The sequence below is a fragment of the Spermophilus citellus genome, assembly GCF_964194105.1.
Source record: "Spermophilus citellus genome assembly, chromosome: 5".
NCBI classification, from domain to species: Eukaryota; Metazoa; Chordata; class Mammalia; order Rodentia; family Sciuridae; genus Spermophilus; species Spermophilus citellus.
Window position 1 is genome coordinate 1,362,297 of NC_138186.1, and position 71,493 is coordinate 1,433,789.

Genomic DNA, 71,493 nt, shown 5'->3' on the forward strand with positions numbered 1-71,493 from the left:
ATTAAGTGTGGAGACTCCTTATTGGTTGACTGCTGTATCTAGTTTATGTTAATTAGGATAAGCTGTGAGGAATGTATATATACTCCTCCTGTCCTGCAATAAACGGCTCCCACTCCTGCTGTATCAATGTACACAAGTTGCTCCTCACCCCCGGGTTATTTTGCTGCAGCCAGACTCGGGCAGCAAGCCACAGTAAACACAGTGCAAAGAAGTACCAAGATTTTCTCACCAACAAAACCACACCTTTTTGTATTCCAAAACGATTGTTACCAACAGTTAACAGTCATGACGGGTCAGCGCTTGATACTTAACGCATCAATGAAGACGCACACATGTTACTAGATCACGAGTTATTTTAATTGATAACTTGCAGTATACTAGATTTTCTTTGTAATCCTAGGTATTTTTTTAGATACTGTTAAAAATATGATTTCTAAAAGGACTCCATGGGTTTCCTTCTGCAGTCGGAGGGCTCCAGCCCTTGAAACTTAAGATGCCGAACAAGCCATCAGGCCTCCGCTCGGGAGATGCCACGTGCAGCCCAGCGGGCTCTGGACCCCCAGAACCAGCCTGCCCTGCGGAGGCGATTCCCGCGACCCGCGAGCTGACACCGAGAGCGCCGACCTCCGCGCATCCTAGAGCGGCCGGAAGTCCGGGCGGGCGTGCGCTGGGCTGCTCTGGCTGCACGCTCGGGCAGCGAGAAGGCTTTGGAAGATCGCGGCGCGATCCGAGGGGATGCGGAGGGTGATTAGAGGCGTGAGGGCCTCCGCGGGTCGCTCGCCCCGGGGGAGGAATGGAGGCCATGGGACCAGGGCGGACACAGGACAATGCGTACCCCCACTCTTTTCAGCACCCCCAGGGCTGGGGCTCAGGTTGAAGGGTCGGAAACGTCATGACGTCATCACTCCCTTGGCCCACGTCAGTGCCCCGGATTTCCGGGTAGCCGTGATCCAGTATTGTGATAAAGTCCAGTGGACCTTAGGGAGAGCAAGGAGGTTTGAAGGCCGACCTATGATTTGCTCTTCGCTGTTTCAGGAATATGTGTCTTTTACAGTGTTTGCAATTTTTAACTGACACGTAGTAGGCGTGCAGGTATGGTACGGTGTGGCATTTCAGTCCGTGTCAACATGCATGCCTGGTGATCAGCTGGGGTAGCTGATGGCTGATTTCAGATGTTTGTCCTTTCTTGGTGTTGGGTACATTCAAAGTTCTCTCTACTGGCTATTTGAAAGTTTCTACTAATTGTCAACTATAGTGTCTGCGCTATAGAATATTGGAAACCATTCCTGCAGTCCAACTTCTCCAGGAATATTTCTGTCTAAAAAATCCTATTAACTTCCTTGTCCAGAAACATCTCTTCAAGATTTGCATTGCCAAAGATAAGCTAAGATCCTAAATCCCCTGGGATGTAGTGTCATTTTGTCATTACCTGTCTTACTTGGAAAGCACAACTCTTTAGCTTGTAGAAGGCTGCGGATACTTACATTAGATGATTTCCTAATGGCATCTTGGACATTCCTTCATTTACTCAGAAACACCCCATTATTGTTTTGGATGGGACACAGTTGAACTTAAACCACTAGTCCTTAAACTTTTCAACATGAGGAGACTTGTAGGTCCTGATATTACAGATCTGGGACTTATTCTGGACTTTACTAATTTATTTTGACCTCAAAGCAAGTTACTTAATTTCTGTTTGCCTCTTTTTCACTAAAGATCAAGTTAAACGGGGAGGATAATATTCTACAACATTGGGTTGTGGGATTAATATTATGCATGAAAACACTGGACACAAAAGTTATTTGGTAAACAATAGGCACTTTTAAGATTATTAAAGTAAAAAAAACTAACATACTCCTTTGTGTATGCGTTTTAATTATTTTCTGATTCACAACTCATTCATTAAACATCGACCACATTGCAAATGCCCTTACTCTTACCATCAGACTTCTCCCTACTTCTTGCCTGACCAGCTCCTGTTTTCCGCTTGCTGTTCGGGTGTCAACAGGCTCCAGGAAGCCCATCCCTTCATGTGTGGCATCAGTGTTGATGGTGCGCAGCTGGGGCTTCCAAGAAACTGAGGGAATGTAACGGCCTTAGTTTATTAGAAGGAATAAGAAAGGGGAGAGGGAATACCTATCAAAGGAGAGAGGGGGTCCTTTCAGAAGGGACAGGGACTGCTGTCCCCTCCTGTCCTCAAGTTTTATTAGGAGTACCTCCCATACCCCCCACCACCCTTTCCAGTGTCTTCAAGGACATTGAGACAGTTTTGCCTCTACTTCCTGACTTCTTAATCAGTGGTTACCCTTTGAACAGCCCTCACCTGGTTCTGTGAGGGTCTTGATGTTGGCCTATCACAGTGATTGGGGTGGTGACACAGGGAGAGTCTTGGAGACTTGATTGCAAGACAATCGGAGGAGACCTGGTCAGGAAGGGGTATGTTTTCTTAAGTCGGAGGCAGGTTTTAACATACAAAGCCCCACCTTCCAGGTGCTTATTTGTCAGCTAGAGCTCCCAGCACCTTTGGGAGGCCCTCTACCATCTTCCCGCTCTCTCCCTCCTGGCTGCGGAGCCAAGTTAACCTTTGGGCTCTGCAGTCCAACATAGGACGCGAATGTTGTCCCACTCTGAGCTTCCCGAGCACAGCCTCTTAGGTCCTGACCTGTGTGGCAGAGAAGGCAGGGTCAGTGTGGTTTGCTAAATAAAATGGATCAAGAATAGTTAATAGAGGAAAGTGACAACATAAAATGACAAACTAACATCTTTATCAATTCACAATTAGAAAGGAAAATATAGTTAGTAGTCTTGTAACTCCAGTTTTGAGACATCTGCTACTGGGCTTTAATAAAAGCCTCATATGAAGTAACCCGGCCCTCCATTTTTCAGGTGCATTATTTTTTTCCCCAGTTCAGGTGCACGTGCACTCTCCCCCCACCTTCAGGTAAACGTGTATTCCCCCCCAGTTCAGGTACACTCGCACATCCCTCCAAGTTCAGGTAAACTTGCACTCTCCTCCCCCCTCCCCAGTTCAGGTACACACGCACTCCCCCCAGTTCTGGTACCTGTGCACTGGCCCCCCAGCTCGGGCACACATGCACTCCCCCCCCCCCAGTTCGGGTACACATGCACTCCCCCCCCCAGTTCGGGTACACTTGCACTGCCCTCCCCATTTCGGGAACAGGTGCATTGCCCCCCCCAAGTTCGGGTACACATGCACTGCCCCCCCAGTTCGGGTACACATGCACTCCCCCCCCCAGTTCGGGTACACTTGCACTGCCCTCCCCATTTCGGGAACAGGTGCATTGCCCCTCCCTCAAGTTCGGGTACACATGCACTGCCCCCCCCAGTTCGGGTACACATGCACTTCTCCCCTAGCTCGGGTACACATGCACTCCCCTCCCCCAGTTCCGGTACACGCGCACTCTCCCCAGGTTCACGTAAATGTGAACCTTTTCCCCCCTCAAACGTCAAGTGGCGCTGGAGGCATCACTACGCGGGGTGGGAGCTGCGGGACCGCCAGGCGCCCACCTGCGGCCACTCCGGCTCGCCCGTGCGCTCCCGCCCCGGGCCAGCCGAGCGTGGGGCGAGAGGCACACGTTAAAAGAATGCGCCAAAAGGCGAGTAATTGTTTCCGCCCGGTTTCGAACCGGGGACCTTTCGCGTGTGAGGCGAACGTGATAACCACTACACTACGGAAACGCGCTGTCAGGCTTGCCTCCGCGCCCATGTTCTGCCGTGCTCCGGTCACTGACGGAGCCACCGGGCGACCCGCGTCGGGGAGTAGGGCAGGATGGCCATGGAAGCAGAAGCAGCCCAGTTCTTCTCTCGTTCCACAAAAAGACCCCAACGCCAGCGAGTAGGGCGTAGTCTGGATCCCAGTCTCTCTCCCTCCCTCTCGGTCATATAAATAAAACATTTTTTAAGGATGGGGATGTGGCCTCATATTTTAGCGACTCGTCTTGGACGCTCGCCCCCCCGCTACGTAGGCCAGGTCAGGTTCCTACCAGCGAGGGGGCCACGAACTGGCCGCGCGTCCCTGCGAAGCGCGGCCCGGGGGCTGCTGGGACGTTCGGGCGGAGTAGACCCGGCGTTGGTCTTTTGCTCCTCGGCGCCCCCTGCGGGTGCGGAGAAGGAAGGAGCAAAAGGAACTCGTACACCCCGAGCCAGCCAGGAGTCGAACCTGGAATCTTCTGATCCGTAGTCAGACGCGTTATCCATTGCGCCACTGGCCCGCACGTGCTGGTTCCCTCGGCCGCGCCCCTTCCTAAAAGCAAGGCCGCGGTCTGGCTGCTGCCGAGGGCTGCGCCCGCCAACGGTCCGGGCTCGCAGCGCTGGGTCGCTGGCCCCTCTTACCGCCACCCCAGAGGGGCCGCGAGACCCAAGCCGCGTCCACTCTGCCCACCGTCCTTCCACCCGTGCATTCCATTCAACCGACGCGGCGGCTCCGGGCCTCAGGTGGAGCCTAGAGGAAAACCTGCCACCTGCGCCCTGGGGAGACGGTACGGTGGGGACAGCACAGCGCCAGGCGGGAAGGGAGCGCGGAGCCTGGGGAGACCCGGGAACACGACGGGGCCGGGAAACCGGAGTCCGCGTCAGCGACCTGATTCGACCTTTTTTTTTTTTTAATCTCTTTATAGGTCTTTAAAGTTTTCTTTTTTAAAGTTCCCTAAGCAGAACTGAGCTGCGCCCTCTCCCTGCGTAGTGCTCGGGGCCGTCACCTTCAAGGAACGTCGCCGCCACCTCTGCCCGCGCGGAGGCCTTCAGCGGACAGCGCCTCCGGTGCAGGGTCCAGTCCTCCCGTGGGTGGGTCTGAGAAGGGATCCATCCCCGGCCCAGAGAGCGCCGTAGGGGAGCGGAGGCCACCAAGCAGGACAGGCTCTGCCTCCAGTCCCCGCGTGTCAGCCACCCCGAGGAAACGCCTTGGGCGCCCTTTCCGCATCAGCTCGGGGTGGACCTGCTCTTGGACCCGCCGCTCGGCAGGTTCTGTTCGCAGACCCCGGGGCAGTTCGGTGACGTGGGACTGCAGCTTGGAATAATACCTTTAAAACATAAAGGAAAAAAGGGTACACATACACCATTTCAGGAGGAACCACCCATGTTGAAATGTCATCAACATGTTTTAGGTTACTCCATGTTGCTGTGCTCCTTTATTGAGGTACTAGATGAAAATATCTAGCCCAAGTGCAGGAGGTCTGATAAATACTTAATTTAAAAGCAGTGTTGACTATAAGTGATATTTTAAGAAGCTTGCAACAACTGTATTTTGATGTGAAAATGCTTCTGTTTTCCATGAAGGCTGAAACACCACTATGGTTTGTTTTCTACATCCGTAATGGAAGAAAACATGCAATTTCAGTAACGAGTTGTTCAAAATAAACATTTATTTTCTTATCCACTTTCACAGTGGTCTCCCCTTTAAAATCAAGAGATTTTTATGCTGAAGAGGGACTTGGGAACATGGAGAACAGTGCTCCAAACACAGCTAACTGGTTGCCCAGGGTCCTCTTTTACCTCCTCAGGGACCTAACATGGGGAGGCAGGGTCCAGGACATCTCTGAAAATCAGAGGTCCCATCCTGTATCTCCAAAATGGCCTTACTCCAGCTGGCTGGAGGTTCTGTCCACACTTTTCTCAGTGTTTGTCCATGGAAACCTCCTTTTGTTTTGCAGATTTTGAGGGTCTTTCTCAAATTTCCCAGCCAGATCCACAGCAAGGTATGGTTTCACCTTGTTCTTCTCCTGCGTATGCTTTTTTGACAGTTCCAACTCCAAATTTCAGACTTTCAGTCTTTTCTTTAGTGATTGTGTAAGTCAAAAAAACAATCCGGAAGAAAACAGAACCAGTAGGAGATTAAATCCACGAACACAATATACTGTATTAAGTACATACATGCGCAGGGTAGGAATTGGCTTACATGCTCGGCCAGTCTGACACACAGAAGGTCAACAGGCTGGAAACACCCAGACAGAAGCTGATGCTGTAGCCTTGAAACAGAATTTCTTTTTCCTCAGAAAAGCCTACTTTGTTCTTAAAATCTTTCAACTAAATAGATGAGGCCTACCTACATTACTGAGAATAATCCCCTTTATTTAAGGTACTTGATTGTAATTGTTAACCACATTCACAAAACACCTTCAGAGAAACATCTGGATCAGTGTTTATGGCCTAATCAAGTTGACACATAAACTAGCACAGTGGTGGACTCTCCTCTATGCTCCGTGTCCTGTTATTTCTGATTTGCTTCCAAGTGGTCAGCAGGCAGCACTGTCTGCCCCTGCTGTTTCTGGACCTCACTGTGGGCAACCTGTGACACAGGGCCTGCATCTATCCAGTGTCATGTGTGGAGCAGAGCCTATGTGTGGTTTTCATGGTCCTTCCTGGTCAGTGGAACCTGAATGGAAGGTCGGGCTCACACCCAGATTTTTGTAAAAGGATCACTGGGACTCAGTTTTCTTCCAAGACTTAGCTCTGGAGTTTAAACAACTTAATTTGGCTCCTTGAAGTCTTCAGCTCTCGGTCAGAGGAAAACCCAAACCACATTCTATTTGCCGGTGTTGTCTGGTGGCCTGCCACGGCTGGTCAAAGGTGTGGCTGTGCTGTCATCGCCCTGTTCCTGATCGCATAGAATGCAAGCCCCCTAATGTCCGATGGTCATCATAGACTGCTAAACACCTAGGTGCGCCTCTCTTTACCATGCTGTTAGTGGACCCTCAGCCTTCCAAGGTGTCTGTGGACCCTCAGTCCTACGATGAAGTCGGTGGACCCTCAGACCTTCCATGCTGTCGGAGGACCCTCAGCCCTTCCGTGAAGTCGGTGGACCCTCAGCCCTTCCGTGAAGTCGGTGGACCCTCAGCCCTTCCGTGAAGTTGGTGGACCCTAATCCTTCCGTGAAGTCAGTGGACCTTCAGTCCTTCAATGAAGACAAGGAATCGGGAAGGGCCGGGAGCCTCGGGCGTGGACGCCGCGCCCAGCGTCCGCTCCCACTCACCGCCGGCCGAGCGCGGCCTCCCCTCGGGAAGCCACCCCGGGGCCGCGGCGAGGGCCGAGCTGTGGGCGCCTCGCGGAGCGGCCCGAGCTGGACGCCCGGGAGGCCTTCCGTGGACGCAGAGCCGGGAGGACGCGGGCGGGCAGCAGCGCTCAGCGCCCACGGCCGTGGCCACGCGGAGTCGTCGCGGGTCCTCAGCTCCCGCCGGGTCGGGTCAGTTGTCGGCTCGGCGCTGGGTGAGTGGACCTGGCCGGCTCCTGACCTCGCAGATGGCGCGAGGGGAGGCAGAGTCTTCAGCCCAGGGACGAAGGCCGCGCCCCGGTGCGGCGGAGGCCAGGTCCACGCGGGGTCCGGCGGGTCTGGGCGGCTCCGGGACCCAGGAAGCGGGAAACGCTGCAGGAGCGAGAGCCTCCCTTTTCCCTCCCAATCTGGAGCGCGGAGGGCGTGCTGGCTCCGTGGCTTAGCTGGTTAAAGCGCCTGTCTAGTAAACAGGAGATCCTGGGTTCGAATCCCAGCGGGGCCTCTCCTTTTGCGCCTTCAGAAACCAGGGCGATGGACTGCTGTAAGTTCCTGCACCTCGTTTCCCACCCACCCAAGTGTTTTGTGTGGATCTGGGGATGGTCTCTCGTTTTCACCAAAAGAAAAGAGGCAAAGTGAATTTGTTGTTGTTGTTGTTTTAGAACCATTTTCTGCGTTTCTGGCTTTACGACATATGATTTCTATTTAGCAAATACAAAAGGAAGCAGGGAAAGCAGAAAGGAAAGTCACCAAATTCCATCTACGAGCGACATGGTAACCTCTGATTATTCTAGTTGCATTCCTGGGGAATTCCCAGACGGTTATTTAGAAAAGTCAACCTTTGCAATGACCGGTATGTCTACTGCTGAGGTCGCTGCAGCCGTGACAACCCAGAGCAGCCCTAAACACGCTGAGAGTACCCATTTTGGAAGGTTGTACTGTGTCCTGAATTTCCTGAATAGGAAAAATCAAAGCGAAAACGAGTACTTGTCACTGTGACTTTAGAAAACGTGTCCAAGAAGCATCCACTTGATTGTCTATCACAGAGCCACGCACACACACCAGAAGGGGCAGATATGAAGGAGGCCTAGTACGGAGAGAGAGAAAGGTTGAGAGGAAAAGAAGTCGGTTTGACTCTTAACAGAGACTCTTCACAAGAAGCACACCACAGAAATGGAATTGCACTGAGAAAGTGGGCAGCCCTCTGCTCCTCTGCCAAGGGCTAGCCCCCAACACCTGGCAAAGGAAGTTGCACTACCCTGGCTTTTGCCTTCAGAGCTCTTTTTTTATGTGGATTATCAAGGATTGAGGTATAATTGCCTGTCCAATCTGTGGAAACAAAGTGTCTCTATCCTTTAGGAATGATTCAGGAAGAAACTTTACTTTTGGGGGAGAATTTCTGCTCCCACCCTGCAGCTTAATTTCCACTTTTCCTTGTTAGCATCAGGCCACAGTGGAAAGGCAGACTCTCTTTTTTTTTAATGGAAAGCATGTTTATTTTTATGTGGTGCTAAGGGATCAAACTCAGTGCCTGGCGAGCACTCTACCACTGAGATACAGCCCCAGAATCTCTTTTTCACTAAGTCTTTCTTCTGCTTATGAAATCCTTTATTCCAGACTCAGGCCTCAGACCTCCCTCAAGTAAGAACACAGGTCACTGATGCAGATATCAAACTACACCATGGCTTTGCCTTGTTACCAAGCCCGCCTTTGTTCCACCCCCTGATACTTTGGGCTTATGGAAATCAATTTCTTGTCATACCCATCAAAAATAGAGCTCAGAAACCATTGGAAAAACTATCAGGTAGTAAAAGATTGTTCAGGAACTGCTCTGCTGGGCCAATATAGCCAAACAGCTTGCCTTATCCTTAACACTATATTCTTCTTCTTAGCAACTGTCAAGAAAACTACCTACTATGACTTTAAGATTGACTTCACTTAGTAGCTGCTGCTACATGCCAATCAGAGTTCATTGGCTCCCTCAGGCACCCAAAATGCCAATGAACTTTCTTTTGTAAACATCTGTATAGATTTCTCTGTTCGAATAAAATCTCCGACCTTTCCCTTGTTCTCCATGCATACCAGAGGCCATGCTGGTCTGTGATTATGTGTCCTGGATGCATCTTATTCTTTGTTCCCAAACAAATTCTTTGTTCCTTTATTGGAAGTCCTCATTATTCTTGTTTATCTCTGACAGGCTCTAGGCTCCAGGGTCTGTATAGGGATGCTTCCAGACAAGTTTCTCTCAACACATTGCATGGTCTCTGCCATTGAGGTAGTGGTACTGGCTACAGAAGTTACAGAATATTCCAGTTGAGGTGTCTCACTCTCTTTCCCAAAAGCCCATAAGTCTTCCTGACTCTTCAAATATTGATAAACCATGAAATCGATTCGTGTGCAGAAGTGTCAAGGGTTTGCAATCAGATGTCTGCTTATCCACTCAGCTGCTACTTGTTGAGGGCCTGTTATGTGACGGGCACCTTGTTCCTCACACATGGGTTATGAGTTCTGTCCTAAAAAGGCTGGTGTGGGGATCAGAGAACTCCAATGTTGATTGTAGGAGAGTGGGATGTGATGCCACTCAGAGTACAGGGACTTTCCAAATGCATAAACTGCATTTGGACACTTAATACAAACTGGATAGAGGTGGAAGGAGGTGGAGAAGACTTCATGGAAGAAATTACAACCAAACTGAGCCATGAGAGAGATGCAGAACTTAGCAGAGCAAGAAAGTAGGCTGTGGAGGGGTGGAATAGATGCTGTGGCAAGAAGCCACGGAGTACAGCTAAGTGGATGCCCAGTTCAGGTGAGTGGAGGCCATTAGGAAGGGATGTGCTCAAGTCTCCCAACTTTTCATTGTCTGGAGATGACCACAGGCTCTTGGGCATCCTCACCTGCAGTCAGATAGATCTGACAGTTGGTAAGTGCCAAGTGTTTCATGCTTTGCTTTAAAAAGACCATGCATTACCAGAGCACTGCAGATGGCATCTGAATTTACAACTTGTGGTCGACAGGGCCTTGAGCTGGGCTGCTAAGGTTCTGCTACGGCAGATGGAGCTAGAAGGGACCCCGAGCCCTATCCTGTCCCCGGCAGCAACTTTCATCTCTTTGCTCTGCATCTGCCACTGTACCAGCTGGTCTCCTCCTGGGGGCTGTTCCTGTGCTGTGTACAGGCCTGGCCAACAGCAGTGTGATGTTTAATTTCACGCCAGGTTGAAGGGTACCAGGGTCCCCAGATTAAATATCGTTTCAGGGTTTATCTGTGAGGGTTTTCCAGATGGGATTAGCATTTGAATCAGTGGCCTCAGTAAACTAGATTGCCCTCCCCCAACCCCCGCTGTTCCGGGCTTCATCCAATCTCTGAGGAGTCTGAATAGAATAAAACCCCTCTCCATGCCCTCACCCACCTCGGCTCCATCCCTTCCTGCCTCTCTTCCCCGGTTCTCAGGCCTTCCTACAAGAACTCAGCTACACCACCTGCCTTCTTAGTCCCAGCTTGCAGAGGACACATCTTGGACCTTCTCACTCCCCCATACCCGTGTGAGCCAGTTCTTTATAGGACATCTCTCCGCATCTCCGTCTCTCAACAGATGATAGATATTGGTTCTGTTTCTTTGGCAGGTTCTAATATAAAAGAGTACTTCATTTATGACAAAATAAAATTACCGTTTCTCAGGCATTTATATTTGGCTGGCATTTGTACAAGCACTTTATATGTACTAAGTCAGGCAATCCTCACAGCACATTTATGAGGCAAGGTTCAATTATATTCTCCATGAAAAGAGGAGGGCACCTAACACAAGGGTGAAGAGTCACTTGCCTGGGAGACTGTGAAGTGGCACAGCCTCTGGCTGAGCCCAGCAGCCTGAATTGGATTGGACCCAGGGTCTGCCCTCATCCGGTATCACCCTGAGGGTTCATTTCCTCCTTTCTCTTATGCTGACGAGGCCAAAGTGGAGACTCAGAATCCCATTCGTTCAACCAGAATGTTGATGTGGGCAGAAATGGAGTGACTGGTGTCCAGTCCGGTGACAAGGGGAAATCTCCATTCCTTTGTTCTTTTCCTGTCTGGTTGATGACAATCTAAAACATACCAATTCACTTTTCTTTCAGTGTATGGATCTGAATTTTGAGGAATTCCAGAAAAAAATAAAGGAGAGGACAGGCCAATTTTGAATATTAATGATCATAAAATAGATTCGCTGTATATTTTGCCTATGAAACCTGGTAGTAGATTAAATTTTCTTTTCTTTTTTTTTTTTTTTTTTTTTTTGGTGTTGAGGATTGAACCCAGGGGTGCTCTACCATCCTACATCCTACATCCACAGCCCTTTTTATTTTTAGATAGGGTCTCACTAACTTGCTTAGGACCTACTAGGATGCTGAGGCTGGTCTCAAATTTGCAATCCTCCTGCTTTGGCCTCCTGGTTAAATTTCCTTTGGAAAAGGGAAGAGTGAAGAGAATTCCAGTCCCTTGAGGTTTTTGATTAATTGGGGCTTTGCAATAAGTTCAAAATAGGAACAATGAATATGCATGTTTGTAATTGTAGCTATTAATGTTCAAGATGAGCAAGTTGGATGTCAGAAATTTGAATTTGGGGGATATTTCTGGAGACTTCACTAAATATGAGCTGCATATTTAAAACATGCTCCTTGGGTCCTGTTCCTGATAGCTATCAGAAAAGGCACATACTTCCAGGGGCAGGATCCTATATACTTATTTGTGAAAAGCTGCTATCCCTTTAATAGACTGTTAGAAAACCTGCTACAAAGTTGTTTTTCTTTTTGTTTCAGATAAGGCTCCTTGGAGAAACTCATGAGGACTAGACTCTATGCTCAGGAATGTTCCCCCTCCCCTTCTTTCATTTGGGCTTATGATCTTAAACTGAGTTTGCCAACCTTTTTGTGAGGCAAACCTCTATATGAGATGACGAATCTTACCTATATGAATATCTAGAGGTTTCCCCAATGAAAGTCCCTCACTTTCTTTGTTCGGAGAAAGCACTACTTTTCAAATTATCTCGAACCCTCTACCTACTTGCTGCAAATAATACGCCAGTCTCCACGCTTTTATCTCCTTTTTGGCTTATGGGCTTTTCACTCATGGCTCTCGGCCATATTCTGAAATTGGTGTAAAATTAGTGGATTGTCAAACTCTTTTGACCTGCAATTTGTTGCTGCACATCTGGGTAATGGAATACTTAGGAAGATGTGCTTTATAGTGGCTACTCGTGAGACCCAACCTGTGAGCCATGGGGGGGGGGGGGCAGGCCAACTCACAGCTGACCTCTATGCAGCAATTAAAAGCACTTGGTCTGGACTTGGGCTAGATGTGCACAGGACATGGTTCAAAATCACAGTGCCAAAGGAATGAAGTAAAATAGAATGACATCTATAATACATTGTGAATTATGAAGATTAAAAATGCATGTATCCTCTAATCTGGCTCTCCGATTGCAGAAGTTTGGTCATTGCTAAACTTTTTGTTGCCAGATGTATTTGATGGCTTGACAAGCTTTGAGTCTTCGTTTGACATCACTAATCTTTCTGAAACCGCTGAAGACATTACAGCCAAAGAAAGAGAACAGAATGTATTGCATATGCTGCACCAGATTCTCACCCCTTTCTTAATGAGAAGACTAAAATCTGATGTTGCTCTTGAAGTTCCTCTTAAATGAGAAGTAATTGTTTATGCACCACTTTTGAAGAAATAAGAAGTCTTTTACGCAGCAATGGTGAATCGCACAATTGCAAATATGTTGGAGTCAGCCATATCTGACTGAATATCCTATAGACCCTGTTACACAAGAGTTTAAGATTGATGAAGAATTAGTAACAAATTCTGGGAAATTCTTAATGTTGAATAGAATGTGCCAGAACTAAAAAAAAAAAAAAAAAAAAAAAGTCACAAGGTGCTGCTTTTTTCACAAATGACAAGAATGTTGGACATTTGGATGGATTACTGCCAACTTAGAAATTTCAACTTTAGCAGGTTGATGGGTCCATGTCTTATTCTGAAAGAGGGGAAAATTTGCACAATTTCAACACAAGTCCAGATGTGGTTAGCTTCTTAGTGAGTACACCAGCTGGTAGCCTGGGCATTAATTTGACTGCAGCAGGTACAGTTATCATTTATGATAGTGATTGGAAACCCCAGTCTGATATTCAGGCCCAGGATCAATGTCATAGAATTGGTTAGACAAAGCCAGTTGTTGTATATCGATTTTTACAGCAAACACTATTGATCAGAAAATTGTGGAAAGAGCAGCTGCTAAAAGAAAACTGGAAAAGTTGATCATTCACAAAAATCATTTCAAAGGTAGTCAATCTGAATTAAATCAATTGAAGAATTTCTTAGATCCCAAGGAATTAAAGAAGTTATTAAAAGTTAGAGATTATGAAAGGGAAGTCAAAGGATCAAGAGAAAAGATCATTAGTGATAAAGATCTTGAGTTGTTGTTAGATCCAAGTGTCATTAATCAAATGAAGGCCTCAGGACCCATTAAAGAGAAGACAGGGATGTTCAAGATACTAGAAAATTCTGAAGATTCCAGTCCTAAATGTAAATGAAAGCTAAAGAATGACTTTTAAAAGTTCTTGTTTACAAAAAACTAAAATAAATAAAAAATAAAAGTTCTTGTTTACAGCTAATAATTTACTTATTGGTTAGGAAATTCAAATTGTCTACTATTTTTTCTTCATTATATCATTTTACATAATGTAACTAGCATCATTGCATAGTTAATAGATCATAATTTTCTGAGCCTTTCTAAGAGGGAAATGCATATTAAGTTTAAAATTCTCAGTTAAAATTTGAGACTGGTTAGTACTCTTGAGTGTGGTCTGATGTGTACTCAACCATTGCCAGATTTATAGAGTCTTCCTGTGAAGTTTAGTAAACTTCTCTTTCCCCCCTTTCTTTTAGCAACACGGTTCATAGGTTTAGGGTACTTCCGTTACGGAGTAGGCTTTGATGTGGGGGTGGGGGGATTATTCTTTCTGTTCTTTAAGTAACAAATTGTTTGATTTTAGAGTCTATAAATAGTTGGTCAAATAAATGTTCATTGTAAGAAAAAAAAAGTGCTCGTATCCAAACCAATTAATACATTTTCTGCAAAAGCTTTGGAAAGAAAGCGATGGCTTTTCCAGTGATCACTCATCGGCCTGGGGAAGTGGGGGGGGGGGGGGGGGAGACCCAGAGAGGATGCTGTAAATAAAGCAAAAGGGCCCCAGGACCGCAGTGATGGTAATAGGCCTGGAACTGAAGAGGAGAGACTAAGGGGAACAAAGATGAGATTTAAACTAGTTGTCGAGCTCTCTTCCAAGCTCAGGGTACTTTAATTCCAGAGCTTGAATAGTTAAAAACAAAGAAACAAACGGGAAAAAAGATTGTAATTCTTTTTTAAGTAGAGCAAGGAGGAAAAGACTAATGTCAGGAGTGGGATTCGAACCCACGCCTCCAGGGGAGACTGCGACCTGAACGCAGCGCCTTAGACCGCTCGGCCATCCTGACGTTGTAAAGCGGCTCCTCGCGACTTACTTCTGTCTCTGCCGAAACGAACTCATTCCTAAAACTCATTTTTCCTCCTTTTCTTAAAACTCTGTAATGCTTCCATTAAAAGCAAAACCGCCACTTCCCAGACCAACCTGAACCGGGCCGGCGGTGCCGAATGGCCCCGGTGCCGCCCCGCGTCGCCGCAGGTGGAAGCGCTGCTCGCCGCCCCCGCGGTGCCCGCCGGGCGAGGGTCACGGGACGAGGCTGCTTCTCCGGCTGGGAGCGGGGCCGCGGATCCCGCGCTTCCCGGTGTGGACGTTTAAAAGTTTAAAATGCAAACACGACGCCGCAGAAACGGCGAGCAGTTCTGTGCGTCCTGAGCCGGGGCAGGGGCGCCCGCCACCAGCCTCCACCGACGCAGGCTCCTGAACACCGTGGGGTCGGCGGCGACCTGCTTCCAGCGCAGTCCGCGGCGGCGGTCAGGGCGGCGAGGGTGGAAGGTCGCTGACCGCTGGCCCGGGAACTGCGCTCCAGCTTCAGACAGCATGAGATCCACTCACCCGGGGCCGCAGGGGCTTAGGCCACCTTCCAGAGTCACCGCGAGTCCCGACGACGGAGCGCCACGCTCAGTCCCTTAAATCACGCTCGAGTTTCTCGGGGGCTGCTTAGATGCCAATCCTCAGGCCACCCCGCTACCCAACTGGCCTTTTGCCCTCTGCGTGGCCCTGAGGCTTGCTGACATGAAAACCAGTGACTTACAGCACAGCGCTAATCGGAGATGTGACCCTGTCACTGACCAACCGGACGTGAGAGGCCAGCTGCTCCCGGGTCGGGCGTCCTGTGACCCTCTAGGACGGCGGCTTTCCCCTGAAGAGGTTTGAAACACCCACCTTCCCCACCCTAGATCCATCAAATCGAATATCCGGGGCGCACACCTGGCAACTGCATTTCCTAGGGCCCCACACTCCCCCCAGGTGACTGGGATCCAGGTTAGAGGTCATTGCTTTAGGGGCTAGCTTTAAGGGAAAGTCTGACCATTTCTCTTGAGAATGGAGGTGAATTCACATTGAAAATAGTATCCAAGCCTACAGTGATGCGGGGCTCCAGTCCGAAATATGTGTAAGACAGGGAGCAGAGCAGTCAAAACAGTTTACAATGGACGTGCAAAACGAGGGTGTGCAGGCACCTACCCGAGGCGTCAGACTGTGAAACCTGAAGATGATCAGAGATGACCACAGCCAAAGGAAGGTCTTCCCTGGAGCCTGAAGAGGCAGAGAGAGGATGGCAACAGTCCCCAGAGAGTGTTCAAACCTGATCATTAGAGTGACCATATGGGAAGAGCTTGTGAGCACTTTGTGAAAATAAACCCTCATCTCAAGGATGTAGTAACCTTTCTGGGTTCCAGGCATCCAGCAACACTTAATGTCATCATGGGGTAAAGAATGAGCCGAGGTAATTTTAAGAGTTAAAAAAAAAAAAAAAAGTGAAATCCCCAGAAGAGGAAGAAATGGCAGCGTAATGGTTAATTTGAATTGTCAACTCGATTGGATTAAGAGATGCTGAGGATTAAGAGGTTTTTGGCCTGTCTATGAGGGTGTGTCTAGGGATGATTGGCATGTGCGATAGCCAACTGAAATGGAGACCCCCCCTAAGTGTGGGCAGCACTGTGCAATAGGATGAAGGCTTGAACGGAATAAAGTTGTAGGAACAAGGAAGCAGCAGCAGACACAAGCTCCATTATTGAACAGGTTCTTGATTGCTGCTGCCATGGTCAGAGGATATCGGGCTCTCGATTCTTTCACTCTCCAAGGCAGATTCTCCAGAAGCCTTTGATCTTGAACTAGGGTAGCACCATGTGTTTCTCTTGTTCTGGGGCTTCAGCCTCTTGGACGGCACAGCTACAGGTTCTTCCTGCTCTCCAGCCTGCAGAAGGCCATTGTGGACTATCCAGCTTCTGGCTGCATAAACCAACCTAATAAGTCCCCCTTTCATAATTACATTTCCTGTTGATTCTGTCCTCTAGAGAACCCTAATACAGGCAGCTTCATGGAAAGATTCACTGACCTGGAGGTACTCTGCCTTTCCCCTTTGTATTCACGAAGTTGTTTTGCATGAATGGACCCACCACATGGTAATGAGAGAGAAAGAATGGGAATTTGAGATACATGAGAATGAATATATATTTATTCGCACATATATTTACATACACATATGTATATATACAGTTTTTTAATGAAGAAGCATTATGGCTAAAATATGGAGGGATTTGACTTCAGAAAGATCCATGTGTAAACCTCTGCCAATTACTGTGTGACATTGACCAAGTTAATTTCTTTGAACTCCAGGTGCTGCATTTGTAAAAATGTAGGCTATTTTTTAGGTATATGGGATAGTATATGCCAAGTCCTTAATCCTATGCTTGAAAACCCTAATGATAGTTACTATTTTCGCTGAGATCTTCTACCCCAAGTAAATGCTAAACATTTTGAAGCACACTTCTCTATCCTCAAACTTCAAAATGCCCATGAATCACCTGGGGATGTAGTTTAAATAGGGTTTCTGACTCAGGAGACCTGGGGTGGGGCTCAAGAGTCTAGCAGGCAGGCCCAGAGCCAACATGAATAGCAATACCCTAAAGTGCTGTCTGCGTCAGCCAGTCGGACTTCTGGGACAGATTATTGTTGCTCAGTTCCCACATCTGACTCCCTCAGAGGCTTTTGGGACAAGATCAGTTACTCTCATGAAGCAGGAAAACTTGGAAAAGGGTCATAAGCATTCCAGTCAATAAGAAACACTGTTTTAAACAGATGCATCCAAACGGACCAGTCGGGCCATTTTCCATCTCTCACCTGGGCACCGAATCACTGGGGATGCACTAGTTAGAATATGGCTCCAGATACATTTAAGAAAGTTTCAAAATAACTGTGGCTAGAGTGAGGCAAAAAGAAACATATTTCTCTTATGGAAATACCAAGAAGACTCTGCTGATGAAACTGTCAGGGGCCATCTCAGTGTTGGCCAGTTGCTCACATGGCCATATCTAAGATGAGTCCACAGGACAAGCCCAGAATGCACAGAAGGGAGCCCAGGTGTCTGCCTTTGAAGGCATGACCCTGAGGCAGCCTGGCTCTCTTGCCTTTCACATTCCACTCACCAGCCCACAGTCTGTGGACATACCTATATGCTAGGGTCGTGGGGACATGTTGGCTATATTCCCAATGACCATGCTTCCATCCAAAATCTGGGAGACCTCGCCATAGGGGAGAAGGCAAGAACAGACTTGAGTGACATCTACCTCTTTGTCACATGGCATAAAAATAAGGACCCTCAATCTTAAAAGGAGGCATCAAACTGGGCCAGTCTGTCTTTCAGTTTCTGAGTGCATGTCACCTTCCACCAATTCACATGGCCTTCTCCTGTGATGACCAAAAAATCCTTATTTTCATTGCTAACTATAAAAATAAAAATGTATACTCAAGGATCTTATTTCAGTTACATCAAGTGACGTCACATAAAAGAGTGCACTCCTAATTAAAAAATAAATTAAAATGGATCCAAATATTTTAAGACCACGTGGTTACATAAAGTTAATACAATTATAAGTTAAGTTCTTATTCTTAATATATATTTTTTAGATATTTAAATAACCTATATTTGTTAATCCATAAATTAATTAACACATGCCTAATTGATTAGTTAATATATATTTGCCTAATTGTTTTCCTCCAACAGGAAACCCATAATTTATGTTTTATATTTACATTTATCAAGATACTCTGCCTTTTCAGTTACAGATATTTGAGATAAGTGTGTTTACTATAAATTTACTTTTAAGTGAAAATACAATCAAGTAGTTTCTAATTCTCAAGGTTACTGTTTAAACTTATAAGATGATAAATTATTATAATTATTTCTACAAAATATCTAAGGGTTTTAACTATACTTTCATTGATATTTCTTATCAAAGTATAATAATTTGTTTATAGATTCTAAGGTTTTCAGAAATTGTTCCAAAGTATATTTTTTTTTAAGAAAAAGGTGCTTCAACAAAGAAAAAGCACACATGGATCCTAATAAGAAGAAAGAAATCATCTTTGGGTAAAACAAGGTCTTTATATTCATTTTCCTAAAAAAAAAAAAAAAAAAAAAAAAAAAAAAAAGGAGAGAGAGATTTTTATATTGGTATCTAAACAGATGATGTAAAAAGTTAGAACAATTAAAAAAGAGATTTATATATACTAAACTGACTATAATTAATTTAAGGGTATTTCAGGTTATTTTCCTAATTTAACTATACTAATGTGAGCAAAAATTTTGTCCATATTTTGATATGATAAACACCTATTAAAATGTAAGTTTATTTCTTTAAAGAAAGATCCTTATTGCCTAATAATTTTTACTGTTTAAGATAAAGATTAATTTTGGTAAATAAATTCACATTGTTGATTAAATATTAAGTATATTGAACTACTAACTTAAACCCCTGTATGACCTTTTGAGAGGAGACCCCTCACCCACCTCCCTGTGAAAACCTACTCCAAAAGCCTTGAAGGCCCTCAGGTTAATAGAGAAGGCTCTGCAAGACATGCAGGTTACCCAGATAGATTATTCTATACCCCTATCATTTATAATCCTGCCATCAAAATTAACTCCTACTGGAGTGTTTTGGCAAACAGGTCCCATCTATTGGGTCCATCTACCCGCTTCTAACTCTCGGGTGATAACTCCCTTTTATGAACTAGTGATAAATCTGATCTGGAAAGCCAAATATTTGGGTGATGCACTGTTTGGAAAAACTTTTGACATTCTCATTCAACCTTATACCCAGGATATGATTTTAAAATTACAACAAGAACATGATCTTTGGTGTCTCTTCCTTTGTAATTTCAAAGATCAAATTGATAATCACTCTCCCCGACATAAACTTCTAGTAGACCTTAAAAAATGTCCTATTATTTTTCCTAAAATTATTAAAGGGGAACCTATCCCGGGAGCTCAGACTGTTTATACAGACGGAGCAAAAGGGGGGTTTGCTGTTGTTTTTGATGGATCTCAAGTAATTCGACACCCTGTTCCTAAACTGTCTGCCCAAAGATCAGAAGTTGAGGCTCTAATTATAGCCCTTAAACTATACAATTCCATCCCATTTAATGTGTATACTGATAGTCTCTATGTTGCTAATTTAGCCTCAGTTATTGAAACAGCCCCTTATATTGGCAGGCAATCTACTATCATGGAACAATTACAAACGGTTCAGCTCCTTGTTTGGGCTAGACGAGATCCTTTATTCATTGGACATATCCGAGGACACTCAGAGCTCCCTGGGCCTCTGGCGGAGGGTAATGCTAAAGCAGATGCCGCCACTCATAATATGGGCCTAGTATACACCATAACCAAGTATGATGAGGCCTCACAACTCCATGCTAAATTCCATCTAAATGCACAATCTTTACGCTTCCGCACAGGATGCTCGCGTGATCAAGCTTTACAAATTGTTTCCCTATGCCCAGTATGTGCTCCATTTCTTCATTTTCCCAGTTTGGGTGTTAACCCTAGAGGCTTACACCCCAATGATATCTGACAAACTGATGTTACCCACTTCCCTAGTTTTGGTAAGCTGTCTTTTGTACATGTTTCTATTGATACATACTTTGGCTATATCTTTGTTACATTACACACTGGGGAAAAGGCCAAAGATGTTATTGGACATCTCTTAAAAGCTTTCTCTTGCATGGGCAGTCCACGTTGTCTCAAAACAGACAATGGACCCGCATATATAAGCCAAACAGTTCAACGGTTCTGCACCCAATGGGAGATTGAACACAAAACAGGTATTCCTTATAACCCCCAGGGACAAGCAATTGTGGAACGAGCTCATCAACATTTAAAAATTTATCTACAAAAAATAAAGGAGGGGGAAATATATAGATGCTGCCAGGGACCTAAGGCCTATTATTGTGCCTCGTGGGGATGTGAAACCTTTAGTAATGGGTATTGTCTTAAGAATTCACCCAGGAATGACTATGCCCACTTCTGGCAAACAATAGAGGGAGAATCAAATATTACTATTCAGTTTACTTCCAATGGAAAACAACAACCAGATTGGACTCAAGGATATCTCTGGGGGCTGCGTATTTACACCCCCGGACAGTACAATCCTGGCCTGCTTTTTTGGCTCAAATTGACCATAGAACAGCCTACTGGAAGTCTAATAGGACCTAATCAGGTGCTCGGAGACCAAAAGGCCCCATCTGGACCCAAGCAGCCCACAGCCCCAACAGTAAAACCTTCCCCCAGCGGTCAAACAATAACTATGGGCTATCAAACCTTTGATTATACCCCTGAGCCCATACACCCTGGAACTGGAGATCGTCTTCTTAATTTGGTCCGAGGAGCCCTTTTCGCTCTCAATGCCACTAATCCTAACAGGACCCAAGATTGCTGGCTATGCTTGACCTCCAGGCCGCCCTATTATGAAGGGGTAGCAATACTGTCTAAATTATCCTCTAATACCACTGCAGATCCCAAATGTTATTCTCTGCCCAGCTATAAGTTAACTATCACGGAGGTCATGGGACAAGAGGTTTGCTTGGGAAAGGTGCCATCTCTGCAACATCACCCGACTAATAAATCAATCCCAATCTGATTATTTGTGGGGTCCCAAAGGGTCCTAATTTGCTTGCATTACTGGGTTAACTCCCTGTGTTTCCATGGCAGTCCTAAATACAACTACTGATTTCTGTGTGCTGATACAATTATGGCCGAGGATATCTTATCATGGATCAGACTATGTCCTGGGACACCTTGAGGGACATACTCGGCTCCCCAGAGAACCAATAACTATGACTATTGCCCTCCTATTGGGCATAGGCGGAATAGCAACTGGAATAGGAACCGGGACAGCCGCCTGTGTCCAGGGAGGTCAATTACTAAATTTACAAATGGCTATGAATGAGGATTTAACAGCCATGGCCAAGTCAATTACCGCCTTGGAAAAGTCCCTCACCTCCCTCTCAGAAGTTGTGTTACAAAATAGGAGGGGACTAGATTTATTGTTCCTAAGGGAAGGAGGACTATGTGTAGCTTTAAAGGAACAGTGTTGCCTTTATTTAGATCATACCGGGGTAGTCCGTGAAACTATGGAAAAGGTCAAGGAAAGATTGGCTAAAAGACAAAAAGAGTTTGAAGCACAACAAGGATGGTTTGAACAATGGTTTAAAAATACCCCATGGTTAACTCCTTTGATATCCACTGTAATGGGACCGCTTTTCGGTCTCCTCCTTATAGTTGCTGTAGGCCCCTGCCTAGTTAAGAGAGTGACACAATTTATTAAAGATAAAATTAACATTCTGACTTCTAAGCCAATACAGGTCCATTATCAATGCCTACAAACCAAGGATGATTTTGCTGAAGTTTGTCTCCGACCGATTCGAAGATGATTTTTCTACAATGATCCCTGCTTCATGCCTTCCTCCTTTTGCCCCCTTCTTTTTCTTCTTTATTCCTCTCCTCTGACTCTATGCCTTGTCGAACCAGAACCAATTAAAAACCCAATTATGACTGGCTGAATAGATACCACTGAACGCCTTGACTACAACAAGCTGATCTTGTAGTACCCAGAGACGGGCAACTTTCACGCTTGCACTGCAACCTAAGACAGGGGAATGGGGCCTCCCCAAAGACGGGTAAGCACTGTAAGGGCAGTGAACGACCTAAGACAGGGGCTACTTGATTCCCTTTGGCGTGCAACAAACAAAGGAGGGGGAACTGCTGGCTCGGATTCCCCCTGGCCCCCGGGGCTTGGTACCGGCCCTGGTTTCTTGTGTGCACGCCAAAGAGGCCAGCTCCCAAGGCCTTGAAAGATTTGTGGTGTCTGTTTCCATATTATTCAGCCTATAATGGTCATGTGGGAACGTCCTGACCTGCTTGGGTCTGATAAGGTTCCTGGTTGAAGGCTTAGTATGAGTCGACAAGGACCACCTGCCCCCCTCCGTCCTTGCTTCCGCCTACCAGTAACTTTCCATTCTGTCTGAAAGAAATATATAAGTATGAGCTGAGATAATAAAGAGAGAGACTCTCCCTGGATGAAGAACCTTGGTGTCCTGTGAATTTGTTAACCCTGACGTCTCCCGCCGACTCGGTCCATTTTCCGGACGCGGCAGCCTTCTTAAATCTCCTTCTGTGTCAGAGACAGGGTCTCTAAATTGCTTAGGGCCTTGCTAAGTTTTGGAGGCTGGCCTCAAACCTGCTATCCTCCTGCTTTAGTCTTCGGAATCCCTGGCATTACAGGCATGCACCACTGTGCCTGGCTTAGATTTTTTTTTTTTTTTAAAAAGGAGGATAAATCCAAATCTTGGCAATGTTCATATTCATGTGATGAGATTTGGGGATATTTTTAATTTTAAGATAAATTTTCATGTGTTTTCAGGAAAACACATTATTTACATTGCTAGATGATAAAACGAGGGGAGAAGTGAATGAAGCTGGAGGTGGGTTGGCAACTGTGCTCTCACGAGGGCCATTGGAGGAGGCCAATGTGCTGCATGGGAACAGAAGAGACTGAGCTGAGCTGTGCGCGGAGCCAGGAGGAACGGCTGTTGGCCCGGGAGAGGGAGGTCCTAAGTCCTCTTCTCCTTTGAACTGAAGTCTGGGCTCAGTTCACTCACAGAGACTGTTACACGGAGGCAGACACCTGCCCCAACACGTCGTCAGAGCTGGCACCTGGTCGTGTGAAATGAAGTCAGTTATCATTTTAGTGTATTTCACCCTTAGCCTGATCTTTAGTGGTGCGATGGAACAACTGTTTCTGTTTTAAAAGGAAAATCAAATCTTGTCATCCTTTGGTCAGTAACCTGTGGAGGTGGAAGAGGGCTCCGGGGTACTGCTGAATCCTAGGATCACTGACAGCCTCATGAGACTAAGGCCCACACTGGTGAGGACAATTCCCCGCTTCAGAAGGGTCACAGCTGTGAGACTGGTCATCTTCCTGTTCCTGTCCAGAGCAGCATTTCTGACAGATGTGCCCCTGAAGAGGAAAGACTGGCAGGTCTCAGATTATCACATAAGTTCTTCCTGAGGGGGAGGCACACAGAGAGGATGGGAGTGCATCACGGGGACCAAGGACATGGTGTCCCCTAAGAATCCACCACCAGCTCAGTCCTGGGCCCTGGGGACATTTTCCTTGAACATCTGGGGGAAAGGGAAGGAAAAGGAGCCAGAGATTGATTAAAATCCAAGATCCTTTTCTTTTTTATCTCAGAGGGGGGTTCCTGTGGCAGCCTGGTCTATTCTGGGTAAGATATAAACATATATATATATATTTAGTATAGTATATATATTTAGTATAATATATATAGTATAGTATATATATATATATAATATATATTTACAGAATATATATTATATATAGTATATGTAGTATATATATATATATATATATATATATATATATATATATATATACACAAATATAGTGTGTGTGTGTATATGTATATATTTGGTTGGACCTTTATTTTACGTGGTGCTGAGGATCAAACCCAGGGCCTCACACATGCTAGGCAAGTTCCCTACCGCTGAGCCACAACCTGAGCTCCTACTCTGGGTAAGTTTTACAGATACATTTTAGGATGTTCATTACTTATTAAACCAGCAGTGCAATTGCTTGAGTTTCCTAAATGTTTAAAAGACATTTGGACTATGTTTTTCTCTGAATTTAAAAGTTCAAGTTCAACATGAATGAATGCTTTTAAAACAGAGATGAATGTTCTCCTGGCTGAAGTAGTGTTTGAGTATGGGACCAACAAAGGAGAACTCTGGGTGCTCCAGGGCTGGGATCGATGGAGGGAGGAGCCTGCCATGGTTTGAACTTGACCCTTAGTGACCCTTAAGGTCCACAAAGCTGTATTTCCGGGAGGCCGTGCTGAGGATGGAGCCCAGGGCCTCATACATGCTAGACAAGCACTCTGCCTCTAAGCCGCTTTCCCTAGTCCCAAAGTCATGTGTTAATGGAATTTGAGAGGCGATCAGGACATAAGTAGTCTGCCCTTATGAGTGGATTAATGCATTCAGGGATTAATGGATTGATTGGGCCTCATGGGGAGTGATTTTGCTAAAAAATCAAGCGCTCTGCCTCACCCTCATTTAATACAGCATGTCGCCCTCACCAGATACTGGAGCCATCTCTGGGACTTCCCAGGCTCCAGAACCAACAGCCAGGTAAACTGCTATTCTTTATAAGTTGCTTGGTCTCAGGTATTTATTATAGTAGCAGAAAATGGACTCCAGCAGCTTGGCAAGAGGATTGAGAGTTCAAAGCCAGCCTCAGCAACAGCAAAGTGTTAGGCAACTTGGGGAGACCCTGTCTCTAAATTTTAAAAATACAAAAAAAAAAAAAAAAAAAGGCTGGGGATGTGGCTCGGTGATTGTGTGCCCCAGAGTTCAATTCCTAACTCCCAGTCCCAAAAAGAAAATGGACTCAAGCAGAGCCCATTTTTTTCTGGTTCCCCAGGTGCAGACACTGGTGTAGGTCAAAGGAAGCATGGGTTCCTCTGCTTCTCAGGTCCCTCGCTGGGCCTAACAGTCACCTGAGCCAATGTGTACTGCCTTGGCTGTGTGTCCAAGGAGGTTCCTGGAGCCCCAGAGCCTGCATTAACTTAATCTGTCCTCTGTGCCCTGCAGGACCCTCAGTGCAGTTTGTCTTGCACAGCGATAGCAAGGACACCTGCCTTTGGATGCTGGCCTGGCTGGCACATACTGTGTCATTTAACCAAATCACTTCATTCCTTCTGTCTTAGTGTCCTCACCTCTTCAAAGGAGGGATTGGAGTAAACATCGACAGTCTCTTCCAATCCTAAACTTCGATTGTATTTTCCTCTTGAACAATTCCCAGAGCAAAACTTCTGTGGTCTCCAGGTTTATAAGCCCATGTAGATTCTTTTAAAAATAATCTAGTCGTGCATGCGTGGAAATGTGATTATGTATATATTGTTCCTCGGGTGTTTACTCCCAAATCAGCAGGAGAATGTTAAAGCCAGGACGAAAACAAATGGAGTGGGGCTGGGAAAGTGACAAGGTGGGTAAAGGGGTAGACCAGATTGCATTTAGCTTGAAGTTCAGTGAGTGTGGTGAAATTCTGTCTGGTTTTCAGAATTTCTGCCTGCGTGACAATGACTGGTTCTTGGGCACCATCCTCGTTGAGGTTCACAGGTATTGAAAATTTAGAAAAGCTGGGTTTTAGATGAACCATGAGACATGGAATGTGAAAAAAAAAAAAAAAGAAATGGAATGTGGTGCAAATGGAATGAGATGATTTCCCACATTTGGTGGACCTTCAGTGTTTCACATCTGCCCCTTTGGGCAGCAGGCTGGGTGAGTGACATTCAGATCAGAGCCTCTGTTCCTGTCCTCCCTGGGGCAGGGAAGAAGGCGATCACCTCCTGGAACCACCAGGGCTTCACACGTGGGAGCCTCCCTGGGGCAACAGTTTCCACAGATCATCATGCTTTAAAAAAAAAATAATAATAATAACAAGGCACAAGCCATAAAAATTTCCCAAGCATTCTTCCTCTCTGGAAAATGCTGATTTACTTGGAGAGGTGGCTTCCCTCCCCAGCATCAGGGCCGTTACTCTTATGGTAGTAGAAGTGGAGCCACCACCCGAACAGGAACCAGAGGAGGAAGCACTGGGCACTGTGGCTTTTGTAGGCAGTTGGACCCTCGGGGAGCAGCCCCCGCCCCCTGCTGTCCTGGGATCACATACAATGGCTCTGCTCTGGCCAGCTGCATCCCCACCCAGGTTTCTTTCCTGTTTGGTTTCACTCTCAGTAATTGTGATAAAGAAAGGTAAGAGGCTGCCTTCAGCAATTACACAGACTTCTTTATTAGGCAAGGACCCTGGGCAAGGCTCACGCTGGGAGCTAGAGACACAGTGGAAATGGAAGTTGGCACCTGGACACAATTGCAGGTCTTTGGCAAGACAAGCCACTTGCAGGAGCCTGCTCAGGGGACCAGGGGACCAGGAGCAGGCATGGTTATCCCAGCTGCACCGAGCACCACGGTGCAGCCTTCGGGGCACCCCCAGGACAGGCAGCCTGTGGGAACTGGCTCGGCTGGAAATGGGTGGTGACTGGCGCTGACCAAAGGCGTGTGTGGAGCTTGGACACAGGTGAGGACTGAGGGGGCACGAGGCTGAAAAGTGTCTATGATGTGGCGATGTCACAGAAGAAGGGTCTACATCAAAAAGAAGAGCACGGGAAACGTGTGCAGTCAACAAGGTGAGTCAGGTCTGACCCCAGGCAAGGGCCAGTCAGGAGGATGCCCAGAGAGGAGCAGGGCCAGAGGCTATGCACAGGCCTGAGTTTGGTCCAACCGTTCTCTCCTGTCACACCTTCTGTCCAACCCCTCACCCCTGCTCCTCTAAGCTCCTCCCCTTCCTCCTTTCCCACAGCTCCATCCCCATAAAAGTAGGTCCTCTATCCTGTAGGGCGGAGCTTGAAAGGTGAGATACAGACCTGCAAATCCAGGGGCCTCATTTCCTTCCACCATCATGTCCCCTCCAGCCTTCTTTATGGATGTTAGCCTAAGAGCTTTCTTTCCCGAACCCCCTGAGCTTTCTGCTTGCTTCAAACCCGTGTTTCTGCCACACCCCCGTGTGGACCTGTCCCTCCCTGAGCTGTCCTCCCCACAGGTTCCGGTCTCCCGCGATAGGAGAGCACCAGAGCGCGCAGGAGTCAGCTCTTCACCCCCCAGTACTGGTGCCCACACAGACTGGGAAGGCCCTGCTCCCTGCTCCCACCAAAGGGCTGCCAGGTGGGGGAGGGGCTCAGGAAGGTGGCTGAGCCGGTCATTTCTTAAGGTGCCCCTCGGCTGGGCTGGGAAGAGATGAGTTTAGAACGGAGACTGTCTGTGTCCCCAGAGGTAGAGTCCCGCCCCACACGGGACAGCGGGATGTCCTTGGAAAGGTTCTGGGCTTCAGGGATGACTGTAACCCCCTCAGGCCCTTCAGACACTGGGCAGATGGTCAGGGGCTTTTTCCCGCAGGACCACAGGCAAAAGAAGGGCCTGAGGGGGCCAGAGAAGGAGATGCCAGGGAAGGCGTAGATCTGCGACCCGTCAGTCATGTTGTAGAAGGAGATGTCTCCCGATTCGTAGTCCAGGAAAATCCCAACCCGGCGAGGGGGGCCTGCTAACGGGAGAGGGGTCCGAAGAGGGGTGAGGGCCCAGTATCCATTCCCATAGAGCTCCACAGCCCAGAACCCGTTGTCAGGGGTCATGGGGTCGAACCCCTTCTTCATCACATTCTCCCTGCACACGCCGATGGCCCAGTCGGTCCTGTCCCCCACCTCCACCTCCCAGTAATGCCGCCCCTCCGTGAAGGCCTCTCGGCCCAGCACACACGGCCACGAGTCAAATCTCTCTGGATTCTCAGGCAGCTTCTGGCGTGAATCCTCCAGTCGAACAGATTTTGCGTCTTCGTAAAGAAAAAGGTGAGGGTGGGCTGTGTCTGGATCCAGAGTCACATCAACTAGAGACAGAGAGTGTGACCGTCAGTGGCAGTCAGTCACAGGACCTGTCCTCCCTTCTCGGAAGAAACAGCAGTGGGCTAACTTGGTGGTCTCCTATGCAGGTCTGGAGACCTGTCTGGCCTCCCAGGTGTCTGCTCCCTCTGATCAGCAGCCACAGTATGGTTAAGAGCTGACTGTCCCCAAGGAGACACTGTAGGAAGGGACTGGCATCCTAGCCATCTTCCAGGGTTCTGCTAGGGGCTCAAGGAGAGTGTCACGGCCATGTGCCATCGAGGTCCCCTTCCTAGCCTCCTCACTAAGTGAATGTTAATGTTAATGTGAATGTTCTCAGATCCACATCTCACAGGACACTGACTTCCTGGAGTGGGACCTGGAGAAGTCCTGAGTCACTGACCTGCATGCAATGCCGCCTTTTTCCAATCTGCAAAGAAAGAGAGACTATCAGCAACTGGTTTTGAACAAGAGTGAAAAAACTGGATGAAATAACAAGAGGCAGAACTTACTGAGCTCTTCCAGGAGTTTCTCTGGAAAACAAACAAAATCACCTCAGTGGCTTTTTATAATGGACTTGAGGGAGGGGATGGGACTGGCACAGGGGACCCATAAAGAAGGAACTGTTTAACTTACAACTGACTACCTGACTACTGAAATACCACCAGCCACCTACAACAGGGCTTTGTTCTGTCTTGTTTTCTGAGAAGTAATCAGGAAGTTCCTACCGGATTGAGATCAGATCTTCCATGATAAGATCCTTACTGGGAAATTGAGTTAGAGGTGGGGTTGGGCTGAGAAAGGGTGGTAAGTAAATTCAGGTCTCAAATGCCAGTTGGAACGGTTTGACTCTGCCTGTGGCCCAAACTTCTCTTCATTGTAGGTATCTATGATTTCAGAAGCCTTCACATTTCTTCTGACTTTGGGAATTCTAGAATCGAGGGTCTTCCTGTTGGAAGTCGTCCTAATGGGTGGGCATGCACCCAACCTTCCTCTGAAGCACCCCTGGTGAGCAGCCCATTTAGGATCTAGGACTTGCCTGTAGAGCTGAATTTGCTCCTCCTCTCTCTGGATCTCTCCTTGTACAGTCTCCAGATGAAAAACATGGATCCAATGGTGAGCAGCCCTAAGACCACAAGGATGGCCGCCACAGACACCATCCAGGGAGTCAGCCTGGGGGAGACGGGAGCTGAAACAAAGTCCCCAGAGGAACATTGGCTGAAAGCAGAGCAGGTCCCACTCGTCTCCTGATGCCAGATGGAGGCGGAAGAGGAGACAGAGTGGGTCCCTTCTATCCCTGCCATGGCACAAACAATCCCTCCAATGCCTCTCTAAGCTTTTCAGGAAGTTTTGATCTTGGGCAAGAAAGAGCAGAGAAGGAGAAGAAGAACCGAGTCATTTGGGGTCAGGACATGTGGACTAAAGGATTGTATGGACCAAGTTGTGTTATTACAGAATTCCTACTTCACTGTCAATGCAGAGGGGGAGTCAGGGGGATGTGGGAGGTAAATAAGGAAGGAGAAGGGTCACTTCTGTGTGTGACAGAGTGAGACTCATTGGCTGAAAAGTAAGAAAGCGTTCCTGCCTGAGGCAGAGCTGGCGTCCAGGGACTAGTGAGAGGATGTGCTTCTGGGGCCCCTGGAAGCCTTGAGGAGCCCTGGATGGGAGGGCAAGGGTGGAAAGGGTAAGACCAGAAAAGTAGTCTCCTTATTTACCCAAGGCGAGAAGGACCTAGGTCAGGAAGGCCACAGGCCCAGAGCTTCTCCATCTCAAGTGGATCTCCTAAAATGGAAAGCCTGAGACTACATGAAAGACAGGTACAATTTGTGACTTCTGAGTTTTTATCCTTCTGAAGAGGCTGGTGGGGCTCCTTCGAGTCAATGGACAAACACTCAGATGGGAAAGAGGGCAGCTCCACCAGGAAGTCACATCGGGGCAGGTGCCAGATCAGGGAGCCCTGAGGCTGTGTCCACACAGGAGTCAACACTGGTTCTACTCACCTGGAATGGAAATCCCTACTTCCTTCTCCTGGCCAAGAAGGAGGTTCCGGATGCAGCAGGACACACTGTCCATGGAGCTGTCCCTGACGGTCACTGAGGCGGCCACAGTGAACAGGCCTTCCTCGTCAGGACTCCTGGACTCTGACGTGGCCAGGAACTCCTCTCCCTTGGCAGATCTCCACTGCACCTGGGGCTCTGGGTACCACCCCACGGAGGTGCACTCCAGCCGGACCTCGCCACTCTCCTGAACTTCCATGGTGATGTGAGGCTCGGAGCCCAGAGCTGAGGAGGGAGAAGCTGGCTTAATCTCTCAGTGGTGCCTTCTGCAGACTCACAATCCCAGTTTGAGAAAGAGAGAGAGGCAAAGTGGATTGGGAGTTCCTCTCCACATTTCACTACACCAGGAGACTGAGGTGTCAGTGAAAGGAATTTCATTCACCTTATCAGAGGAGGGTATCTTATTAGCACCTAGTTTTTGAAGTGTGAGCAGGAAGGAGCTCAGTGGGCAGACCTGGGGGAGCTTTTCAGCCAGCAGGAACTGCCTCACAGTTGGCCTGGACTGGGAGCTCCAGGTCTGCAAAAGAGCTCCTTGGTTAGCAGTATTACAAGAAGGGTCTGAGAAGGAGGAGAACTAGCACTGGAATATTTAAAGATGGATGGAAGTGGTGTTCTGCAGGAGAAAGGAGGCTCGCAGTTGACTGTGGATCAAAGCTTAAGCTTCTTTACCCATGATGCTGATTCAGGAATTTTCTTAAATTGCTCCAACCTCACCTTTCCCCACACAATTATGCTTAACAAAAACCAATATAAAGTTGTTTTTCCTACCTATCTAGCCTAATTCTTAAAAAAAAAAAAAAATTCCACAGGGTACAGAAAAAAACAGAGCTCCAAAGAAGTAACCTGAAATACATGTCCATGATTGTCTATATTCTGAATTTGTGTGTTTAGTAAGAATGTGTATTTTTGTCTTGAAAGGGACTACCACTAGCATCAGATTCTCACAGATATCTGACCCTCATAAAAGATAATAACAATTTTATGGCATCAAATGTGTAGGCTTTTATCACCATCCTTAAACTTTAAGATAGTCTTCCCTAAAAATGAAATGATAGCTGGGTGTGGTGGCTGGAGCCTGTAATCCCATGGACTGGGGAGCCTGAGGCAGGAGGATTGCAAGTTCAAGGCCAGTCTCAACAAATAAAAACTTGAAAAGGGCTGGGGATGTGTTTAAGTGGCTTAGTGTCCCAGGTTCAATCCCTAGTACAAAAAAAAAAATAAATAAATAAATAAAAAAGAGTTATACATGTTACATATGAGAATATATTTGTGTATTACTCATTTAGATTAGTTCAAGACATGGTCATAATATCTTACGAGGATATCCTAATTTTGCCTTATAATTGACAAAGCAGTTTTTCATGTGTTGTCTAATTTTATGTCATTCTTGCAAAATCATGTGGAATAAATGCTTCCTGGGTTTTACAGTAGATCAGGAAGATTTCCTTGATGCAATCACCACTGGTGAGTGGAAAGTCAGACCTCAGTGCTTACTGTCCTCCAGAAAGCTAACCACTCTCCTTGGTATTTCACCCAGAATTTAGGCTTGAAGAAAAAAAAAAAGAAACTTCTGCAGGTATGTGAAAAGTGTTAGCAAAAGGCCATGCTGGAGGATCTTAGGAAACCAGTCCTTGGAGACTAATCCACAAAGGAGCCTCTAGTATATGGGATGCTCACTGCAGCCTTAGATAATGATGAAAAATAGACACATCTTCAAAATCTGATTCTGGGAGCTGGTCGAGTAATGACGATGGCCTCATAAGACAGAATGCTACGGCCATTACATCCTAGGTGCTTATCCTGTCGCTGAGGGAGGGGGCAGCAGGCGGCTGAATACAGGGGAGGGCATTCCGCTTGCTGTCCCCTACAGCTCACGCCCAGCCCCCCAGGCCCGCTGACCCTGCACCTGGAAGGAACCGCGTGGTTCCCGAAGTAACCCGCTCACCACGGGGGTCCCGGGCCGTCACCCCGCTGCCTCTCACCTGCCACTTGGAGGTGCACTATGGCCTCGTCGTAGCTGGCGTTGTCCCTGAAAAAGCAGCGGTACTCGCCCTCGTCCGAGGCGCGGACGCCGCAGATCCGCAGGGCCGCGCGCCCCGCGGCGATGTCGTCGCGCCGCAGCGCCACCCGGCCGCGGTACTCTGGCAGCAGCTCCTGCTCGCGCTCCTGCTCCTGCTCCTGCGGCGCCTGGTACGGGAACACGGCGGGCGACGGCGTCCGTCGGAACCACCGCAGCTCCATGTGCTCGGCGCTCACGTTTGGGGAGAGGTGACAGGGCAGCTCGGCGTCTGCTCCCACCATGGCCAGGATGGGCTCCGGGGGCCCCATCACATCAAAGTGAGCTGTCAAAGTGAGCGGAGTCAGAGCGATGAGACTGGGGCGACGCAGCCCAGGATTACAGGCCCCTGCAGGGCCTCCATGCCCTCGACAAGCTGAGCAGGTCCATCCAGCCCGCTGGACATGGCTTGGGGGAACCAAATGGTGTCTTTTACAGGTACTGGGAAGTTTCAATCCTGCAGGACACAGAGCGAGGAGCAGGGAGACCTACCTGAATCCAGCTTGGGCAGCTGCAGGAGCATGAGGGTGAGCAGACACCTGGGGAGGCAGGATTTCCGGACCACTGCCATCGCTGACCTTTCCGCCGCTGCAGGGTGCTGATGCACTCATCCAGGAGCTTCGGCCTGGAGAAGAATGTTCAGGAAAAAACTATGGGTGGGCAGACCCTGTGCTTCACAGCCCCCCCCCCCCCCAAACCAAGGCTGGAGTGGTCGCAGCTGAAGCCTGCTGTGCCCCCTCTCGCCATCGGCACCTGCCTGCACACCTCCCTAAGCTTGGTCAAGCACTGCAGGGACAACAATCTGGGTCCTGTGGTCCCCAAACTCACCTAGTATTAAGAAGGGACTTGTGATTCATAGAGCCCTTCAATAAGTTGATTATAAAGGAACAAATCTTGGAACCACTGCATTAAGAAGGAAGAGTCTTCTTCACAATACAACAATTTGCTATTTGCTTTTAGAAATGATGACACAGATAAAGCCATGGAGACAAAGGAAATGGAATGGAGAACAGAGAAAAAGATGGGAGGAGATGGAGCAAGAAAGGGGTGATTCTTGAAGTTCGGAAGGCCTACTGCCAGGGACAGAGGAAGGAGCAGGAGGGAGAGAACTGTGCCCTCCGGGGCTCACACCAGGGGACACCTACCAACCCGATGATCCTGGAGGACAAGGCACAGGGAGCCACTGCTGCCAACTGAAGAAGCTGGTCATGGCCCCAGGTGCAAAAGTTAAAAGCCCTCAGCAGAAGGAAGGGGGCGGGGCCCTCAGGAAGCCAGCTGCCAGCTGGCCTGCTGAATTTGCTTTGGAAAAAAAGGGTTTCCAGAGAGAGGGGAGCCATGGATCTGCCACCCTTCCCTTAGAGAGCGGGATAGACATGTTGAGTTGGACTCAATAAAGCGGGTGGAAGAAAAAGGAAGAGGGCCAAGGAAACATGAAAAGAGACATGAAACCTTCTCCAGCTAATCCTCCTCCTATGCCTAGTGGATTGCGTCCCCTGACTGCTGGAGGCCTTCAGAGCACCTGAGATTAAGCAGGCCAAGGGCTTAGCACACTATCCCAGCTCAGCACAAGGTAAACTGCTACCCTATTATTATTCTGTGAGTTGATAAGTGAAGGGCAGAAGCCAAAGTGCTTGGCAGCCCTCTCCTTCCTGGGTACCCACTGAACCCACTGGGCTGGTGGCACAATCCTGGGAGCCAACCTTGACGGAAGGCAGAAAGGTGCCAGCTGGAGAGGGGTCACTCAGTCCCCAGCTCAAAGTCGCCTCCTGCCAGCAAGCCCTTATTTTGGGCTAAACCTGTTAATGTTATGGAAACATTGAAAAATATAGAAAAAATGTTTTTATAAAGTGAAAATCACCCCTAATCCACAAACTAAAGATAGCTTTATGTTGGTGTATTTCCTTCCAGTATTTATTGTGTCCTTATAGAGATGGTAAAAATAATCAAAAAGGTTTTCTGCACAATTTGAAACATCATTAATAGTTGCATGATTGTCAAGATTGTTCTTTTTCTCCCATTAAAATACTTTATACATAAGGCTTTGCTCACAATGTTGTTAACTTCCTGATAAACCACCTGGTAAATTTCCAGAAATAGAGCCACTGGGTCACACAGTGTGGGTCTGTGGCCGAAACCCTTCTAAAATGTGGAGCCATCATATCACACGTCAACAGAGTGTCCTCTCCTGATCCCTGCCAGCGTCAAGGGCAGCTATCCCAGAGCCCCAACATGGGGACGGGCAATTTCATCAGGTCATTTCTTTATTATGCTATGCCTTCATATGGTAGTGAGGCTGGTCATTTTTCATGTGTTAACTTACCATTAAATATTTCCCAGAAATGAGCTTTTCAGGCCAGTTGCCCACGATTTAAAGACTGGTCTTGGTGCTGTTTCTTACCAATCTGTGTCATCTGTTTAGAAATTAAAGATTACAACACTGTATTTTGTTTATGATAGAAGTCCTTCCCAGTTTCATTGTTTGCCTTTTATTGGGTTATGATTCAGACAAAAGGTGATTTCTTCAGTTTACCCACCACACTTCTAGGAGAATGAGGGTCCCAAACACAAATCTGTGTCACTTTTTGCTTGAAAATCCGGCACATATGGATGTCAATCAGAAAGGAAGGGCTCTTCTTATTCACACTTAGGGGAAATGGATATCATCATAAAATATTTGGGGTCTTTAAATCTGAATTCATGCATGTATTATCAATTTTGGTCAATTTATGTTTAAGAATAATTTGTATGCTGGGTGTGGTGGTGCACACCTGTAATCCTAGACATTTGGAGGGATTATAGTCAGGAGGCTGAGGCAGGAGGATCACAAGTTTGATGCCAATCTCAGCAATTTAGCAAGGGCGTAAGCAACTTAGGAAGACCCTGTCTCAAAATAAAAATAAAAAGGTCTGGAGATGTGACTCAGTGGTTAAGTATACCTGGGTTCAATTCTGGTACCCCCCCCAAAAAAAAGACCAAATCCAAAACAAAACAATAAAACTCTGTTTCCCCTGACCAGCAGAATCACAGTCGCTTGGGGGGCTCAGGATATAGCTCGTTGTAGAGTGCTTGCCTTATGCACAAGGCCCCAGTCCCCAGCACCACAGCTGCCACTGCATTTCCTTGGCATGTCTGTCGTTGTTTGGCTTCCCCTAAAAGTAGACCCTGAGACAAAGATTCGGGTGCAATTAATTTTGTTGGGGGGTGGTGATCACCCAGAACACTGTGAGGAACTGAAGAAACAGGTTGAGAAACTGTTGTGACTCCATTTTTGAGAAATCAGCCTCTACCTCAGAGCAAAGCCTGTCCAAGGAAGGGCTTGGAAAAACCCACCGAGCACTCCTAGGCACATACCCACCTGCTGAGTTGTTTATCTACAAATAACAGGAGAGGTCTGCCGCACCAGGTGTCCCTGACTCAGGCTAGGTGAGGACCCATAACAACCCCCTAGTAACCTCCAATCAGCATGAGACAGGGAAATATCTGGGATGCCAGATGACCCCCCAGTAGTAGTTTATGGTGTTGATAACATGTTGGGAAACCATGTAGTTCAGCACGTACTCTTCTCATGGCCTAAACCAATCAGTTCAAAGGAACCCCTTCTTGTACTAACCAATCACCCCTACCCAACTTGTTCCCGCCAGTGAATGTGCTAATCAATGTTAAGAGTTGTTGTTTGACTTTCCCACGGAGTGGAATGATTTGCTGTGTGATGTTGTGACACAGAGTATCCCCCCCAAAACTTATAAAATCTCACTGGACAAATGACTGGGGACTCACTCCCTGGGACTACTGCATTGGGAACGGTTGTGAGTCCAGGCTCCAGCTTGCGATAGACTCTTTTGTGATTGCATCGGATTCGGCTCCTGGAGGTCTATTGGGGTCCCACGAATCTGGCATCACAGGGTCAGGGAAGAGCCAGTAAAGGGCGTGGGCACACTTGGGCTAGTATCATGGGCTCCGTTTTGCTGGAGATCCTAAGTGACTGGGTAGGGCTAGTCAACCCCCAAGTCAGAATTGTCATAGAGGGGGAAGAGAACTGAAATCTCGCCACTCACTGGGGACATTCTAGAGGTGCAGGGAGCCATCAGTGTGCATGGGAATGGCCTGCAGGGAAGGAGAGAGAGGAGACAGAGAGAGAGGAGGCTGAGGAATGTGAGAGAGTGAGAAGACACCTCTCTCGACAGAAATGGGACACAAAGCTGGAAACTGTAAAGTGTCTCAGAAGGACTCTCACTGGTCTCAAATACCAGCTCCAGGCCTGTTCCCTTGCTGTCCACCCAAACACATTCCCTCCCTCCAAATTATCAGCCACAATATGCCCTCAGGCCACTTGGGGAAACAGAAATGTCTCTTCCAAGAGAACTGCTGGTTCCCAGGAAGAGGTTGAAACAATTAGCCTGGTCCCTTTTCTTTGGGTGCTCTTCAAGGTTGGAAAAGCTATCAAAGGCTTCTCACTTTCACGTGTCCTGGGGCTCAGAACCCTTGGGAGTGTGAAGAAGAGGTAGCCTTCACACAACTGCAGAGGCTTCCTAAAATGCTTATTGTTTATGATAATTGGGAGAAAAGCTCCAACTTCCAATGAATGAAACTGAACTAATAATGGTTTGTGTTACGATGTGGGAAGGAAGATGGCTGTGTTCATAAAACATACAATGAAGCAATTGTTCCCTTCTGTGAATAGCTGATTGTCAAAAAATGATCAAAAAATCATGAACATGCTTTTTGTTTCAGTTTTTTTTTCTTCTTTTTCTTAGAACGCTGCAGGAAGTTCCTTTTGGCTTCAGAAATGGAAGCCCTGGGAAATGGAAGTCCAGGGCCAACTTTGGGGCGGGTAGCGTGAGTGCCCGCAGGCTGGCAGTGGGGTTCTGACTGCTGCCCCATCAGGTGGGCTCCTGGGAGTCCTGGGAGCTGCTTGAATCCCACACCCTGTGGAGGGGTCCTCAGAACTGGAAGCAAGAGTCTGACTCTGAGAGAACAGAGAAGAATTTCTTATAAGAGGAAGGCTTGTAGCCAGTGATTTAGGGGATAGTTAAGGAAGCAAGGGCTTTGCTCTGCATGAATGCTGTCAAGAACTAGGGGGAAATTCTAGGACTCGGTGTTCCAGTGCTTTTTATTAGGAAGCAGGAGGAGCAGCTGGGCACAGCGTTGCCCTTTGTAATCCAGCTACTCAGGAGGTGGAGGCAGGAGGATCCTGTGTTCAAGGTCAGCCTGGGCAACAGGTTTTTATTTGAGCCTTTCTCAAAAAGTGTGTGTGGATGTAGCTCAGTGATAGAGCACCCAGGGTTCAACCCATAGTACAAGAAAAGAAAAAAAAAAAAAAACCAAGCAAGAAATCCCCATAACAGAAAGATGTGGCGGGGGGGGGGGGGTAGGGGGGAAGGAGAAGGGAGGGGAGGGGGAAAAACAGGAGGAAGCCAGAGGAACAGCAGAGAAGGCGTAGCTGGAGGGGCCGAAGCTGGCTGAGGGTCCAGGTGGTCACTGCAGGGGTTACAGGTGGTCTGTCACCTTTGTCACTCACAGAGCAGTCTTTGTGCTTGGTGGTGTGTGAAGCCATGTAGGTGGAAAGTGGGGAACCCCAGTTCCACTGAGTGACTGGCCAGGGCTGCCTTCCCTTCTCCAGCAGAGCCTGAGCTGCCCTTCAGACCCACAGGCGTGTGCGTGTGCGTGTGTGTGCATGCGTGTGCGTGTGGTGCTGGGGACTGGCCCGGGGCCTCACATGTGATCCACCACCAGCTCCTATTCATCCCCTTCGTTGTCCCTTTCAATTCTGAAAGAGCTGAGATTACATTTCTAGACTACAGGTTTTTAGATTTAGATGATTTTTTTATTGGAAGCCAGCATGAAGGGATTATAAAATCATTATAATCCAAGCACCTGCTGTAACAGTGTTCCTTTGATACTTTGACTATATCCCTTGCGGCTTTGAATCTTACATGTTTTGTTTTCTTTTTCCCAACCTTCTTCTCCCTGATCTTCTCCTTCCTGATCTCTCCTCCCTAATTTGATTTTCTCTGAATCATCTCTATAAAAGCCCCCTATTCCTGCTGATGGGCAGAATCATAGCCTTGGGGGCAAAGCAATAAATAGTCTTATTCCTTTTTTCTCCAAACTGTGTCCTTACTATTTGAATGGTTTTGGGGACAAGGACTGAGCTTTTGGTGACACTGCCTTAAGTTTAAATGTCCATGAGGTCAGCTTAACAGGAGTTGACCAGCCCCTGCAGTTGAAGAGCTCCGTGGACAAGGGATTCCCTTAAGACTCTGGGTTTCAGGTAGGCGGGTGCTAGGAGCCACAAGCATATATACGATGTATGGCACCTTTGGTTGTAAAGTGACGCCAGCTAGCCACTGAGATGATTATGTTAAAATTTACATTCATATGCAAACTGGACTCCCGCTGTTCACCTTGGCCTGCTACCGGACTCAAGTTACGGGACTTTACGGGACTGCTGGAGAGTTCCCATTGGTTGGGGAAGGATAGTAGGAGGGAATTCCGGAGGAGGTGGGAGGAGACGGGGGGTTCCGGTCGGCGCGCGGTTCCGGTCGGACACCCTCGTGGGAGGACCGGTTTTTGACTTGCTGGCGCTGAGAGTGTTAGCGGCTTTTTCAAAATAAAGTTTTGTTCCTGCTTGATTGGCTCGTGATTCTGTGCCCAGCCAAGACTGCGGCAGGCGGGGACACAGGAGATGGCCCTTCCTTGCATGTTCTGTCCCCCAGGCGCTGTTGGTTTGAGGTCAGAAGTCACATATGTGGGGGTCTTGTTTCTGAGCGCCAACATGGATTAGAGGAGGAGCCCTGGCCAGCAGTGTTACTAGAAGGCTTTTGGAAGGTGGACAGGTGGGTCTCCACGGATGATGTGATAGGTTGGACTGCAGGCCTCAGTCCCCACAGCTCCCGGCACCCGGGCCTCCATGGCCCTCCATGTGGTTTCACCAGGGCTGGGGCAGTTCCCCTCCCCGCCACATTGCACCTGGCCTTGCGGTTTGCCCTGGTGAAGGGCAGGTGGGTGGAGGTGAACAATACCAGATCAGGGACCCCTTGAGAGATCTTGCCTGTCTCCACCCACCCTCCCTCTCGCACCTAAGCTGCCCTGAAAGCTGTCTGGTCTAGGAAAGAGGACAAGGTGAAACAGGGGAAAGCCTGAATAACCCTCTAGACTCAGCCTGTTTCACTTGCATTTAGTTGACTTTGAAAATCGCCAATTTTATTTTATTTTTAGCACCAGAGATTAACCCAGGGGCTCTTAAACACTGAGCCACATCCCAACCCTTTATTATTATTCATTATTGTAATTTCCTTTGGTTGTAGATAGACATACTACCCTTATTTTTATGTGGTGCTAAGGAGCGAATCCGAATCCAGTGCCCCACATGTGAGAGACGAGTGCTCCACCACTGAGCCACGTACAATCCCCAGCCCTTTTTATTTTGAGACAGAGTCTCACTAGGTTGCTAATGATAAACCCAGTCTGATTCCCTCTTAAAATTGGAGCCATCTCACCGCAAAGACATAAAAAGCTAATTTCGGCTATACTATAAATTACTGCGAATTCTGAACTTGCTTGGAATGCTTGCCCGTGCCTTGAACTCACCCATGCCTGGCTTTCCCTGACCAGACAGCACCCTCTCTGAGGCTCTAATGACCTTCATAAATTCTGATGTCAGGACCAGCGAAAATATAAACTAGCCTTTGTGTTATGCCGTCAGAGTTCTGCTATCTGTAACCCCCCTTTGTGTAACTTTCTGGGCTATAAAGCTGGGCTGCAGGAAAGCTGCGGTGCTGTCTTGTTCCCGTGGTTTTTGTTGGGAGAGGCAGCCCGGCCAGTCAAAATGATTAGCTTGCTTTAATTTGACTTTAATTGGAGTCAGTGGTCTTTTCTTTGCGTCCTGGTCTAACACTAAGGCTGGCTTTGAATTCTCAATCCTCTTGCCTCAGTCTCCCAAGATAGGGGTTTTGATCTACAATAATGAATGTGCTTTTTAATATTTTTTCCAGCATATTACAAAAAATCGCTTTAAATCTAAAACATTACTCTTTAGGTCAAAGTTTTAGATGCCTGGCCCCCTCCCGGCCCCTGAATGTGAACCTCACACTGCCTGGGTCTAACCTACAACTCTCCAGACATAGGCTCCAGCCGTGCCCCAGGGCCTGTAGAGCCTTATATACTGCAGGAACAGGTCAGCTAGTCACGGCCTGCCCTCCTGGGAGGTTAGGGTACAGTATTTCCTCCTCTCAGTTCGAGGCCTGAAGGCCTTACTGTGTAGGCTGGACATCTTTGGCACTGGGCAGAAATGTGCCATCAGCCTCAGGCACCCGTAGCTGTCATGGTGGGGCTTAACCACAGCCTCGCCTGGCGCAGCCCTGGTCTCCACTAGTAGTCTCTCCTTCCCTGAGGAGGTGCTGTGGTTTTCTCACACCCAATATGTCCTATTTTCTCCACTCTAAGTCCACGGCATCCAATGTCAGCCGAAGCATCACCTGATGTTGAAGCAGTGAGTTTTCAACGTCACTTTCTCGTACTTGCCTCCTTGGCAGAGTCCTGTGGCAGCAATGGCCTCCCTGAGACTGGACACTGCCCTGTGGACACACACCACTGTACCACTAAAGCAAGAGCTCCAGGAGGGGTGGTGGGCTGGGCCCTGGGCAGGTGTCCTGGAAGCAGCTGGCAGAGGGCCTTTCACATGGAGAGGGAAGAGCTCACTGGGGGTGGGGTGGGTGGGGGGCTGGTGCTCTGCTGGCTGAGAGGCCGTGACAACTCCATGGGGCTGAGCCTGGGGAGCTGATCCTGGCGGTGGCTAGGTCCCCATCCTGCCAAGGATCAGCCAGTGAGGGCTCAGGGCCTCCTCAGGCCTTTCCAGAGCTGGGCACCACTTACGCTGAACATGGTTCCTAGCACCCCACCCTTCCCTCGGGTCACTCAGCCTGTCGGGTGGCATCACCTCAGGCAGCTGTGATGTTCAAGTGTTCCCACAGAAAAGGTTGTTGATGTGGGGGTGCTGAGTGCTGTCAGGTCTTTCAGGTGTTGGGGCTCAGGATACACCCCCCAAAACCACCACAGAAGGACAGAACACCCTATTTCAAAATGCACCACGCTGGCCCTACTTTGAGTTAAAGAAACTGAAAACTATCCCATACAAGACAGGATCTTCCCCTCCCCATCAACTGTCCAAAGAGCAAAATGCCCCTTTTGTAAAGAGCAGTTGACATCACAGGGGAAATTCTCCCTGGTGAAGGTACCTGGGCCAGGAAGAGCTGCTGAGACAATCTCCCACCTGAGACCCCATCGGCAGAATGAGGACAGCCGTCTCCTCCTCAACCGTCCGGGGCCCACCGTCCCCCCCCCCTTCTGTAGTGCGGGGTGTGGTGACAGCTCCCATCACCTGGCCCTTCCTCCAATCGTTTATTTTGTGGGACTCCCTAGTGTATATACACATATGTTTTTTCCACTGTTCATCTGCTTTGTCATCTTAATTCATAACCCAGCCAAATAACCTAGAGGGGTAGAGGGAAGCAAAAATCTCCCTGCCCTACACAAAGAACCACAAGGCAGGCCCAGTGACAGTTAGGGTTAGGGTTTTTTGGCAGTGCTGGGGACTCAGGGCCTTAGGTGTGCTCTAGCAAGCACTCTATCACTGAGCTACATCCAGCTCAGCAAAGGGATTTTCAAGGTTGTGGTGGGTGAACCCTGTCATTAACATGACTTTGCACAATGTCAGAATTCACAGAACACCAATAAAGGTCCGGGCGACCCCACATTCCTCAGTGCAGTTCACTGGGTACTGTGGTCACTTGGTCGTCATAAGCTAGGCAATCGCTGGTCTTTTATCCCGATCTCAGTTCCTAGTACCTGTAACACTCAAGTCACACCACACTTCATACAATTAGACTTCCAGGTTCCAGAAGGGCTAGGAAAGGGCTGAGGCAGCTGGGTCCAGGAAGCTGCAGAGAGCAAAGGCAGAGGCGGATGTGAAGGAGCCCTGTAGGTGGTCAGGTGAGATCACAAACCTGCCAGAGCTTGCTCAGGGTGCAGAGCTGTCAGAGCCCAGAAATCTCCTCCAGGCCGAGGTTCCAAGACAGCACCTGGAGTGGGATTGTGTGGTTATCATGGGCGAAGCCACCCTCTGCTGAAGCCCGAGGACAGAGGTCCAGAGGTTCTTCAATGTGGCCATTTTTCTGGGGCAAGACTCGTGATGAGTGACCAGTAACCAGGTGACAAGACCAATTTTGGGATGTCCCTCCTTTTATGGGTCTCAAGTAAGGGGGTGGCTTCTTTTGGTGGTCTGGTGTGCTCACTAAGCTTTCAGGCCTGGTTTTTCCAACGAATTTGATATACTCGTGTATTCTTTGCTTTTGATTAATTCAACAAGTTCATGGGCAGTCATTCTTATCAGCACAATTAACTTGACAGGGTGTGCTTTATGGACGTGCTGGGCAGGTGGTGGTTGTTTACTGGTATAAACAGGGTGTGAAGTCATTCCACATCAGCACTTGTGTTCAAAATGGAGTAGCTCAGGGCAGGGAGGGGGAACAGGGGAGGAATAGAGGAACTCTAGAAAGGGCAGAGGGGTGGGAGGGAAGGGTGGGGACACGGGGTTAGAAATGATGGTGGAATGAGATGGACATCATTATCCAAAGTACGCGTATATAAATTTTAAAAAATGGAGTAGCTTGTGGCAAACTCCCCGCTTTACAGCATGGCATAACGCAGGTTTGGGCACAGTCTGAATGTCGCTGCTGGATACCATGGATCCACTCAGAGGGCAGATGGCACTCCAGGGAGGTGTGCTGATCCCTTAACCCCCTGCAATTGGGGGTATCGCCGGTGGTGGGCTGCTGGGCTCAGGGCTACGGCAGAGCTGTGCAGTGGTGGTGGGCAGTGGTGGAAAGACATGTTAAAACAACACAAAACCTTCTGATATTATTGAGGTCCAGCTGTTTTTCCTGAGTAAAATTCTTCTAGGATGGCTGCAGGTAGACTTCCTGTAAACAATAAAATCATGCCCCCAAACACCAGGGCTTATGAAAAAACAGGTAAGCTCAGACAAAAACCCGTAGTGGCTTCTCCCTAGGACACTAATAAAACCACCAATAATAGTAATAACTTTGGCACACTTAGCCTGCTAATAAGTAAAAGACATTTTACAGTCAGTGCGGGCTTTCCCTTAAAGTAGGTGAATATAGCTTGATAGAAATATAACAAAAAGTGTGTTTGCTGAGTTATAGGAATGAAGCAGTGGCAGGTTGATGAATCATGAGGGAAAAAAGTCAGTCTTGTTTTATATTGTTTGGCTACTCCCACTAGGCATAATTTTGGCTGATCATATTCCAGAAAATGTAGCAATTAGTCCCCCACATTAGTCAGCTACTGTGACTAATGTGGGGGACTAATTGAGGTGAACAACTTAAAAGCAGGAAGACTGGGGCTGGGGATGTGGCTCAAGTGGTAGCGCGCTCGCCTGGCATGCATGAGGCACTGGGTTCCACGCTCAGCACCATGTAAAAAAAAAAATAAAGATATTGTGTCCACCTAAAACTAAACTAAACTAAAATTAAAAAAAGCAGGAAGATTGAGTCTGACTCACAGTTTCAGTCCAAGTTTGCTTGGCCCTGCTGCTCCTGAGGCTGGGGTGGGGCAGAACCTCATGGTGACCAAGAAGCAAAGAGAGGAAGGGGCCAGGGCTCCAATATCCCCCCGGAGGGCACACCCCTGGTGACCTGCTCCCTCCCACTAGTGCCACTAGCTGGGGCCCCCTGGGATACACTCCAGATCCCAAGCAGAACATCTGCCAGGCCACACAAGCCAGCTCAGCACACCAGGGGACAGGGCTGGGCCGCAGCTGGCCAGGGAAGTCACAACCTTTGTACAAAGCTATGGCTTTGCTTCCTGCCCTGGGGTTTCTTTTGGACTGTGAAACTGAGCCAGGAGGAAGCCTGGGGTGGAAAGGAGCTGGGTGCACTGGTGCACATCTCTGCAGGTGGCCGAGCTCCACTCATGGCCTGTGATGCACTCAACGACCTTTTCAATTCTTTTGTAGTTGTGGATGGACCACTGCCTTTATTTTTTTATGTGGTGCTGAGGATCGAACCCAGTGGCTCACACATGTGCAACTGAGCCACAAGCCCAGCCCCGCAACGACCTCTTCCTCCACAGCATACCCCACCAAGACAGGGAAACAGAGTCAAAGGGAAGCTGACAGAGCTCCAGGGCTACCAGACAGCGTGGGAGCTGGGTCCCATCACAGAGCAGGGGTCATCTGGGAAGGGTGGCCGGGAGACCAACGTGGAAGTGCATCTGTGGACAGTGGTGGGTCAGGGGACTGGAAGCTAAGGCCAGGGGTGATGGCAGGCACATCACATGGTGAGAACTGACAGGACCTCCGGGACCCAGGCAGTGAAAAACCAGCCTCTACCTCAGAGCAAAGCTGTCCAAGGAAGGGACATGGCCGTTGTCCTTGGAAAATCCCACAGAGCACTCCTAGGCACATTCCCACCCTGCTAAGTTGTTTATCTACAAATAACAGGAGAGATCTGCTGCCCCAGGTGTCCCTGACTCAGTCAGGCTAGGTGGGGACCCATAGCAGCCCCCTATCAGCCACCAATCAGCATGAGACAGGGAAATACCTGGGATGCCAGATGACCCTCCCAGTTTATGGTGGTTGATAACATGTTGGGAAACCATGCAGTTCAGCACGTACAGCCCTCTTGGCTTAAACCAATCAGTTCAAAGGAATACCTCTTTTGTACTGACCAATCACCCCTACCCAACTTGTTCCCGCCAGTGAATGTGCTAATCATGTTTTAGAGTTGTTATTTGATTTTCCCCTGGTGTGTGATGATTTGCTAAGAGATGCTATGATGTATGTGGGGGTCCCTGCCTTCTCCAAAGAGTGTATAAAACTGCTGCAAACCCTGGGCTCGGGGCCTCTCAGTGTCACCTGTTGGTGTGTGTGCGCGGAGGACCGAGCTAGCTCGCAATAAACACCTCTTTGCTGCTTACATCGATCTTGGGTCTCTGGTGGTCTTTGGGGGTCCCAAATTCGAGCATAACAGCAATAAGGTCAGGCCTGGAGGCAGGCCAGGGAGGAGGGGGAAGGAGCATCTGGGCCAGATTCACCATGCAGGTCACTTCTGAGGGCTGCTCAGTCTCCCTGCACTGCCACATCAGAGGTCCTCCCCACCCCTCACTTGCTACCATGCCCCAGAAGAAGGGCTGGATTCTGTTTCCCTGTCAAATTCGGAGACAAAACCCTGAGAATCCCAAAGCCTGATCCTGACACTGGCCTAGCTCCACCTGACCTCTCTCTTCCCTCTGCAGACCTCAGTGGCTACAGCTTGGGGTCTTCTCTTCCCACAATCTTTCTGCTCCTCTTCTTTTCTAAGACTGAATCATTTTTAATACACTTTAATTATACAAAACACTTTCACTGTGGCATTTTTGTACATGAATAGAATGTGCTCTGATCATATCTGCCTCCCTTAACTTCCACTCCTCCCATTTTCTTTTCCATACACACAAGGCAGAGCATGTCCCTTCACACCACCCCGATTCTGGACACCAGGACGTTTCCAGCCGCACTCTGGCGTCTCAATAGTCCGTGTGCCCTCAGACTCTCTACCTGAAACCCACCTGACCTAACAGACTGTAATCTGCCAGCCCAGCTGCATCTCAACCGTCTTAGACCTGATCCCTGCCCAAGAGAAGTAACTGAGGTGTGGTGACAGTACTGCTCAGCCTCAGGAAAGGGGACAGATCTGGGGGAGAGGGGTTGGAGAGCCATGACCACAGGTTGATCAGAGGTGGCTGCGAAGGGCCTGGGTCTGGACTGTGCGGTCACTTGTCTGGAAAGATGATCTCTATCCCACCATGACTAAACACTCAGGGTCACTCCAGGTAAGCTGGGCTGCACAAAATAACCACACAGAGACAGAGAAGTACCTTTCCCTTTAGATCCTGTGACCTTAGGGGTCCATGGAGAGAGAGAGACAGGAGCATGCACTGAACCCTTTTATTGGGAAAAAGCCATTCAAATGAGGCTAGGGGTAAGATTAGCTCAACCCCAGGGGGTGATGCCTGCACAAGAGACCTGCCTTGCTACCCCAGCTGGGACAATGTCCAAGTCACCACGAAGTGATTGGTTAGAGCCTCGTGCTTCAGGACTGGAAGGCGTGGTCATTCAGGGCAGCTCCCATACAACAGAATCTCCATAAAGGGCCTAAACATCAGCAATGATGGTGACTTCCTGAGGCCTGACCACTGGATACATAGTCAGGGGCTTCTTATCACAAGACCACAGGCAGAATAAAGGACGATCGGGGCCAGGGAAAGAGGGCTTGGAGAAGGTGTAGGTGTGGGACCTGTCGTTCACATTGTAAAGGAGACAGTTCCTGACTCATAGTTCAGGGAAATCCCAACCCTGCGAGGGGTTCTTGCCAACTGGAGAAGGATCCAGAGTGGAGTGAGCGCCCAGTACCCCTTTCCAGATAATTCCAGGACCCAGAAGCCAGCCTTGGAAGACATGAGGATGAACCCCTTCTTCTTCACACTGTCCCTACACACCCCAACCAGCCAGTCGGTCCTGTCCCCCACCTCCACCTCCCAGTAATGCTGCCCCTCGGTGAAGGCCTCTCAGCCCAGCACACATGGCCACTAGTCAAATCTCTCTGGATGATGGGATTCTGCAATCTGTATTTGGGGTAAAAATGGGAGTTCATAACCCACTTGAATCGAATGTATGAAAAATGATATGTCAAGAGTTTTGTAATGTTTTGAATAACCAATAAAAAAAAAATCTCTCTGGATTTTCAGGCTTCTGGCGTGAATCCTCCAGTGGAACAGATTTTGTGTCCTCATACAGAAAAAGGTAAGGGTGGGCTGTGTCTGGATCCAGGTCACATCAACTGGAAACAGAGAGTGTGACCATCAGTGGCAGTCAGTCACAGGACCTGTCCTCCCTTCTCCAAAGAAACAGCAGTGGGCTAACTTGGTGGTCTCAGTGGGAGCTACCTGGCTGCTGTGATGCAGGAACTGACCGTCCAGGGCACACTGTGCCTAACGTGGCCCTTCACAGGGGACTTGTCTCTGGGCCCAAAAGCCCTCTGTGTCCCAAGGAAATATCAGGATTTCCCCACAACTTAAAATTTCCGGTGCTTGTGACCATAAGTGTATCAGCCTCTCCTATTCTAGGTCTTTGAGTTCCTGGGAGGTTATATCTCAAAGCCCAGAGTGCACCTACCTGCATGTGAACGAGTCAGTTCCCATTCTGAAAAAGCAGAAGTGTGAGTCAGTGCCAGGTTAGAGGGAGAATATTTTCTGTATTTTATAACAAGGAAAGGAAAAAAAAAAGAGTCAAATTTTTATGAGTTTCTCTGTAAGATAAGAAGTACCTCAAATGCTTCCTGAGGCCTGAGAGGTAAGGAGGAAAATGGGTGTGGGGGACACAGTGTGGAGGCCTGGTCCATCTGGGATCCTCAGTCAAGAGCAGGAAGTGTTTTTTGTTCTTGCAGAAGTAACCCAAGTTCTTGGTGGTTCGGGATCCGCCTTCAGCTATTAAGACCACAGCTCCATCTAGAGGGCGAGCAAAGGCAACACAGCCAGCCCAGCACCCACTGTAGGCCAAGGGCGCAGCCCAGCTGGGTTCAGGAGGGCAGTTAACACACCCCCGCCTCACACCTCCTGGTCTGTGGCCCTGTGAGGACATTGCTTGTTCTCATGATTTAATTAAGGAGCTGGGTTCCAGCTCTGATGAAAACCCTCCTTCCTCTTCAAACTCCTGGTTTGTGTGTTTATGCTTTCAGCTTTGAAAATTCTGAAATGACAGGTTCCAGGGACAACAATTCTTCTTACAAGACATCCTATCCAACCACCTGTCGGAAACAGATTCCTCATTTGACAAATGTCCATAATAATCTGATGTTCTGTGACTTACCGATGGGGCCAGTTTTGTCATTTCTCTTTCTCCTTCTTTCTTATAGTTTCCAAGCAAAAACTGTTGCAGCGATGACAAGTCCCAGGAGCACTGCAGGACACAGGAAGGTTTTCCAAAATGGCCAGGAGGGAGCTGAAACAACCCCATAACAGGTTTGCTGAGAGGGCCCTCAGCCCCGCTCCCGAGTGCAGTCCCCACGCCCACCAAACCTGCCTTGGTTGGGGACAGTGGCTGTGCTCCGACCTCAGCACTTTCAGAAATGGTTCCACTCCAGGGGGGAGAAAGCAGGAAAAGAGAAGTCATTCAGGTTAGGACCCGTGTGATCCTAGAGGGATTCTCACTGAGTTAGTGCCCGAGTCCAGGTGGGCGTGGAGGGACAGAGCACCTGTGCAAGCCCCAGAAAGGCTCTCAAGAGATGACCTTAACTAGGGAAAGACGCCTGCCTTCCGGGGTCCCCCACAACACCCCAGTGCCCACACTGCTTGGTGATCTCAACTGCAAGTTGGTTCTGTCTTTTACGGGGATGATGTTTTGGAACTGGTGCTGTTGAAAACACTCTCCTCCGTTCCTGAGAGCTACAGAGACACTGTTTCCTGGACAGAGGGCCAGAGAGAGCTTCCCTCAGACAAGGACCGGAGCAGGCCGGGGAAAACTTTTTGTGTTGGACTAAAACAGGGGCCAAAATGTTCATGCAGGGGTTATGGAAACACAGCCAAGGATCTTCGGCTGACAGGGCCCGATCTTTTGGGCTACATCTCTACCTGTCAGGCCCAGGAGAACTCTGAGTCGTGGGGTCACCGTGACATTTGGTGGTTTCTTGCTTCAACTCACACTGTGTGACCGGTGCTGTGGAGCCCCAGAACAAGGCAGTAAATGTCCACTACAACAGCTCCGGCTTTCCTGGCACCCACACCCTCACACCCACACAGGTGACTTTTCACCCATTTCCTCTGAGGACTGGGAGAGTGCTCTGCAAATACATTCGCAGGACATGATATCATCTGTTATTTGTGTAAAATTCGTTCTATGTTACTGAGTTGCTGTGTCTTTTTGTAGCTCCCTACCCTAACCATCATAACTGGTTTGTCCAGGAGAACAATCAGAATATCAGGGAAGATTAGTGATTTGCCAACACTGAGTTAGACATTCTCCCACAAATCATCCTACCTAACCCTCGATACAGTTTTGTGATATCAAATTTTTATTTTATATTTTATGCCCTAGAAAATGAGGCTTATTAAAGTAACTTCAGGTCCTCTGAGTCACTTGACTGGCAATCAACAGAACTAGATGGTCATACCTGGGCATGTCAGATCTTGGAATGAGGTTTTGTGTATGTTTAAAAAAAAGAAAAGAAAAATTTGGTGCTGGGGATCAAATCCAGGGCCTTGTACAAGCAAGGCAAGCACTCAGAATACTAACTGAGCTATATCCCTATCCCTTCTTTTGATTTTTTTTTTTTAAGAAGTTATATGTGAGCTGGGTGCAGTGATGCACACCTGTAATACCAGTGACTCTAGAGGCTGAGGCAGGAGGATTCCAAGTTCAAAGCCAGCCTCAGCATCTTAGCAGGGCCCTAAGAAAATTAGTGAGACCTTGTCTCAATATAAAAAGTCAAAAGGGCTAGGTGCTCTTGGGTTCAATCCCCAGTACTTCCCCACCCCAAAAGAATCTATGTGTGAAAGAGAAATTTTGATGACAGGGAATATTAAGTGAAAACTTAAGTTGCTACTGGTTAAAGGCCAGATGCGTCCAGCCCTGTTCTGAGGTGCAAGGTGGAATATTATGTGGAGAGCATCATGAAATGGAACAGAGGCATTAACGACATTAGGGGGAAGCAAGGGCTGTCAAATCTGCAGCCAGAAAACTGAGTTGAAAGAAGGAACTTGGAAACGCCACGGTAAATACTGCTTCTGGTTACATTAGCTAACTTAGACCCTCCTTCTCTTCTTTGAAATAAAGTCCCAAGTGACAAATGTGACATATTCATCAAAACAGGAGTAGAAGGAAAACATTCATTCTTTGACTTTGGTACTGGGGACTGAAAACAGGGACAGTCTACCTCTGAGCTACACCCTAGCACTCTTTTTCATTTTTAAATTCTGAAAAAGGGCTTGCTGAGTTGCTGCAGCTGGCCTTGAAGTTGTGATTCTCCTGCTTCAGCCTTGCCAGTAGCTATGATTATAGGTGTGCACCACCATGCACGGCCAGGACCTTCCTTATTTTGATGAGTATTCATAATAATTCTATAGTTATTGTTATTTTAATGGTGAAATTTTAAACAATTCCCCTTTGAAGGAAGGAAGAGGTAAAGATTTTAACTATCATTATTCACATTTAACCTTGTATGAAACATCTCAGCTTTTGTATAAATAAACAACAACAACAAAAAAAGATTGAAGAGAAAAAAAAGGTCAAACTTTTATTTGCTGAAAATAGTTTATATAGGAAAATTGGAATTCATTAAAATTATGACCTTGTATTCATCAAAAGGGACTGAAAAGGGAAGTTGCTGAGAGAAAACTACTAGTACATAATAAGGAATGTGCCCAGACTAAATGAAAAATCACAAATCATTAAATGAAGAAAAAAACAACTAAACAAAAAAACACAATTCAATTAAAAAAATTGTCAAAAATTCAAATAGGCATTTAACAGAAATAAAATGTTCAAAAAATATCTGAAAGGTGTGGAACATTTGTTTTTATGGAAATGCAAATTTAAAATAGAATGATGGTTTCCAGGAAAGTGGAGTAGATGCATGTAACATAATCTGGCTTCCATAAGTCCCTTAGGATTTCAGAGGTGGACAGTCCTTTGCATGCCAAGGACCTGTTTGGTGGGGAGGGGGGGGCGCTCCTGCAGAGCTCAGTGTGGGGGCTGGAGCCAGGGGAGCCAACCTCTTGCTTAGAGGGTTGGAACCTTCAGCCCTCCTCCTGTGAAGGGAGAGGGACTAAAGGTGGAGTGGTCACTAAGGCCAAGACTCCGTAAGACCCCTGGAGGCCAGAGGCAGACACTAGAAGGCCTGTGGGTGTGGCATCTGAGAGGGTGCTGACGCTCTGCACCCCTTCCTTCATAGTTTGCCCTCTGTTTCTCTTCCATTTAGTTGTTCCTGATTTGTATCTTTTTTATTTGTATCCTTTTTAAACAAACCAGCAATGTAATAAATAAACTTTTTTTTTTTTTTTTTTTTTTTTTAAAGAGAGAGTGAGAGAGGAGAGAGAGAGAATTTTTAATATTTATTTTTTAGTTCTCGGCGGACACAACATCTTTGTTGGTATGTGGTGCTGAGGATCGAACCCGGGCCACACGCATGCCAGGCGAGCGCGCTACCACTTGAGCCACATCCCCAGCCCCATAAACTTTCTTTTTAATATTTATTTTTAGTTGTAGTTGGGCACAATACCTTTATTTTATTTATTTATTTTTATGTGGTGCTGAGGATGGAACCCAGGGCCTCGCACGTGCTGGGCAAGTGCTCTAGAGCTGAGCCACAACCCCAGTCCCAAACTGATTTTTTTGTTTGTTTGAGTCACTTTAGCAATTACTGAGCCCAAGGAGAGGATTGTGGAAATTCCTGAATAAGGTGGGTCAGGGAGAAGCACAGGTGACAAGGGGGAACTGCGACTGTCACTGCAAGTGGGGCATCTCATGGAATAGAGCCCTTTACTTGTGGACCTCATGCTCACTCCAGGTAAACGGTCAGACCTAAACTCTGGTATCTTCAGAGGAATGAAAAATTGCTTGATGTGGGAAGAAGCCACATAATCTGGTGAGCAAAAGCGTAATGAAGTGCTGTGAATTCAGAGGAACATTCTCCCCTGTGAGATACACTTTTCCTTTTGCTCCTGTTAGGCGCACTGAGAATCCTAGACATTACACACACACACACACACACACACACACACACAAGAACACTCTGAAGAGGGACTGGCTGGGAACATCAGGACCCAAGGGCGGCACAGTGACGAGTTTCCTGGGCTTTCTTTTTGTCCCATTAACCAAAAATCTGAGCTAAAGATGTTGGAAACCTGGAAATACCAACAAGAACAAAGAAAGTCCGAACAAAGCTGTCTTTTAGCCAGGAAGCCATCAAAAGAGCTGCCTGTTTGGTAGACCGAGTCCTCTCCTCCAGCCAAACAGCACAGAACGAGAGCCATGTCCACCCACACACAGGAAGAAAAGGCTCAGAGAGGACCGGACTTCCACCCTTAGCTTGTTACATCAGAGAATGCAGAGTAGGGAGCCTGGGTTTCATCGCAATGGACTGGCGAGGACCCCAACCCAGGAGGCAGTGGAGACCATGCAGGGAGTCCAGGCTTCCACGGGCACCGGCCCTCTCCCTCCCCACTAGGGTGGGCCGGACGGAGGAGGCTCATGGAGAGTCAGTGCTGTCCTCAGCCCTGCTCAGCCAGGAGGCCTCCTGGAGCCTGGGGGTGGGGAGTTGGGTCTCCTATCTCTGCTGCACTCTAAAGAGGAGGATGCTGAAGTATGATCCAGAGCCTTGTAACACGATCTCTACCTTTTAACTGAAAATCATTCACCACACTAGGAACTAATAAGATTTCATGTGGAAGGAAAAACAAGAGGTAAATGCCAATATTAAGATACTAGAGGTCCAGCAAATATTTTAAGCCTCCGTCAAAAAGATGATTAAAGAGCAAACATAAATATGTTTGAAACAAGTGAAAAATCTGAATATGTCAACAAAGATACAGAAAATCTCCACAGAGAAACTGAAGAGGTAAAGAAGAGTCGAATGGAAATGTTACACCTGAAAAACACATTAACTTAAGCTAAATAATCAATAGAGGCAACAATAGAATGGAACTAAAGACAGGTGGCCTGGAACAGAGAGCAACAGAAATCACCCAGCAAGAGAGAGAAGACACTGAGGGGACAGAGCAGGGCCCTGGGACCTCTCCCAGCTGAACTGAGTGCTGAACACTTGCATATCCAAGGAATGTCACAGGAAAAGAAACAGGAGACCTGGAGAAATACTACAAGAAATGACGATGAAAACTTCTCAAACTTGGCAAAATACAGGAGAACTACCCTAAAAGAATACCTACAAGAAATTCTCTAAACAAAAAAGAGATATACCCCAAAACACCAAAGATAAATCAAAATGGAATTCTAAAAAATGTTCATGTAACCCATGTAAAAGACAACATGAAAACTAGAGAACATGTATAGAAGGAAAATACGAAACGGCAGGCTTAACCCTAACATAATGATCACATTAAATGTAAACAGTCTAAATACATTAATTAATACAGAAATTGGTAGAGCACATTAAAAAATAATTATACACTATAAAGAAACTTTAAATCTCACGATATAGGTAATTTAAAAATAAAAGAATGGAAAAAAACATATAAAATTAATAAGTCTCTAGAGAAATTCACTGTGTAATGATAAAGGGTCAGGTGTTACCAATCACCTGTGGACATAAAGGTCAACAGAGTGGAGAGAGGAAGAACTAAAACTGTCTCAGGGGCTGGGGGTGCAGTTCAGTGAAGCAGCACTTGCCCAACATGGGTGAGGCCGGGGTTTGATCCCCAGCAACATAAAACAACACACCAATCTGTCCCTAGTTGTAGATGACATAATTAGCTACATGGACATTCCCAAGGAACTGACAAGAAACATCCTATAATTAATAAATTAATTCAATAAGGTTACAGAATACAAAATAAACATTTAAAAATTAATTTGATTTCTATATACTTGCAATAAACATGTGGACACTGACATTAAAATCATATTTATTTTTGTTCATTTATAATTGTTCAAAAAATAATGAAAAGCTCAAATGTCAAGCTGGCCAAACACATCTAGGATTTGTAAGCATAAAACTATATAATGCTGATGAAAAATCAAAGAAGAGCTCAATAAATAGCTGACTCAACAGCCCATTCATGGGTTGGAAGATCCACCTGGTAAAGGTGTCAGTCCTCCTTAAGTTGATATACAGACTTAGTTCAATTCTGAACAAAGTGTCATCCAAAGTTTTGTACACAGGGGCTCGGGTGGTGGCTCAGTGGTAGAGCGCTCGCCTAGCATGCATGAGGCACTGGTTCAATCCTCAGCACCACATAAAAACAAACTAATGTATCCACCTAAAACTAAAGATACATAAATAAATAAATATTGAGTTTTGTAGAAACCAGGCACAGTGGCCCATGCTCCTAATCCCAGTGACTCAGGAGGATGAGGCAGGAGGATTGAAAGTTCAAAGCCAGCCTCAGCAACTCAGCAAGATCCTATCTCAAAATAAAAAAAAGGGCTGAGGATGTTGCTCAGTGGTTAAGTGCCCCTGGGTTCAATCCCTGGTACCCCCAATCCCCTAAAAAAAAAAATTTGTAGATTATTTTAAGATTATATGGAAGGGTAAAAGTACTATCATAGCTAAACAGTTTTGAAAAATAAGAATAAAGCAGGAGTAATCAGGCTACCTGATCTCAAGCCTTAACACAAAGCTACAGTGATCAGAACCATGGAGGGACAGACACACGACCAATGGAAGAGAAAAAAACTTGGAATGCATCCCCAAAACTATACCCAACTGATTTTGAAAAATATGCAAAAGCAATTTGGTGGTGGAAAGAACCACCTATAACAAAAGTACACAAGCACTTGAATATCCACATGCTTGACACCAGATGTACAATCCATATAAAGATGAATTGATACATACACATTGGACTTCAAAACTAAAAACTTACATTCTTTGAAATATCTTGTCAAGAAGAAAGAAAAGACCCCAAAAGCACAAGAAATCAAACCAAGCATCAATAAGTGAGATGCCATTGAACCAAAAAGCTTCTGCGCAGCTAAGGAAACCATTAAGAGCATGAAGAGAGAGTCTACAGATGGGGAAAAATCTTTGCTAGCTACTCCTCCCACAGGGGATTAGTATCCAGACTATATAAAGATCTCAAAAACTTAACACCAAAACCCCTCCCAAATTTTCCAATGCACAAATGGGCAAAAGAACTAAAGAGAAAATCTTCTTTCAAAAGAAGAAACACAAATGGCCAACAAATACATGCAAAAGTATTCAACACTTCTAGCCATCAGGGAAATCAAATCAAAGTCACACTAAGATTTCACCTCACTCCAGTCGGAACAGCAATGATTGAGAGCACAACCACAATACGTGCTGGCACGGCAGTGCAGAAGAAGGTCCTCCTGCACACCCTTGGAGGGACTGCAGACTAGTGCAACCACTCTGCAAAGCAGTTTAGAGGTTCCTCAAAAACTAGGGATGGAATAAATACATAAGTAAAAGAAGGAAAAGGCAAAGTACAGACTAGAAAAAATATTTGCAAGCCACATCTGATAAATTGCTCACGTTGAATATATAACAGAATTTAACAGAAAAACCAAGCGAGGGAACAATCCAATTAGAAAACATGTGAACAAATATTACTAAAATGATAATTCATAAGGCAAATAAGTACATAAAGATGTTCAGCATCATTAGTCAGGAAAATGAAAATTAAAAAGCACAACAAGCTTTCACTACACATGTATCAGAATGACTAACCTAAAAAACATGGAGGGGTGGGACTGGGGCTCAAGAGTAGCGCAGGCACTTGCCTGGCATGTGTGAGGCAATGGGTTGGGTTCTCGGCACTGTATATAAATAAAGGTGGTGAGAGCCACAGCCGAGTCGGAATGGCCCCTGGCATTTTGCCAGAAGTAATGGTTGAGAGGCGAGCCATTAAGATGATGCTGGATTGATTCAATTGTATATTAGACCTTTGCTGTTGGGTAGTAGGATGGCTCTTGCTGAGTTGAGTTCTCATGGGGTTCCCAGAGTTAGTGCGCTCTAGCCCGGGGGAGGGAGTTCCGGTTGGGGTGTGTGGTGTTCCTGGAGAGTTCCCAGGGAGCGTGTGTGGAGTGTGGAGTGTGCTGGTGGAGTTCAGAAATAAAGTTTGTTCCTCTTGAGTGGCTCGTGATTTGTGCCTAGCCAGACTGCAGCATAAAGGTCTCTCAACAACTAAGGAATATTAAAAACAAACAAACAAATAACAACAACAACAACAACAACAGGAAACTCCAAATGTCAGTGAAGATGCAGAGACAGATCACGGACACATTGCTGACAAAAAGGCAAAACACTAGAAATGACAGTCATTTCTTATTTAAAAAACACTAAACACCAACTAATTAACGACCCAGCAATTACACACCTTGGCATTTATCCCAAAGAAATTAAGACTTGGGTTCAAAACCTTGGACACAAATGTTTATAGCTGTATGTAGTAGTAGCCAAAAGCAAGAAACAACCAAGGTATGCTTTGACAGACAGATCGATGAACAAATGGTGGCACACTGAAACCAGCAATGGACAGGTACAAACTACCCAGGGAGCAACCTGGCCAGGCCTCCAGGGAACCAGACTCAGGGCAAGAGCCAATCTCAAAAGGTGACACACAGCGATTCCACTTAGACAGCACTTGTAATCGACCAAGTTATGAAAATGGAGGTCAGTGGCTGCTGGGGACCACAAGGGAGTGCTGGGGGAGGGAGGTGGGTGTGGCTCTCAAAGGACAACCCAGGGATCACTGTGGTCCCTGGAGTGTTGTCAACACCCACCCTATGGCTGTATCCTGGTTGTGATAACTGTATGTAGCTTTACAAGATGTTATTATTGGGGGCTGGGGATGTGGCTCAAGCGGTAGTGCGCTCGCCTCGCATGCGTGCGGCCCGGGTTCGATCCTCAGCACCACATACCAACAAAGATGTTGTGTCCGCGGAGAACTAAAAAAAATAAATATTAAAAATTCTCTCTCTCTCTCTCTCTCCCCTCTCTCACTCTCTCTTTAAAAACAAAAACAAAAACAAAAACACAAGATGTTATTATTGGAAAAAACTAAGTGAAGAGCACACGAAATGTCTGTCTTATTTCTTACATCTAAATGTAAATCTAAAGTGATCTCACAATAAAACATTTATTTAAAAAAAATACATAGGGGCTGGGGTGGTGGCTCAGTGGTAGAGTCTTGTCTGGCACATGTGAGGCCCCGGGTTCAATCCTCAGCACCACAATAAAAATAAATAAATAAACAAAATAAAAGAATTGTGCCATCTACAACTAAAAAACAAACAAACAAACATACATAAGAGCCGGGTAGCACATGCCTGTAATCCCAGCAGGATGATCACAAGTTCCAAACCAGCCTCAGCAATGGTGAGGTGCTAAGCAACTCAGAGAAACCCTGTCTCAAAATAAAATACAAAATAGGGCTGGGAATGTGGCTCAGTGGTCCAGTGCCCCTGAGTGCAATCCCCAGGACCAAAACAAGACAAAACAAAACATAGGTACTATTAGGCATGCTTTCCAACCATGAGAGAATGGCCAAAGTTCAACTCTAGTTAGTGAAAACCAGATGTGATATGTAAAAACTCATCAAGCTGTATACCTAAGAGTAATGCTATTCCTTTCATATAGTTTTATATAAGTTTAAAAAAAGGGGAGGAGGGGAGGAGTATATCTGAATTAGATGTGGAACAAAACTAGTTAAAAGTAGGTGTTGGCACACACCTGTCATCCCAATCGCTAGGGAATCTGAGACAGGAGGACGGCAAATTTCAGGACAGCCTCAGCAACTTAGCGAAACCCTATCTCAAAATAAAAATAGATGGAGACATAGCTCAGGGGTACAAGCACCCTGAGTTCAATCCAAAACCAAACCAAACCAAACAAGCTAGGCTGGAAGATATGGGGTGAGATGGCCAACAGGAAGCTGGACATGGTACTGGGCCTCAGCAGAGACTGAACCAGGGACAGTTTTAAGACCCACCTTCATATAGGAGTCATTTACATCTTCAGGACGGCTCTCCAAGATAAAGGGGGCCAGAGGGTGAGACTGTGAAATGCCCCCTCGGGCCCCGTGTCTGTTTCCTGACATAAAACCTTGGGATCCTGGGAGTGGAAGAGTGCTGGCTTTTGTTTTTGGCATGCTAGGGATCAAATGCCCCTACCACTGACAGACACCCCTAGTACCGATGAATGACAAGCGCTCGCTGACTCCCCACCCTTCCTCTGAAACTGCCCTGGATTGTCTCTTCCATAACCTTCCTAATTCAGTTCAATGGCACCTTGTCTCTCATCTTTCTTGATGACTACTAATCTTGGTGATTCTGACCCTGATAAGTATCCTCTCCTTCTGGAAATGTCTCCAGATATACCATCTAAAACATTCCACTTTCCTGAACACATTTTCCTGTAGCTTTTATAATTGATTGTTCTCTACCCTTACATGAAGATTATTCAAGGATCTACTTTATATAACTTTAGGTTTGTCTTCTGCTCAACTTACCTTTCAGCTCCTTTCCTCTCCCAGGAGGTGGGAGGTGGGGCTGAAAGTCGCAACTCTCTACTTATGGCTTGGCTTGACCAGCAATCCACCCTGGAGCTCTCTAGGAACCCCAAGCCAAGGCATAAGTAGCATACAAAAAACACTCTTGGGCTGGGGTGTGCTGGGTGGAAGAACACGTGTCTTGCAGTTGTGTGAGGCCCTGGGTGGGATTCCCCAGGAGTGCATATGCATGTGCGCATACACATGCACACACAAAATAAATAAAGCCTTTTTGAAGATGAATACCAATTCCTAGGATGGAGGAGAAATCAAGGAATAAGACAAACTAAAAACCAAAGGGACTCAGATGTGGTGGCACACACCTGTAATCCCAGTGACTTGGGAGCCCAAGGCAGGAGGGTCACAAATTTAAGGCCAGGGCTGGGGATGTGGCTCAAGTGGTAGCGCGCTTGCCTGGCATGCGTGCAGCCCGGGTTTGATCCTCAACACCACATACAAACAAAAGATGTTGTGTCTGCCAAAAAACTAAAAAATAAATTCTCTCTCTCTTAAAAAAAAAAAAAAAAATTAAGGCCAGCCTTAGCAACTTCAAGATTCTGTCTCAAAATAAAAAATTAAAAGGGATAGGGGGTGTAGCTCAGTGGTAAAGTGCTTCTGGTCAAATCCTCAGTACCTAAATAAATAAATAAGACCAATGGGGAAACGGAGAGAGAGATACTGAATAACTGGTGACCTAGATAAGAGAAGCCGTGGCCTATGCGGGAGATGGCATCTAAGGGGTAAATGAGGCTGCCCTCCCTGAGGACCCTGGGAACCTGACAGAAGCCCAACAGAGTGAGGGTCAAGGATCATTCGGAAAACCAGAAAATAATGTGAGATTTCTGACTACCCAAAGAAAGGTCTATGCATCAAAACTGAACAACATCCATTTGCAAGGCTTAATAATGATTAAGATGTCCTCCCTCAGTGTCCTTGAGGGACTGGTTCCAGGATCCCTTGTGGAGTCTAAGGTCCACAGGTGCTCAGCTCAAGTCCCTGATAGAAAAGTGCATAATATTTGTACATGATCACGCACACCCTCCTGTATGCTTTGTTATCTCTAGATTACTTACAACACCAAATAGAATGTAAATGCTGTGTAAATAGCATGTTTTACTATATTGTATGATGAAAACAGAAAAAGTTTGTATGTGTTCACACAGAGGTATTTTCCTGTACATTTTCTATCCTTATCTATTGAATTCATAGATGCAGAGACCGCGGATAGTGGGCCAACTCTATTTCTATGTGTAAAAAGCTGGAATCTCTTCAGATCTATATAATTTATACCTTAAGTCCTCACATATTTGGGCAGCAGACTTTGAACAACCCAGGGTGGGAAAGTGGACATATCTGCCATAAAATTGCACCTGGCAGGTGCCAGGTCAGGGAGCCCTGAGGCTGTGTCCACACAGGAGTCAGCACTGGTTCTACTCACCTGGAATGGAAATCCCTACTTCCTTCTCCTGGCCAAGAAGGAGGTTCCGGATGCAGCAGGACACACTGTCCATGGAGCTGTCCCTGACGGTCACTGAGGTGGCCACAGTGAACAGGCCTTCCTCGTCAGGACTCCTGGACTCTGACGTGGCCAGGAACTCCTCTCCCTTGGCAGATCTCCACTGCACCTGGGGCTCTGGGTACCACCCCACGGAGGTGCACTCCAGCCGGACCTCGCCACTCTCCTGAACTTCCATGGTGATGTGAGGCTCGGAGCCCAGAGCTGAGGAGGGAGAAGCTGGCTTAATCTCTCAGTGGTGCCTTCTGCAGACCTTGGAGTGCAGCCCCCCCTCAACCTTCATTGGATGGAATTCTCCCCTGAATCTCTTGTCCCCCAAATAAAAGGCTACTCCCCGGCGTGTTCGCTCTCTCTCTCCTGCTAGCCCAGAGTAATCCTCGCTGCCCTGCTGGGCGGCTAGAGGCGGGAACCAGGGAGGCGAGCCGTCTCGGACCTAGCAATGTAAAATAAGGTACTGTCTGTGTGTTTTATTTTGATCTCTTCTAACTAACTTAATGCCTAGAACCTCATTAATGAAACCACTGCGCAGGCCGCGTGGTAGAAGACAGTCTGAATCATTTACAGAGCAGTGTCACCGAAGCAGCCAGAACCCGTCTACTCACCAGCTACTTTCAGATTCATGAAGGCTTCTCCCTGGGCTTGCTTGTCTCTGAAGGAGCACCCATACAGCCCTTCATCAGAGTTCCTGATGCGGTGCATCTGCAGGGCCATGTGTCCCACGGTACTCGGACATCCGCTCTCCCTCCTGCTCCCGCCCATCCTGGAGCACCCACATGGCAGGTAAGGGGGTGTTCCGGAACCACCACAGCTCCATGTGCTCGGCATTCAGCCAGAGCTCAGGTGACAACGAAGCTCAGAGTCCTCACCCACGAAAGCCAGGATGGGCTCCTGAGGTCCAAGCACTTCAAAGTGACCTGCTAGAGAATGAGCAGGACCTGCAGGATATGAGAGGTGGGAATCACAGACTGAAAGGACCGACTCCCTCTTACCATTCCTCTGGCTGCGTCCCAGTGGGGGGTAACTGGGAAGAACCTCTGGGATCATTGACATCTGTACAAACATTTCAACCCAGCAGGCCAGAGGTGCAAGGGAGCAGGTACGGAAGGGAGAGCTACCTGAGTCAGCAGGTCAGCAGCAGGAGCACGATGGTGAGCAGACCTTGGGGAGGGAGTTTGGGAGCACTGCCATCTGTGTCCTTTCTGGAATAGCAGGACAGCTTAGAGATGAATGGTCAGGAGAATATGGGCTCCACAGACACTCTGTCCTCCACAGTCACAGTCCTTCCAATCCAGAGTGTGCTGGTCATTTGCATGTGAAGCTCTTGTGCCTCCTCTCAATGGGGATTTTCAATGCACACCACCTCAGCACCTGCCCAGATGTACCCTACGTTTGATCGTGAATGGACAAAACAACAAATTGGATCCTAAAACCATAAAACATAGAAGGTAGGTATCATACACCTTGGTGGGTTGCATATAAATGAACCAAACTTGGAATCAGTATACTTAAAAAAAAAAAAAAAAAAAAAAAAACCCTCCAGACATCACGGCCTGGAGATCTGGAGAGAGGACCACCTGCCCCTCCACCCCTGTCAGGAGATCTGGAGAGCCCCCCACCCTCCCACCCTGCCCGGGAAGAGAGCCACCCCACACTGGGGTTCCTTATTCACCAAAGTGTGGCTCCACAGCCCAATATCAGGGTACATATAGGCTTGAGGCTGCCACCACCACGAAACTAGGATATCGCTGCTTCTATCAAGGGGCAATAATAAGGACCCAGTAAGACGTCACCAAGGTCCCCGTGGGCATGGCCACACCAGAGGTTTCTCTACTAGGGGTGCTAACAGCTATCCTGTTGCTGAGGTAATAGGGAGTCTTGCATGGGGTTGCCTCTCTCATTTCTCCTCCTAACAGCCAACTTCCTATGATCACCCTCTCACTAGTCATATAATCTAATACCTCCATATTCCACATCCTACCTCATAAACATCTCAGTCAACCCTCCACACCCCTTCTGCCATCAGAAACTGTAAACCATTTCGCAAACCTATTGACTACATGGTAGAAGACAACAAACTCATCATTTCTGATTATGGTGACAAAACTGTAAATGTAAAAACAGAAGCTAACTGATATATGGTTGCATGTTGGGCATACTGAGTGCTATAATATTGATCTCTCCCTTAAAAGTGAGGAATTGGTAACCTGTAGGCACACTAGAAGACAATAGGGCAGAAGCTATAATACCTCAGATCTACACTGCAAGAGAGAAAGACTCAAAGACATCATGAAAAAACAAGGGAGGAAAGTGCCCCCAACAAACCAAGACACCTCAATAATAGAATCCATAGATAGCACAGTAGGTGAAATGTCAGACAAGGAGTTCAGAATATACATAACTAAAGTGATTTGGGAATTAAAGAACAACCTATGTGGGCAGATATAGACAAAAATAGATCACTCCAACAAAGAGACAAGAGAGCAAATACAGGTTGCAAGAGATTACTTCAAGAAGGAGAGAAAGATTCTGAAAAAAAAGCCAAACAGGAATCCTCAAAATGAAAGAAACAATAAGCCAATTAAAAAATTTAATAGATAGCATCACCAACAGATTAGATCACTTGGAAGATAGGACCTCACACAATGAAGACAAAATATACAATCTTGAAACAAATTTAAGATTTATTAGGATAGAGGAAGGTTCAGAGATTCAAACCAAAGGAATGCACAATCTCTTCAATGAAATAATATTAAGAAGGGTGGGGATGTGGCTCAAGTGGTAGTGCGGTAAGCACGCTCGCCTGGCATGCGCGGGGCGCTGGGTTCGATCCTCAGCACCACATAAAAAAAAAGTAAAATAAAGATGTTGTATCCACCGAAAACTAAAAAAGAAATATTAAAAAAAGAAATAATATAAGAAAAGTCCCTAATCATGAAGAATGAATTAGGAAATCAAATACAAGAGGCCTAGAGGACACCAAATGTACACAATTACAACAGATCTACACCAAGACATGTTATAATCAAAATGCCTACTGTACAGCCCAAAGATAGAATTTTAAAGGCTGCAAGAGGAAAAAAAAAAAAAAAACAGTTTACCTATAAGGGAAGACCAATTCAGATCTCAGCAGATTTTTTTAACCAGACTCTCAAAGCCAGGGGATCCTGGAACAACATATACCAAGCTCTAAAAGACAATGGATGCCAACCAAGAGTATGAAATAAAAACCTTCCATGATAAACAAAAGCTAAAAGAATTTACAGCAATAAAGCCTGCACTACAGAACATTCTTGGCAAAATACACCACGACAGGAAATGAAAAACAACAATGAAAATCTGCAAAGGGAAGAACTACAGTAAAAGAAAAGCCAATCAAATGAGAAACCAAGTCAAGCTAATTACCAGAAATAAACAAAAATGACTGGTAATACATATCATGTCTCAACAATAACCCTGAATGTTAATGGCCTAAACTCATCAATCAAAAGACAGACTGAAGAGAATAAAATCATGGCATTTGTAGGTAAATGGATGGTGTTGGAGAAGACAATGCTAAGTGAAGTTAGCCAATCCCCCACCCCAAATGCTGAATGTTTTCTCTGATATAAGGAGGCTGACTCATAGTGGGGTAGGGAGGGGGAGCATGGGAGGAATAGATGAATTCTAGATAGGGCAGAGGGGTGGGAGGAAAAGGGAGGGGGCAGGAGACTAGCAGGGACGGAGGAATGTGATGGACATCATTATCCAAAGTACATGTATGAAAACCGAATTGGGTGTCAACATATTTTATACACAAACAGAGATATGAAAAACTGCGGTATATATGTGTAATAAGAATTGTAATGCAAAGAAAATAAAACAAAGTACATGTAAAAAATAAAATAAAAAACCAAAAGACATACAGACTGGTAGATTGGATTAAAAAAGATCCAACAATATGCTGCCTTCAAGAAACGCATCTCATAGGAAGAGACACCCACAGACCAAAGGTGAAAGGTTGGGATAAAACATATCTGTTGGAGTCCAGCTCCAGCAGGGGGTCTCAGGAGACCAATGAAAGGTGAGGGGTCGGCAAAAGGCGGTGGAGAAACAACACAGACACAAAAGTGAAGGTGCTGAATCTGATTCTTTACTTGTGAAGTTAAACATATATACTTTTCATTTTGGCAGGCTCACGGTATTTTGTGGTTACAAAATAGGAAACATTACTCAAGGAATCAAAATTTTACATATCTACAATTAGATTAAAAAAATGTATCTTGGCTTATGTATAAGCAAGCATTTTTACTTTCAGTTCGTGTTTTGCTTTGAGCTGTTTCCACTTAGTTAGCTTTTAATAATAGTCAGAAATGTCCCAGACTATTGGCCTATACCTTGACTATTCTTTCTTGACTTACTGACTAGAACCGGCGCCTCGGTTGTGGCAAGTGGTTAACTTGAAAAGAAAGGCTACTAATTTTAATAAAACAAGAGTAAGAGCATCAAACCATTGTGCACAGGAACAGGATCAAGTTGCCCAGTACCAAACACTAATCTGTCTTCTTAATTAATTTTTCTTCTCTAGATTTTAATTTAATTTCTCAAAAACTTCCTTGACTGTTTTTCCTACAGGTTTTTTTTTAATTAAACATTAACAATTTACATTCCACAGCTGAATCATTGCATTTAGAGCAAACAGATTTATTCTTAGAAGTAGTTGCATCAATTGGGAAAAACATGTTTTTTCCTTCATGCTTAATGGTCTATGAGAAATTACAATTATACTTATGAATAGAAGTGCAGAAACAAACCACCCCATTCCCAGAAACATGCTGCGCTCCTCCAGAGGATGGACACCTTGCACCATCCACCTCAGTAGGGCCTTGCTTTTGCCTGAGTCAGGGGAGGGACGCAGCACTACCATTCACATGGCCTACGTAAGCAAGCAGGTGATTCCATCCTCCTATCAAATAAAGTAGCCTTCAACCCAAAGTTAATCAAAAGGGATAAAGATGCACATTTTATACTGCTCAAGGGAACCAACCATCAACAAGATATAACAGTTATAAATATATATGCCCCAGATAATGGAGCATCTAAGTTCATCAAAAAAAACTCTTCTCAAGTTCAAGAGTCAAATAGACCACAACACAATAATTCTGGGTGACTTTAACACACCTCTTTCACCACCGGATAGATCTTCAAAACAAAAGCTGAACAAAGAAACTAAAGAACTCAATAATATAGTCAATAACTTAGACTTAACTGACATAGAGTATATTATCCATCAATGAGAGAATACACTTTCTTACCAGCAGCACATAGATCCTTCTCTAAAACAGACCATATATTATGCCACAAAGCAACTCTTAATAAATACAAAAAAGTAGAGCATTCTATTAGACCATAATGGAATGAAATTAGAAATCAATCTAAAATAAAAGATACTCTAACACCTGGAGACTAAATTATATGCAACTGAATGAACAAGTGTTTACAAAAGATATTAAGGAGGAGATTAAAAAATTCTTAGGGGTAAATGAGAACACCGATACAACATATCGAAATTGCTGGGACACTAGGAAGGCAGTTGTAAGAGGAAAGTTCATTGTTGGATTTCTGTTCTCGCGACTAAAAGGCTCAGGGGTCACTCCAGGTAAACTGGGCTGACTGGGTTGCGCAAAATAACCACACAAGAGACACAAATACCTTTTTCTTTGGAGTCACTGTGACGGCTCCTCTAACCTTAAAGGTCAGCAGGAAGAGAGAGAGCACACGCACTGACCCCTTTTGTAGAGGAGAAGCTATTCAAATGAGGCAAGGGGTCAGGTTTCAGGGGGCTGGGTCTATCTTCATGATGTCCACTGTCAGCAGGTTGACTGACACCTGGGTAGGCCACACCCAAGGGCATAGTAAGAGAAGGGGACACACACAAGGCACTTCCATGGAAGATTCTATCTTAACAGGGCGAGGGGTTATATTACATAGGAACAGGTGAGCATAGCTCCAGCCATGGGGCTGTAGGAAGACACAGTCACTCGAACCCTAGAAGAACGGGACAGTCTAGCAGCATGGGTGGCTGACGCCACATCATTCAGCATGAGATTGGTCTCCCACAATGGAGTTCATTCCTTCAAAGAAGAAAAAGTCAACAAATAAATGACCTAACATTACATCTCAAATAAAAAGAAAAAGAAAAACAAATCAACACCAAAAGCAGTAGAAGGCAGGAAATAATTAAAATCAGAGTTGAAATCAATGAAATTGACAAAAGAAACAAATGAAAATAATTGATAAAACACAAAATTGGTACTTTGAAAAAATAAATAAAATTGATAAACCATTAGCCACGCTAACAAAGAGAAGGAAAGAGAAAATTCAAATTACTAACATCCATGATTGAAAAAGGAAATATTATGACGGACACTACACAAATACAGAAGATAATTAGAAATTATTTTGAAACTTTGTACTCTAGGGGCTGGGGATGTGGCTCAAGCGGTAGCGCGCTCGCCTGGCATGCGTGCGGCCTGGGTTCGATCCTCAGCACCACATACAAACAAAAATGTTGTGTCTGCCGAAAACTAAAAAATGAATATTAAAAATTCTAAAATAAAATAAAATTACTGACTTACTTTTTTTTTTTTAAATTCTCTCTCTTTCTTTAAAAAAAAAAAAAAGAAACTTTGTACTCTAATAAAATAGAAAATATTGAAGGCATCGACAAATTTCTACAGGCCCAAATTGAATTTGCCCAACTTGAATCAGGATGACATATACAACTTAAACAGATCAATTTCAAGCAAGAAAATAAGGATGACATCAGAAGCCTACCAACCAAGAAAAGCCCAGGACCAGATGGATACACAGGTGATGTGTATCCATCAGCTTTAAAGAAGAACTAACACCAATACTTCTCAAACTATTTCATGAAACAGAAAAAGAGGGAGCACTTCCAATACATTCTGTGAGGCCAATATCACTGGGTTTCTGAATCCAGGCAAAGACACATCAAAGAACTACCTCAGACCAATATCTCTAATGAATGTAGATGCAATAAGATTCTGGCAAATCAAATACAAAAACATATCAAAAAGATAATGCACCCTGATCAAGTAGGGTTCATCTCAGGGATGCAAGCTTGGTTCAACATACAGAAATCAATAAATGTAATTAATCACATCAATAGACTCAAAGATAAAAATCATATGATCATCTCAATGTATGCAGAGAAAGCATTTGATAAAATACAGGATCTCTTCATGTTCAAAAATGCTAGAAAAACTAGGGATATCAGGAACATACCTCAACATTATAAAGGCTATCTATGCTAAGCCCCAGGCCAACATCATTCTAAATGGAGAAAAATCGAAAGCATTCCCTCTAAAAACTGGAACAAGATAGGTATACCCTCTTTCACCACTTCTATTTAACCTATTTCTTCAAACTCTAGCCAGAGCAATCAGACAGATGAAAGAAATTAAAGGGATACAGATAGGAAAAGAAGAACTCAAATTATCACTATTTGCAGACGATATGATTCTATACCTAGAAGACCCAAAACACTCCACCAGAAATCTCCTAAAACTAATAAATGAATTCAGCAAAGTAGCTGGATATAAAATCAACACCCATAAATCAAAGGCATTTCTGTACATCAGTAACAAATCCTCTGAAAGAGAAACTAGGAAAACCACCCCATTTACAATAGCCTCAAAAACAAAACATAAAAAACAAACTTGGGGAAAAAACTTAACAAAAGAGGTGCAAGACCTGTACAATGAAAACTACACAATAACATGAAAGTAAGAAGTTGATGAAGACCTTAGAAGATGGAGAAATCTCCCGGCTTCCTGGAGGCAGAGTTAATGTCACAGTGGCCACACTGACAAAAGCACTGTACAGATTCAATGCAATACTAAGTAAAATCACAACATCGTACCTCACAGAAATAGAAAAAGCAGTCATGAAATTCATTTGGAAAAATAGGAGAATCAGAATAGCCAAAGCAATCTTTAGCAAGAATAGTGAAGCAGGAGGCATCACAATACCAGACCTTAAACTACACTACAGAGTCACAGTATCAAAACCAGTATAGTATTAGCACCAAAATAAACATGTAGACCAATGGTGCAGAATAGAAGATGGAGACAAACCCACATAAATATATTTATCTCATACTAGACAAAGGTACCCAAAACACACATTGGAGAAAAGATAGCCTCTTCAACAAATGGTGCTAGGAAAACTGGAAATCCATATGAAGCAAAATGAAATTAAACCCATATCTCTCACTGTGCACAAAAGTCAAATCAAAGTAGATCAAGGACCTAGGAATTAGACCAGAGACCCTACACCTAATAGAAGAAAAAGTAGGCTCCAATCTTCATCATGTTGGTTTAGGCCCCAATGTTCTTAACAAGACTCCTAAAACACAAGAAATAAAATTAAGATAGATAGATTCAAGCTAAAAAGCTTCTTCTCAGAAAAATAAACAATCAGTGAGGTGAATAGAGAGCCTACAGAATGGGAGCAAATTTTACCACATGCACATCAGATACAGCACTAATCTTAAACTTAACACCAAAAAGCCAAATAACCCAATCAATAAATGGACCAAGGAACTGAACAGACACTTCTTAGAAGAGGATATATAATTAATCAACAAATATATGAAAAAATGTTCAACATCTCTATCAATTAGAGAAATGCAAATCAAAACTAATCTGAGATTTCATCTTACTCCAGTCAGAATGGAAGCTATTATGAAGACAAACAACAATAAGTGTTGGTGAGAATGTGGGGGAAAAAGGCCACTCATACATTGCTGGTGGGATTGCAAATTGGTACAGTCAATATGGAAAGCAGTAAGGAGATTCCTTGGAAAACTTGGAATGGAACCACCATTTGACCCAGCTATCCCACTCCTCAACTTATACCCAAATAACTTAAAAACAGCATGAAAGAAGAAGCGATGTGAGACAAATCACCGGAGAAGTTCCACTTTATTACAAAAGGCTGTGGGCTTATATAGATCTAAGGAGAGGTGGAAGGGCTTAGGTAAATGATGGGTCACCCATTTATTGGTAAGTTCTTCCAGATATCAGTTCCGGAGCCCACGAAATTAGTTCTTATTGGGGCTAAAGGTTTCCCGCCAGTGGGATTTGAATATTGGCGCTGGCAGGAGAATCGGTGCGGTGAGAGTTTTTGGCGCCGGTGGGAAAGGGAGAGGCAGGAAGAGAAGCTCCTCAGGTGCCATGTTGGGTTTTTTTGGGGTGTGGCTGCAGTTATACCTTTTCCCAACAATCCTCCATTTTTGTTTTCTTAGGAACTGGGGCGTCGTTGGTCAGATCTGGCTGCTTCCTGCTGTGTGGGGGCGGCGTGGGACCTAGAAAAGGGAAGTGGAGGAATGTCTGGGGGACAGGTCTGGGGATACCATGGCAACCAGAAATAAAACCCAGTGGCTATAGACAGCTACTTCAGTAGGGGTGAAGTCTATAAAAGTTCCTTGAAGCCACAAGTTGTCGATGGCATCGAACCAGTCCTGGATGGAGGAGATTGTTGGTATCAGCCACTGGTCTTGTAACAGAGACTCTAGGAAGTATTGGAAGCGTTGCCTCGACATGGCGTCACCAGCACCTGAAGAAGATCAGAGCGAACAAAAACAGGATGAAGATAAAAATTAAAGCAAAGGTCAGTTTTTGGCAGAAGTTCCATGCTGGGGGACTGACAGAGAAGAGGCCAAGGGCCATGAGGAGGCTTAAAAGGACCTAAAGGCTCAAAAATCCAGGATGGCAGGCTAAGAGTTCCTCTGGGCTCGTTGTCTCCCGCTGTCCGATGTCCGTTGTTTTCCATTGTGCCTGGTAGTAAGCTTCAGCACTGAGTGAGCTGTTCTCTTGAAGATGTTGGGGGTTCATCAGTCATCAGAGGCTGGTAGTGCCTAAGCAGAAGCTGGTTGAAAGTTTGATTAGAAATTTTCTGTAATTGGGTTTGAAGGAACTTCGTTATGCAGGGCAAGAGAGGGCAAAAAAGGAGTATCCCAATAAGGGGCCCCAAGAAAGGTAGCAAGTACGTGGTGAGAGAGGATTGGAAGAACCCCGTTATGGGGTTAGGGGAGGTGGGTTTGAGCAACTGGGTCGACAATTCCTGTAATTTAACAACATTCTTTTATGTTAGCCCAGATTCATTAATATAGTAGCAACATTCCTCTCTGAGAAACAGGCATGTACCCCCTTTTTCTGCAGTGAGGAGATCAATCACCCGTTGGTTCTGTAAAGCCACCTGTGCCAATGAAGTAACCTGCCGCTGCAAGGAGCCCAGAGATTCAGCAGTGGAATCAAGCGCATCTTGCAGTTTTTGTTGAAGCTCATTGGATGTCCATAGAGAATGACTTATAGCTCCACCAGAGAGTCTGAGACTCGCCACTGAGGTTGTTAATGTGAGGCCTACCAGTACCGGCAGAAAGACTGCCCTACGGGTGCGGGAAGGTGGGACCAATTGTCGGAATTCGGCGGAGGTGTACAAAGACAGCTGAGGAACTACAGTAACCAAGAAACAGGTGCCACAGACATTGGTTGTTGTGGTACTTAAAGACCTGTTACACCAGAGGAAATGTCCAGGTTGCATAAACACAGGGCTCGATGGGGTGTCATAGTTCAAGGAACACATGGGTAAGGGATTCATTGTTGGCAGGAGGAAACAGATGAAAGGGAATGAAGCATTGGTGGAATACAGTTCCCACAGTGGGATGCATGCCACGTGTAGGGGTTGTCCTTTCTTTGAGAAATTATAGGTTTTTGCGGAAATATTTCCTGCTGCTAATGGGACTGCTGCTAGAAGCGGACGACTAAGTGAAGCACAGAGGAAGCACTGAGAAGTGAGCACAGAAAGAGGGGTGGAGTTTAATAATCGAAGGGTTTGGAGCATCAAATTAAGCCATGTGGGAGGGGGCCTGAGGGGGTTGAAGGCTCTGAATCCCCTTGGGATGGGCTATCGATAAGACCTTGAAGTTGTGATTCTGACTCCTTGATATGCTGGACTACTTGGAAGGCTGCCTTAGGTGGCGTTATCAGGGAGCGGGAAACAGTCATCCATCCTGTGGGTCTGGCTGAGGTTGTCCAAGCATAGACAGCAAATTCAACATAGTCCCAGTGTTTGGCCTTGGGGTCAGATATATCTAAAGTATACCATCCACTGTTATCGGATAAAGAGCCCTCGTGCCATTTGAGGTAACTAGAAGTCCATCCTTCGGGGTAGCCAAGTGAGTGGTAAGAATAACTACCGCGTTCATCATGGAGCCTGCATGACCAATAGGGGCACCCATTATATACCTCAGGCCACCAACGGCAATAGTCTTTGGTTTGATCAAAAAGGAAGCAAATGAAAGGCCAGTTCCAGCTACCGGGAACGAAGGACCTGGAAGGTGACAATATTAGGGACACAGAGGTGCAGTTGTGGATGAAACAAGTTTTTTCATCAGCTTTGCGGATCTTCTGCATGCCATGTTCCGAGTATCGTTCCTGAAGGGTGAATTTGTACATAGTAGGAGGGGAAGGTGAAGACCAGGCCCAACAGA

The 71,493-nt window shown here is 46.3% G+C and overlaps 1 protein-coding gene and 1 pseudogene across 4 annotated transcripts; one reads left to right on the top strand and one right to left on the bottom strand.

The window, feature by feature from the left end:
* The first annotated feature begins 6,915 nt into the window (after positions 1–6,915).
* Positions 6,916–14,821, top strand: LOC308650453 (lymphoid-specific helicase-like; annotated as a pseudogene). Its single transcript has 4 exons — positions 6,916–7,221; positions 12,773–13,565; positions 13,929–13,984; positions 14,645–14,821. The product of its transcript is annotated as a lymphoid-specific helicase-like (transcript).
* A 12,311-nt stretch (positions 14,822–27,132) lies between these two features.
* On the bottom strand, positions 27,133–60,001 carry BTN1A1 (butyrophilin subfamily 1 member A1). Of its 3 annotated transcripts, none has more exons than XM_081293667.1 (9): positions 59,862–59,998; positions 48,051–49,020; positions 32,618–32,750; positions 32,052–32,411; positions 30,013–30,294; positions 29,052–29,201; positions 28,525–28,545; positions 28,416–28,442; positions 27,133–28,020 (listed from the first exon to the last, which is right to left on the bottom strand). In XM_081293667.1, the coding sequence occupies exons 3-9, from the start codon at positions 32,694–32,696 to the stop codon at positions 27,347–27,349; spliced, it is 1,593 nt and encodes a 530-aa protein (XP_081149793.1). In that variant the 5' UTR covers positions 32,697–32,750; positions 48,051–49,020; positions 59,862–59,998; the 3' UTR covers positions 27,133–27,346. The 3 variants fall into 3 exon arrangements, with proteins under 3 accessions (XP_081149793.1, XP_081149795.1, XP_081149794.1); XM_081293669.1 differs by lacking the exon at positions 48,051–49,020 and adding an exon at positions 47,358–47,384 and having other exon boundaries at positions 59,862–59,880; XM_081293668.1 differs by lacking the exon at positions 48,051–49,020 and having other exon boundaries at positions 59,862–60,001.
* Between the last annotated feature and the right edge of the window lie 11,492 nt (positions 60,002–71,493).

Excerpts from the sequence above, each read along its gene's own strand:
- BTN1A1 (XM_081293668.1), bottom strand. The coding sequence starts at position 32,696 with ATGGCAGTGGTCCGGAAATCCTGCCTCCCCAGGTGTCTGCTCACCCTC. Across the intron at positions 30,295-32,051 it reads AGTGCACCTCCAAGTGGCAG|CTCTGGGCTCCGAGCCTCAC; the intron begins GTGAGAGGCAGC and ends CTCCCTCCTCAG. Across the intron at positions 28,021-28,415 it reads AAAGGCGGCATTGCATGCAG|TTGATGTGACTCTGGATCCA; the intron begins GTCAGTGACTCA and ends CTCTGTCTCTAG.